This window comes from Phacochoerus africanus, chromosome X, assembly GCF_016906955.1.
Source record: "Phacochoerus africanus isolate WHEZ1 chromosome X, ROS_Pafr_v1, whole genome shotgun sequence".
In the NCBI taxonomy this organism is placed as follows: Eukaryota; Metazoa; Chordata; class Mammalia; order Artiodactyla; family Suidae; genus Phacochoerus; species Phacochoerus africanus.
The window spans coordinates 2,493,138-2,564,235 of record NC_062560.1 but is presented as its reverse complement, the minus strand read 5'-3'; the positions used below and the strand labels follow the sequence as shown (position 1 = coordinate 2,564,235).

Below are 71,098 nucleotides of genomic sequence, written 5' to 3'. Positions count from 1 at the left end.
CAGTGGGTTAAGGATCCAGCGTTGCTGCACGCTGCCGTGGCTCAGATCCATGGTTGCTGTGGCTGTGGCAAAAGCCTGCAGCTGCAGCTCCGATCAACCCCTTGCCTGCGAAGTTCCATATGCCACAGGTGTGGCCCTTAAAAAAAAAAAAAAAAAAGCAATCTGGTGAAGATGACGGAAGACCTGTCTAGAGGGGACACTTGAATTCCAGCTGTGGCCCAGTGCGTTGTAACTCTGTCGGACGGGGAGAAATTAGGATGTGCAAATGCTGTGATCGTATCACATTCAAAGGTTACTCAAGTGGCCCAAAGCGACAGCATCGGGACAGAGTTGGGACGTGGCCCGGCGTTAAGGTCGGGCGGATAGTTTTTTCTCACCAACGCCTGGCCACTCCCGAAGGTCCCCAGGCCAACTGGAATGGCTCAGTGTGTGTGGACTTGCAGATTCTCAAGTGTCCGATGAGGAACTTGCGAGAAAAGTTTCCGGTGGGGCAAGAACATGCACGTGGGAGGAGCGGGATGTCCCTGGAAATGCTTCTGTTCGGAGAGTGGGCATATGTGGGCTCCCAGAGGTCCTTTTGCGTATCCTGGGTCAGACACGTGCCCCACCATTTTCTGGGAGCGTAGAAAGCATCCTTCTTACCTGCCCCCAGTCGGAGGCATTGAAAGCATTGTTTCTTTTTTTTGTTTGTTTCTTTTATTTGAAAGTCACTCCCGTGGCCTGGGTTCCAGGGAAGCTCTGAAGCTGAGCTTCCTTCCTGCGATTGTGGGAGAAATTCAGTGTGATGCATACGAACCAGCGTCCGTAACCATCCAGCATTGTTTCTTTGTAACTCTTAGAAGTATATGTTCACATGTATTTCCCTCCCCACCCTCCGCCAGATGCATTGGTTTCAATGTAGTTGTTTGTTCTCAAGATGTGGGGGGCTTGAAGCCCAATCACAGACTTGCTGCCTTCTGCACGGGAAGCAGTCCTTTCCTGCTGACACACACAAGTCAGCCTTTTCCTGGCGCCCAGCCCTGAATGGGGCTCCAGGTGTGTGTCACGGGCAGAGCTCATGCAGTAGAGGTTCAGGGAGGTGTCTATGCATCAGATACATGGGATCGTAATCTGCTTGACTTGCACCCGTGACCAGATGGTTCAAGAGGGCATTAAACCGCACGCCTGTCCCTGCCATTCCAGAGAACACATAGGATGCATCCTGGGTGCACAGCCCTTTAGGAAACATGAGCCACGGGCTCGCATGGCCAGCCCCGTTCCTGTACCGGTGGGAGATGCTTTAGGGTTGGCTCCTACCCTTGTTTGAAATCCTCGGTAACTCACACTGCAGAGTGCTTTGAACCAAAAGGAAATCTGAGGCGGGGGGAAGCTCTACCGGTCTGCGTCCCCAAGCACATTTCCAGACGTGTGAGTGGATATGCAATTGACAGATGATACAGGGATGGGTAAATAATAGACTAGATGAGTAGACGGCAGATAGCTCAATGGGTGATCCCTGCTAGGAAGAAAATAGAACGATGATGGAGATAATAGACGAATCAGTAAGTAGGTGATAGACATAGATTAGATGATGGTCATACAGAGAAATTGGTAGAGATAGAGGCATACGACAGGGATAGATAAATACACGATGAGACGAGGGATGGGCTGGGAATCTGGGGCTCGTCGATGCAAACGCTTGCCTTTGGAATGGATAAGCAAGGAGATCCTGCCGTCTAGCCCTGGGAACTCCATCTAGTCACTTGTGACGGAGCCTGATCATGTGAGAAAAAGAATGTATATGCGTGTATGTGTGTATTTTTGTGTGTGACTCGGTCACCTTGCTGTGCAGTAGACACTTGACAGAGCACAGTAAACCAACTACAGTGGAAACAAGAAAAAGCATTATTGAACAAAAGAGGATACTGCTTAATTGCCAAAGGGATGAAAAAGAAAGATGATACGAGGATGGAAAGGTGGTAGCAATGGATGAATAGGGATACGTAGATGTGGAAGATGAACAGATAGACGCACGGGTGGACGAACGGATGGATGGAAGGATAGATTTTAAGTAGAGAGAGGAGAGGTAAGTAAATAGATAGATGATAGGTAGATTCTTGGATGATAGGTGAATGATGACTGCTGAGTGGAAGATAGAGAGGTAATTGCTAGATACATAGATTATAAATAAATGACCAGAGGACAGATTTTGATAGATGACAGCTATGGAGGGGTGGATGGTTAGATGGATGGACAGATAAATGGTAGATAATGTTGCAGGTCTTTGTTGGGCTGTTGTGTTAACTCCTCTGGAACCACACGTGCCCTTCCATGCAAACCACGCTTCTTCCAATTTGAGATGTGAGAACATGAAGGCTCAATGCACCATCCTCGGAGGTCCTATACGGAGGACTCGCACTCAGCCCAACATGAGTTTCCACCACGAAAATGGCAGCACCCACGTGTCCCCAGCCCCCCTCCCCCACCACCACCCCCATCTCTCTCTGGCTCTGTCTTCCAGCAGCGTCAGTCCATCCAATGTCAATCCCAGGAGGAGCCTTTACTGGAGAATCACCCGCTGCCAGGAGCAAAGCCCACCCCTCCCAGCCAGGAGCGTGCCCTGCAGCACATAGAGGACAGAGCGGGTCCAGGCAGGTGGAGGCAGTTAGGGAATGTCCCCCCCCCCCCACCCCAGCACCCACACAGAGGAAATAACTCACCAGTCATCGTGGCCAAAACCAACCCCAAAGATTGCACAACACAGCCTACACGGGTACACAGGGGCTCTCCCTCGCTCCCGGGGCAGGGGCCGAAGCCTCCCCCAGACAGCATCGTCACGGACAGCCAGGGTCTCTGCACAGCCTCCCCGCCCAGCCAGGGGTCACTCTGTTCCTTTGGGGCGTATAACACCTATAACACAAGGCGTGGTGGTTTGCAAAACGCACCTGTGGTGGGTTGCAAAACGCACCTGGCTAGCGGATGGAGAATTATGAGTCTAAACACCCAGAGACGCTATGTTACTCAGCTCAGGCTGCCCCAGCCACGTACCGCAGACGGCAGGGCTTCAAAAAAGAAAGAAAGAAAGAAAGAAAAACAGACATTTATTGACTCACCATCTTCTTGGAGGCCAGAAGCCTGAGATCAAAGTGGCCGGCGAGCTTGGTGTCTGGTGGGGATTCTCTTCTTTGCTTATCAATGGATGGCTGCCTTCTTGCTGTGTCCTCATGTGGTAGAAAAAAAGAGAGGGTATCTCTTATAATGAAGCCAAGACTGGCCTCTGTCCAGCGGCCCCCATGAAGTCTCGGAGACAGAGTTGGGGTGAAGCAGAAAGACCAGCTCTATGGCTCGGCCAGGCAGAGGAGGCCCCGGCAGGTGAGCCCCTCCCAACGGGGTCCTCCCTTGAGAGGGGACAGCCAGGGCTCTTCGAGGTTGAGCTCCAAACCAGGGCTGTTGATGAGGATGCGGGAGCCTGCCTTCTGCTCCCTCCAGAGGTCATTTCTTTATCCTTTTTTTTTCTTTTCTTTTTTTTTTTTAAGGACCGCACCACCAGGTTCTTAAAAAGGAACCTGGAGGTTCCCAGGCTAGGGGCTTAATGAGAGCTGCAGCTGCCCGCCTAGACCACAGCCACAGCAACACGGGATCCACGCTGCATCTGCGACCTACACTGCAGCTTGCAACGCTGCCAGGTCCTTAACCTGCTGAGCCACCATGGGAACTCCGTATAGGTCATTTCAGAGTCATCACGGCCGCAGTCAGGGGGTCCGGGGACGGTGCCTGGTGGTCTGTGGGGTGATGACACCTTACCCTTCTCTCTGCAGTGAAGACGGCTCACCAAGGAAGGGGTGTTGGGGAGGGTTTCAGAGACCCAGAAAACCCCACATGCAACAGAACTCTACCTAGAAAGGAGCCATGAGGAAAAGAAAGCTGTTGAGCAGGGAAGAGAGCATTTGTGCAAAGCCGGTTAGAATAAGTTCAATGCCGAGGCCAGGCTGAATGTCATGGAGACTATTTTAACCCGTTTTTAGCTGTTACCATGTCTCCTCAGCATGAACTCTGGAGTCAGCCTTTTGAGACGGAGGGAGGCCTGGAAGGTGAAAGGCAAAAATGTTTCCTTCAAAACACAGGGACGCAGGGGCTGGTCCACCGTTTCAATAAAGGCGCTAATCGTGTGGGCTCAGGGCGTCACTGTCATGAGTGCATTTCACCTTAATTACGTCCTTACCCCGAATACGCCTGTGCTGGGCGTAGGGCTTCAACCCATGAATTTTGGAGAGACACAACACTGAGCCCGTAACAGGTGGAATGATCCAGCAGCACACATTCCATGCATGGAAATGAGATTTCTGGAGTTCCCGGTGGCTCAGTGGAAACGAATCTGACTAGTATCCATGAAGATGCAGGTTCGATCCCTGGCCTTGCTCAGTGCGTTAAGGACCCGGCATTGCCGTGAGCTGTGGTGTAGGTCGCAGACGAGGCTCGGATCCCGCGTTGCTGTGGCTGCGGTGGAGGCCGGCGGCTGCAGCTCCGATTGGACCCTTGGCCTGGGAACCTCCATATGCTGCAGGTGCGGCCCTAGAAAGACAAAAAAAGAAAAGAAAAGGCGATTTCCCACCATGCGGTCCTTAGCCCAGCGAAACGTTAGGCGAAATATCTGTCAGAAGTAAAAGAGAAAATCGTCGTCCTCAGCTGGCCCTCCTCCAACAGCTTCTTCAAATTTTATTCTCCATTTCCTGCTGCACGTGGGTTCCACCCAGAGACCAGTCCTGGACAGGAGTTTATTTTCTTAGTGGGGGGGTGGGGTGGGGCGGGGTGCATGCGTGCGTGCATTTCTGCATGTTTCTGCGCACATACGTGTTTGTGCCTGTGCTGCTGTGTACGTGTGCATGTGTTTCTGCATGAGTTTACAGATACCTGGGTGTGTCTGTCTACCTGTCTGTGTGTCCCACGAAAAGCACCCCTCTCCTCACCTCTGAGCTTTTCTGCACTCTCTCCCACTCCCTAAATGCCCATCCAGGGAACTAGGAAAAGAAGAAATTCCTTGAAACGTCTCTCCTTTGTGTCGTGACCTGCGTGTCTCCACACCCAGGTTGGGAACAGAGACTTTCGACTCCGTCCCACAGCACAGCGTATTTCTATTCGCATAAATCCTGGGTTACACCACATCTTCAAATATATTTCCAGGAGGAAAAAACAAAACAAAACAAAAACGTTGCCCCAGAGGGATTTCTGGCAGATGCATGAGAACTGGCTTCAGTGCTTAGCGACCGTATCTGAAACTTCATGCAGCAAACACATCACAGGAAAATATCCTGTCTACACATATCACACGATGGGTGTTGGCCATGGATTTCTCTCTGGGGCATGGAGATTGTACTGGATACCTCCACGTATGGGTCGGTTAATCTGGGCGAACGTGGCTTCTGTCCCGTAAACACACACACATACACACACACACCCACACTCATACCATCGTGAAGCCTAAATTCACCACGTACTCATCATCTCCCTACAGCCCACGGTGACTTCTGAGCAAGAGAAGAAACAGATACAGCACCCTGCCACATTTTACAGATGGTGAAACCCAGAGCCAGCTGATACACGGATACATCTGTCCCACAGATAATATAACTTTCAAAAAAAAATCCACTGACATATATGGCTGTGATCCTTTCTGCTGGGCAACAGAGTAACTCAGGGATCCATGTCCCCACGCCCCTTCTCTCTCAGCTTCTTTTCCCACAGAGATGAGCACAGAATCCTGGGGAGCGCTCCCTGTGCTGGACAGCAGGTCCCCGTTGGCCCATCATTCCATAGACCTCAGGGTGCACCTGCCAACCCCACACCCCCCCATCCGTCCCTGCCCCCACCTGTCCCCTTTGGTGACTGTAAGATTATTTTCAAAGTCTGTGCATCTCTTTCTCTTCTGCAAAGTTGGTTGGTGTCCTTTTTTAGAGGCCACATATCAGTGATATCATATCCTGTTTGTCTATCCCTGTCTTTTTATCGCTGCCCCTTCAATCCTTTTGCTTCATGTCCTTACCAGCACGTAGTGTTGGGACTCTTGGTATGTAAGCCATTCGAATAGATGCGTAGTGGTCTCTCCTTGGTGTTTGTTGTTGTTGAAGTTTTACAGAAGTAGAGTGGACTCTGAGTGTCGTGTTACTTTCTGCTGGACACCAAAGTGATGCTGGGATCCGTGTCCACACATAACCATTCTCTTTCAGACTCTTTTCCCACATGGATGATCACAGACTATTGGGTAGCGTTCTCTGGACTAGACAGGAGGTCCCTGCTTAGCCCATCGTAGGCAGATTTTGGGGTCATGCAGGTCAGCTCCAGAAGGAGCAGAGGAAAAGAACGTGTCCTGGTGACAGTTATGGGGACAGCTCCTGGAAGCGGGTGTCCTGGAGCCCCCTGCCTCCACAGAAACACAATCCCCTGAACATCACAGGACAGAAGTGCGTGCTTGCCTGGGCCAGACGGCGGCGGAGGTGGGGATGGGGGTGGGGAGGGGGCGGGGGCCGGCTCAGGTATCAGACACAGTAAAGCTCCCAAGCAGCTGTGCCTCCATCCCCCCAGGGGAGGTGACTTAATCTGTTCTGGAAAAAGCCCTGGCAGAGGCAGCGAGCTGCGAAGCTGAAAACCTGTGGTGTCTGCAGAAAGCTGGGACGAGATCTTAGACGCTCTATCAGGCTTATCTGTCCCCTTCCTTTGCAAAAGCCTCTGCCCCCCCCCCCCCATGCCAGAGGCGTTTGCCGTTTGCTTCTTCGCCTACAGGGGAAAAAAATGTAGCCTGTTGGGAAAATGTTTTTTGCAAATATGACCTTTTTGAAGATAAACCCTTGGAGTCCCAAAGAGGGTTTCCGTAGCCTCCCAGTATTATGCCTGTCGCTGAGAGGAAAAAAACAAACAAACTTGGGAAAGATTTAAACAAAACAAAACAAAACAAAACAAAACAAAAAGCCAGGGCACTTTTGCAAAGCTGCCCTAGGAGCATTTGGCGAGCCTGAGTGAGGGGAAAGGCGGGGGCCTTTGTGAGAACACCTGTCAGGTCATGTCCGGGGGCTGTAGGAAGAGCGGGCAAGGACCACCTGCACCCTTGCAGAGATGAGCAGCTGCGGGAGAGACAGGACCAAAGCACCATTAGTCTGGGCAGCGGAGTGGACCCAGGCATCTCTGCATGCACAGAACTCGCCTTTAAAGAAAAAAAAAATGTTTCTGAAACGTTTCGATGATTTCCTGGCTATGGCCCCAAAAGCACAGGCGAGGAAAGAAAAACATAAATAAATTGGACTTGGTCCAAACGGAAAACTTTTGTGCATGGAAAGACACGCTCGAGAGAGAGAGAAAGAACCCACAGAACGCGAGACGATATTTGTCATGTCACAGTGAGGTCTGTGGAACCACGGCCAATGGGGACCCGCCGTCGAGCACAGGGAGCTCTACCCAGTGTGCTGTGATCGTCTATGTGGGGAGAGAATCTGAAAGAGAATGGACGTGTGGGCACGGACCCCTGAGTCACTCTGTTGTGCAGCAGCAAGAATCACAGCCTTGTCAAATCAACTCGACGTTCAATGAAACTTTAAAAAAATGGAAAAAAAAAAAGTTGCCAATCACGTATCTAATAGGCGATCCATGTCCAGAATTTGGAAAGAACTCCAGCGCAACCACAGCAAAACACAAACAGCGCGATTAAAAAGTGGGCAAAGGAGCGGTACAGCTGTTGCTCCTAAGGAAGTCTACAGACGGCCAGTAAGCACACCATACGATGCTCATCATGCGTAGGTGTTCGGGAAACGCAGATTAAAAACCACCGTGAGAGGAGCTCCCGTGATGGCTCAGTAAGTTAAGAACCTGACTCCTATCGGAGAGGATGGGGTTCGATCCCTGGCCTCGCTCAGTGGGTTCAGGATCCGGTGTTGCCCCGAGCTGTGGTGTAGGACACAGATGCGGCTCGGATCTGGCGTGGCTGTGGCAGTGGTGTAGACCCACAGCTGCAGCTCCGATTGGATCCGTGGCCTGGGAACTTCCATGTGCCCCAGATGTGGCCCAAAAAAGAAAAATGGGGGGGTGGGGAAAAACGTACTGACTTGCTTGGGTTATAACAAAGCACCCAAGACAGGCAGCTCAAACCACAGCCGTTTTCTGTCTCGTGGGTTCTGGGGGCTGAAAATCAGAGGTTGGGGGGCGGGTCCCTCCCGAGGCCTCTCTCCTCCCATGTCCTCCCAGGGCCGTCCCTCTGTGTGTGTCTGTGTCCTGACCTCCTCTTCGTCTAAGGACCCCCATCCAGGGGCATCAGGACCCCCCCCCCTCGTGACCTCATGTCACCTCCATCCCCTCTTGAAAGACCCCGTCTCCAAACCCAGCCCCATCCTGAGGTCCTGGGGGTCAGGGCTTCAACCTATGGATTTTTAGGGGCGCCCAAGTCGGGGCGCCAGAGACGCTCAGGGCAAGGTTCACGTCTTCCCTTCCGCAAAGCTCCCCGCCTGCGCGGCGAAGTGAGGTCTACACAGACCCACTGACACACGCCCTGTGCGCTTGGTCTCCATCAGAGAAGGCAGCGCTCCCCGGGTGCCCTCATTCCAAGGTCTGACAACCCTGTTCTGACGGCGCCAAAGGAACCAAGACCACACACGCATCCTTCCTTCTCTGTGCCGTCGAGAATGTGTCCTGGCGCCTCTGGGCACAGGGGAGGCAGCAGCGGAGGGAAGAGTCGGGCGGGAGGGAACCTCCCTCACTCCCCTGCACAGGGTGCTTCTCTTCCTGCGGTTGTCGTCCAATGAAGATGGTTAGTGAGCATCTCTTGTCATCCCCTTGGTGGCCCTTGGGTACGTGCCTCACGTCACCTCCATAACCAGTTCATCAAACAGATAAAGTCTCAGCAAACACAGCCTGAACATGAATCCTTTGTTGTGGTTGTTGTTCTTTTGAGGCATCTGGAGGTTCCCAAGCTAGGGGTTGAATCCGAGCTACAGCTGCAGGTCCATAGTATAGCCACAGCCACACAGGATCGAGCCATGTCTGCAACCTATGCCCCAGCTCACGGCAACGCCGGGTCCTTAACACACGGAGCGGGGCCAGGGATCAAATTCGCATCCCCATGGACACTAGTCGGGTTCGTAACCTGCTGAGCCACCACAGGAACCTCCAAAAATGCTCTTTTAGAACCAAGGTGTCTTGACTTGCCAAGACTCAGCATCCCCTTTTCTTCCTGCGTCCTTGCATTGGCTTCATCCCCATTGGACCGGGACGGATAGAGACAACTCAGAAACCAAGAAAAGAACTTAAAGAAGGGTCTGGTCTTTCCTGATCCCCAGGGCCCCTCCCTGGAGGTGGGGGGGACCAGCTTTGTTTTCCATTTATGTGGTAACACAAAAGCCACGTAGCCTGAGGGGTTTTTTGGTTTTGTTTTGTTTTTTTCTTCTTCCTCCTGAACTTTCCTTTCATTGTTTTCCCTGGAACTCAGCCCTGGGGGAGACTCTAGCAGCCTCCTCCCTGCAAAGCCTGAGAGGTGTGGGGGTGGGGGCACCCCGCACGGGCCAGGGTGGCTCCTGTAAATTTGGTCCCCTAGAGTTGTTCACCTGGAAGACGGGAGACCCCATCTCTCCCCGTAAAGACTTTAGCGCCTCTCTAAGCGAAGGGAGTCAGAAAGAGAAACAAACACCATATGAGACCAGTTCTATGTGGAATCTAAAATATGGCACCAATGAACCTGTCTGCTGAACAGAAACAGACCCACAGCCACAGAGACCAGACTTGGGGTTGCCGAGGGGGGAGGGAGAGAGCGTGGGAGGGACGGGGGGAGTCTGGGATTAGCAGATGCAGGCTATCGTCTATAAGATGGATAAACAACCAGAGCGCACAGGAAACTCTATCCAGTCACTTAGGATGGAACGTGATGGAGGAGAATGTGAGAAAATGAACTGGGTCACTTGACAGCAAAAATTGACAGGACATAAATCAACTATAATAAAAAAAAGTTGAAGATCAATTTCCAGGAAAAAAAAAAAAAAGTCTGTGAAATGGCTTGTCCTAAAGGAAGAAAGCCAGCTAAAAATAGGGTGACTCGGACTCACCGCCATGGACAAAAGACCTGTGGTCGCCAAGGGGGAGGGGGAGGGAGTGGGCTGGACGGGGAGTTTGGGGTTCGTAGATGCAAACTATGACACTGACAATAGATAAGCCATGAGGTCCTGCTGTCCAGCACAGGGACCTCTGTCCAGTCTCAGGATAGACCAGGATGGAAGAGAAAATGAGAAAAATAATGTGTGTGTGTGTGTGTGTGTGTGTGTGTGTGTGTGTGTGTGAGACTGGGTAACTTTGCTGTACAGCAGAAATTGACAGAACATTGTAAATGAACTATACTCAAAAAAAAGTTTAATTAGAAAAATCAAAATCCGGTGGCTCTTAGGACTTTCTTTTGCATCTGGTTCGCTCCTGCCCTCACCAGATTCATGACCTCTCAGAATCTTGGCTTTGAATGTCACGACTTTTCCCAGCCATCCCATCCCGTATATTTTGTGCAGAATACCAGGGAAGACGCCCAGCACAGACACATGCCAGCATCGGAAAGACTGAAAGAGGAAAATAACCGACTTGCCAAAGTCATCGGACCCATGTAATCACAACCATCCTGAGGGGAGGGCATAAAGCAAGACCACATGCTCTGGGTCCCCCCACCAGCAGCAGAACCCCACCATTTATAAAATTCGGGTGCTGCTATGGTTTTCTCCAAGAAATGCCTCACTTTCTTACCCTAACCCGTACGTACATCTGTGCTCTTTTTTTTTTTTTTTTTGCTTTTCGGGCCACCCCTGCGGCACATGGAGGTTCCCAGGCTAGGAGTCGCATTGAAGCTACGCCACAGCCACAACCACAACCACGCCAGATCCCCAACCCCCTGCGCACATGCGGCCAGGGATCGAACCCACATCCTCATGGGCACTAGTCGGCTTCGGAGCCACCATGGGAACTCCCTGGGCTGACTCTTACAAATCGTTCCTAGGCGGCCCTGTTGTGGCTCAGCAGAGCCGTCAGGTCCCTGACAAGCAGAGCTCCCCTCATTAGCACCAGCTCCTGCTGAGGAGGCAGCACTTACAGGTGGGCTGTATCGCATCCCCTCCCTACAGGGGACTTGTCTACACTGGAGCCTCTGAGATGCAGCGTCCGTGAGCCGTGGGGTCACGGTGCCCAGTCCTCCCTCAACGGTCAAGGAGAAGCAGCCTTTACACTTGCCTGGACACCATGGCTCTTTGTTCTAATGTGACACCACAGGGCTCTGCCAGCACTAGGGCCCATCCGCCTGGAGCCAGAGGCAAACTTGGCATCGCAGAAACCTCACAGTAAAGTGCAGACTGGGAAAAGGAAAAAAATCCCTTATCCCAGGTTTATTTATTTTTTATACATTTCTTTATACGCTTATTTCTTTATTTACTTTTTAGGGCCACACCCATGGCGTATGGAAATTGCCAGGCTGAGCTGATTCTGAGCTGCAGCTGCTGCCCTGCGCCACCGCCACAGCAACGCGGGATCCGAAACGGGTCTGTAATCTACACCACAGCGCACGGCAACATCAGATCCTTAACCCACTGAGGGAAGCCAGGGATCGAACCCACATCCTCAGGGATACTAGTTGGGTTCATTCCCGCTGAGCCACGATGGGAACGCCCCTTTACCCCAGTCTGAATTTAGGAATCTGACCAGGGGCTCTTTTTTGAGGTGATTATGGAGAGATTATGGAGAAAATAGAATATTCCTGTTTTACCAAATGTCATCGAACCTTTACAGAAAGCTCCATTATATGGCCATGTATACATTGTATAGAATTAAATACAAGGAGATACAATGGTATGTAAATACACATGTATGCATTCTTTATACATACATATGGCTGTTAATAGCTGCTCTGGGAATCCCTTCGTTTCCATCCCTATGTTGGTGGGAACAGGGGTGGGGGGTGCTCTTTGGTGGTGCAGCTCTGTCGTGGCAGGTTGAAGAGACAGATACACCATCCATCATCGGGGGCTCCCTGGGGGCTCCCCAGGGACTCCTGTGATGGCTTCGCCGGTGGGCAACAAGAGAGAGCCAGTCTAGCTTTGCAGGTGGACGAGAGCCTCAAGCTCCCACTGGACTCGTGGGGTCCACGTCTCAGTCCCGTGGGTGGAACATGTCTACAGGTACCTGTCAGGTTTGGGCAGTGGCCTGGGAGAATGTTTACCGGGCTGGTCCTGGACTGGTACCCACGGTGTGTGGTTGGGTGAGTCCAGGCTGGTCCTGGGATGGCTGAGGACATTCAGGCTGCTCCTGGGCTGGTACCCACTGTGTGCGGTTGGATGAACAGAGCGTGGGGCGAAGAGGAAGATGCTGGTGGGGTCTCCGTGGGTTCTCCGGTGGTCTGCATGCTGCCCTGGGTCTCCCTGAGCATCCCAAAGCTTTGTCTGGCCAGGACAGGTCCCTGTCTCCCACCAACAGCCCTTCTGGTCCCGCAGAGCCTCAGCTGCCGTGCCCCCAGCGGGGAGGCGGGGGGATAGTTGCCACAATTACACTTTTCCTAACGCTGCTTTACGACGCATCCTCTGAACCCCCTTGACTTCCGAAGACCTCGTTAGCAGAACCTCGGGCTCAATGGACAGATAAAGCGTTAAACCAGGCTGTGATTCCCACATTCCTGCCTTTTTCCGCTTCTGAGATGGGAACTCCGCCAAAGGAGAAACTATTTCTCTGAGAATTGGATTGGTTGAAAAGCATATGCATGGACGTCGTGCCAGTGGAATCCCAGCACGGACTTTTCATCCTTCCTCTCTCTTTTTTTCACCTTTTGGTTTGGCGTGCCTTTTTTTTTTTTTTTTTTTTTAATCTTCTTAGTGCTGAAGGCACCTCCGAAAAGCACACACAGAAAAGAACTTAACAGGTTTTCTCTTCGTAAAGTATTTCATGGTCTAACGTGTCAGCGTCTTCCTTTTGCATGTGTGTGTTTCCACCAAGAAAAATACATCCTTCTGCCGGCACATGAAGTTAAACTTACAGTCAAATAATGGAGCACACCTCGCCCAAACGCCAGAGGCATGAAGCAAACGGATTCTTCTCTCTCCGGCAACCTTGGAAATGTGCTCAGTTATTTTTATGGATTCTTTGAGCCAACATAAAATGCAAGGGGTGTTCCAGCTGGGTAATTAAAATCCTAATGTTCGTGAAGTTTGTGAAATTCATGCCTCATCCCCCTCAGTTGTCTGTGATCCAAGGATCCCCCAGGCATCTTTCTCTCCTCTCAACTGTTCTTTTTCCTTTTTAAATTATTTTTTTAGGGTCCCACCCACGGCGTATGGAGGTTCCCAGGTGAGGGGTCGAATCGGAGCTGCAGCTGCAGGTCTACACCACAGCCACAGCCACATCCACACCGGATCTGAGCCTCATCTGCAAACCACACGACCGCTCACAGCAACACCGGACCCTTAACCCACGGAGCGAGGCCAAGGATCTGACCCGCATCGTCATGGATGCTAGTGGGATTCTTAACCCGCTGAGCGCTCCCCCCACCCCTGGGAACTCCTTGTAGCCCTACTATAAACCCCCATCGTGGAGCAGAAGCAACATTGGGAAGGCTTTCCTGGAAGAAGCCCACACTTTGACCCCCAGGTGTGATGTTGTGTTTCTCTGAAACTCCAAGACTTTTCAGTGGGTTGAGGGGACCCAAGGATCAGCTCTAGGATTACAGAAAGGGTGATGGATGGACTAACTGTTCCACGGTCGCTGTGGCTGTGGTGGAGGCCGGCAGCTCTCATTCAACCCCTAGCCTGGGACCATCCATGTGCCACGGGTATGGCCCTAAAAAGCACACACACACACAAAGGCTGCCATTGCATATGTACATGGAGCGGATGGCCGCCAGGGACCTGCTGTCGAGCACAGAGAACTTGACCCAATATTCCGAGATCATCTCTGGGGAAAGAATCTGAGAGAGAATGCACGTGTGTACGTGTGTCTCTCCATCCCTTTGTCATCCAGCAGAAACCATCACAGCCTCTCACGTTAACTCTACTTCAGTACAACGTTAAAAAACAGAAATAAGAATGAAATAAAACATGGCTGTTGCAGCATGTGGGAAACAGAGGAGCAGGCACCTGTGACCTTCTACCCAGAAGGCCGTGGTAGATCAAAGTTATTTTCCTTTTCCAAGAATCCAAAAAAGAATATGCATGTGTGTGACTGTGTGTGCGCACGTGTGTGCTTTTATGTGTAAATGAACCACTTTGCTGTATGCTTGAAGCTAGCAGAGCACTGGAAATCCATTATACTCAACTGGAGTAACCAGAAGGCCATGGGGGATCCAATTATTTTTCTTCTCCAAGAATCTGAAAAGGGCGTCCATGTGCGGGGTATGTCGGTGTGTGTACAGGAATCACTTTGCTGGACACTCGAAATGAACACAACACAGGACGTGAATTATACGCCATTTGAATACCCAGAACGCCACGGTGGATCAAAGTTATTTTCCTTTTCAAAGGATCTACAAAGAAGAATGTGTGTGTCTGGGTGAAACTCCAAGACCTCTCCATGGGTTGAGCGGACCCGAGGGTGGCAGGACGATTACAGAAAGGGTGATGGGCGAACTGGCACGCAGTGCTGAGGCTGTGGGGGAGGCTGGCCACTGCAGCTCCCGTCAGACCCCGAGCCCGGGAACATCCATGTGCTGCAGGTGCAGCCCTGAAAAGCAAAAAAAAAAAAGGCAGCTGTTGCATATACACTCTTGCACAACTCAGTATTATTTATTCTACTCCTGTAATGATCCTTCTGCCTTTTTTTTTTTTTTTTTTTTTGGCCCTGCTTAAGGCGCACCGAAGAAGTTCCAGGGCCAGGTATTGAACCCTTGCCACAGCAGTGACGGGAGCCGCAGCAGCAACAACCCAGGATCCTCAAGCCACGGCGTCACAGGGAATGCCACCACTTCTTATATCATCTATATGTGTACACATACAATAATTATCTCAAAGCCTTTGAAAAACAAACGGTCTCATATTCTCGTAGGTGCGAATTCTGTGTCGCAGAAGGAAGTGCAGTCTGTATGCCTCTGATCTCTCCTGGAAAAAAAAAAAAGAAAAAATTTGAAAGCCTGGAACTGAAACCACAAAAGTGGGAATATGCAAAAATACATATGCTCCATTCCATGGCACAGCCAGCAGCCAAAAGGCAGCCTTGGGGTGGGGGGTGGATGTTGCCACCGTCCCCAGGTCTATGAAAGGGAGACCACGCCTGAACACAGGCTCATGATTTGCGTAACGCATCCTACATCCCAGAAGCAAGCCGTCAGGAGGGTCCCTGCTACCCACCCCCGAAATCTGTCCGTGGGAAGCAGCTCTGCTTTCCCGGTTGGAACTGCTCGTGTCAGCAATTCTCAGCACAACAGCTGAGCTGCACATGTGACGTCCACCCCGAGCCTGCTGGCGAGGCTGGACCGTGGTAGAAGTCCTCTGATCCAGATGCTTCGAGCTGCCCTCCTCCGCGGTCGGCGGGGGGTCAGCAGCCGGGTCCTCTTGGGGAGGAAGAGAGACAGACGGCTTGGTCCAGAGATGGGTGGCCAAGGCGTGGCGTCCACCCCCAGCCAGGGCATTCCCAAGGAGGAGGTGCTGGCATCTTTTTCCCAGGAAGGTCCTAACAGGGAGGCGACACTGACTGTGGCTGCAAGGTGTGTTGCAGGGCAGGACCGGGCGGCTGCCCAGGGGAGCAGATTTCTGGAGAGGAAACTGGCCTCCCACAGGGTGGGTATCACATGGATGGGAGAAATGCAGAAGCTGCAGGGATGGGCTGAAAACCTTGAGAAGCCTGTCCGGCTGCAGGAAGGCTGGGGTCAGAGCCTCAGGGTTCCTTCCCACCTTCCCTCGTCCACTCGCATCTCCTCTGCCTCCGGTCCTTCCATCCTTTCTGCACCCGGGTTCTCTTCTCCCATCCTCCTGGCTAATCCTCCAGTCTGAACTCTCAGAAAAGACCTTTGCCTCCAGCTAAGCTCAACTCCTCCCCTGCCCCTTCTAGGGCTGCACCTGCTGTATATGGAGGTTCCCAGGCTAGGGGTCGCATTGGAGCTACAGCTGCTGGCTGACACCCAGGCACAGCAACATGGGATCTGAGCTGCATCCACGAGCTACACCGCAGCTCACAGAAATGCCGGGTCCTTAGCCCATGGCACGAGGCCAGGGATCCCACCCGCATCGTCGCAGAGACAATTGTCCTGGCCTTCGCGTCCTCAGCCACCACGGGACCTCCCAAGGCTTATTTTAACACTAAGGAGGCTCATAGAGGTTTGACACAAAGCGTTCATGGCAGCCACTTCCATGTTTTAGGAATTCATGGATTTTGCACAACGGTCCCCCCGCCACCCCGTTAGCAATAAAGCTGCCGTTTCTCGGTAACCGGTGAGCCCGGTACAGCAAAGCATTCTTGGGAAGAACAAACGTCCAGCCCCCAAAGGGTGCCAGACTACAGCGCAGAGTTTCAGCAGCAGAAATGACGCCCTTCATGATGGCTTTTGAAACTCAGAGTCACAAGCCCTTTGGACACACGAGGAAAACTCTGTGGATGGGGCTGGATTTGCAGAGCATCGTAATACAGCGTGAAATCCCCCAAGTTCAAGCCCTGCCTGTGCTTTCATTTCTGCCCAACACCCCTAACGCCAGCAGACAGAGAAGCATTTGTTATGGTCAGAACAACAGAGCTGGTAAATAGGACCCAACACACACACAGACACAGACAGACAGACAGACAGACACACACACACACACACACACACCCTCAACGGTTCAGGTGGAGCATTTTATTATTTTTTAATTTAATTAAAAAGATTTTTTGGAGTTCCCGTCGTGGCGCAGTGGTTAACGAATCCGACTAGGAACCATGAGGTTGCGGGTTCAGTCCCTGCCCTTGCTCAGTGGGTTAACGATCCGGCGTGAGCTGGGGTGTAGGTTACAGACGCGGCTCGGATCCCGTGTTGCTGTGGCTCTGGCATAGGCCGGTGGCTACAGCTCCGATTCAACCCCTAGCCTGGGAACCTCCATATGCCGCGGGAGCGGCCCAAGAAGTAGCAACAACAACAACAACAACAAAAAGACAGAAAAAAAAAAGATTTTTTGTTCTCTCTTAAGAGCCACACCTATGGCATATGGAAGTTCCCAGGCAAGGGGTCGAATTGGAGCTGCAGCTGCAGGTCTACACCACAGCGAAAGCCACGCCGGATCCAAGCTACATCTTCGACTGATGCCACGCTCATGGCGACGCTGGATCCTTCACCTTCTGAACGGGGCCAGGGATCGAACTTACATCCTCATGGATACTAGTCAGGTTTTTAACCTACTGAGCCACAGTGGGAGCCCCGAGGCAGAACATGTTGGAGGGCAGGTCCAACATCAGGCCCTAATATGCCCAGCTTCCAAAGAAGCGAGTTGACATTAGGCTGTGTCTGCTGGAGGTGAGCATGATGGATGCTGTCTGCAGCGTTTGTTTGCAGCTGGCAAGTGTACAAAGCCTCTTTGGTTGGGTCTAATCAGAAGATTATCTGCCTGTCTAGACAGCGAGTTAGTCTCTGCCCGTGCAGATGGCGTGGGCTGGCGCTGTGGACCCGAGGTCTCTGACCGCAAAGCCTGGTTAGCTCTGTTACCCAGCAAGAACCATGACATCCATCCAGAGAATTAGCCCTTTGAATTCCAGCGGATAGTCTTGATACCTCGGACCAAGAACCTCCCACACAGTATTTACCTAAAGAGTGGCTCACTGAGGTCATTTTTGGCAAGAGTCATGGATGATAATAAGTCATTATTTCCTACGCGTTCTCTTGCTAGTCTTTTTTTTTTTTTCTTTTTTTTTAAAGCATGAGTTTTTCGGTAACTCTCCAGGGATGTTTTCACAACCTAATGGCCCCAGCTCCGGGTGCACACGAACCTTAAATTAGATCAGGGTCTCCTCAGTTCCATAGCACATCTGGAATGAAAGAAGCCAAAGAAAGAGCTAATTGTCAAATGGGTGAAAAATAAAGAGAAGGAAGGCGCCCTCTGATAAAGTTTATTTTTAACAGAAGACTCCCCTTTTATCACGTACCATGTGCCCTGTGACACATCCTAGATGGGCAGGACCTTGCACCTTGCAGAGACCGTCTAGAGAGCTTTTGCAGCGTGCTTCCCCCGTGCAGAAGCAATATGCTTCTGCATCTCCTGTCTCTCTAACACCTCCAGGGAGGGAAAAGAACAGATGCAAAAGCTTGGGTCGGGACAGCTGCAGTTTTCCCTTCACTGCACGCGGGGTTCCTTCTCTGCCTTCGAACAGTGTAGATCGGCAGGTGCAGACGCCAGCTTCCTTGGTTGAGGGTCAGCACCCCTGTTGGCCTCGCTTGGCGGTACTCCGTGATTTTCCAGGGTGGGGCATTAAATGACACAGCACAGGGAAAATATTTACCATCCTCTGTGGGTGCAAACAGGTAAAAACTGGCTACACCCTAATGCTTGAAAGGCTTCACGGACGTGATCTCTGGCGTCAGGACGGTTTTCCCATGATCCAAGTGGAAGCTGGAGTCAGAACCCAGGGTTTGGCTTCTGTGTCTGAGGGTTTCATGGCTGGTCTACACCACAGAGCGTTTCAGAACTCAGCCGTATCATTATATCTGGGGTGGTTTCTTTCTTTTCTTTTTTTTTTTTCTCCTTTTCCCATCAGGATCTTGGAGTTCTTTGCACACATAAATAAGTGTGGCTTTTCTCTGTGTGTGAAACACAAACTTTTTGCTAGAAATTCTTTATTTTTCCCCCTTCTTTTTTAATCTCATCTCCCTCCAACCAGAAGGATCTAATGGCAGGAATAAAAACAGCAACGGGGATTCAAGCAAGAATAGCTTAGTGTGGGTAGGAAGGTAGGACAACCCTTGCGTTTTTGCTCCAACATAAACCACGAGAGGAGAGATGACAGGAGAAAGCCATTCCTAGCCAAGCCCCCGCCCTGGATTTTGAATCTGGAGGTGTGTTTCGCTGGTGGTTTCCATGAGATGCCAAAGGATGTTTCTCAATGGGAAATTCCTCAACAAGACAATCTGTGCACATCTGTTCCTGATGTTCCCCGGAAGCCCTCATAGCTATGGAAAAGAATTATCTTTCTAGAAACACAGGGTTTTGCACAGCCTGGCCGTTTTTCCTGCTGCCCATGGAGAAGGCAGGCTAAAGCCCCTGGTCCCGGCTCTTTGCCCCAGCCTGGTTTGCATTTCTATAACTCTGAGGGTGAGAAATTATCTGCCTCTGGAATCATCCTCACTTGGAAGGCTGATCTCCTGTGTAGTTGTACCAGTGGGACATCAGGCATGGCTGGTTCTAGCAGCTCTTCAAGAAAGATCTTTTGAGGAGTTCTCGTGGCTCAGTGGTTAATGAATCCGACTAGGAACCATGAGGTTGCAGGTTTGATCCCTGGCCTTGTTCTGTGGGTTAAGGATCCAGCATTGCCATGAGCTATAGTGTAGGTGACAGACGTGGCTCAGATCCCACGTTGCTGTGGCTCTGGCGTAGGCTGGCAGCTACAGCTCTGATTGAACCCCTGGCCTGGGAAACTCCATATGCCACAGGTGCGGCCCTAGAAAAGACCAAAAAAAAAAAGAAAGAAAGATCTTTTGAAAAAAAATATATTGATGCAACTAGAGAGTCTCATACTAAGTAAAGTGAGTCAGAAAGAGAAAGACAAACACCATAGGATATCACTTCGAGGTGGAATCTAACATGTGGCAGAGATGAACTTATCTACAGAATAGAAATAGACTCACAGATGTGGAAAACAGACTTGGGGTTGCCAAGGGGGAGGAGGAGGCAGTGGGCTGGACAGGGAGTGTGGGGTCAGTAGATGCAAACTCGGACACTGAGAATGGATAAGCCGTGAAGTCCTGCTGTCCAGCACAGGGAACTCTGTCCAGTCTCCTGGGATGGACCAGGATGGAAGAGAATATGAGAAAGGGAATGGATGTATCTGTGTGACTGGGGCACTTTACTGTACAGGAGAAATTGGCACAACTCTGTAGACCAACTGTAATTTTAAAAGAAGAAAGAGAAAAGAAAAAAATATATTGAGCACGAGCAATAGTGTGTTTCCGATGATGCGATGTGTGAGTCCAGGACTGCCAATGGCTGGTTCCAGGAACAGGCAGAGCTTTGCAGAGATGTCTGCTGTGTAGGCGTGAGCCCCGAGGCCACCCTGGCCATTTCTCCCAGTGTCACCACTTATACACCTCTCTTTTCTTCTCCCTCACCCGCCCCGTTACCACCTGCCTCGCCATCCTCTTGCATCCAGCTCCTTTCATTAAGGATGGACAATGTCCCCATCCCAACTGGCGAGGGACAGAACCGCCAAAGAAGGAACTGAATGTATCCCCTGGTCATTGACTCTTTTTCCTCTCTTGTGTCTGTAGCGCTCGAGGCATCTCAGTCCCTGATTAGCGTTTTCATCCATCCACACTCTTCAGACTGGGGATGCTTAGAGGGGTACGGATCAGGTGCCAACACCTGGGAATCAGGGAAGCGGGTCATGGTGGCCAGGAAGTCACCCCGTTGCCATGGGAACATGACCACGGCCAGGTCCAAGAGGTCCTAAGAGCCCTAGCTCTTCGCTCCCTCTTCTGGAAAAACCCAGCTGGTGTGTGGAGCCAGTCTGAGTGTTGCAACCCTGACTGCCTAGGAACCTGACCTGGGGCCTTGGAGAACAAATCCAGGGCTGGGTTCTGGTCCGGGAGCTTCTGTCTGAATGGATCTGCTATTCAAAGGGTGGACCACCGACCAACTCACAGCATCCACTGGGAGGGGTTGGACATGCCAGATCTGAGCCCCACTCCAGACCGGATGAACAAGAGTCTGCATCGTATCAAGATCTGCAGGTGATTCATAAGCGCACTCAAACGCTCAATGCTCTGGTTTAGAAAGAGGTCTCAGATCCTTCGGTTATGGGGTTTCTTCTTGCAAAGCATTTCACATGACACGGTACCTACTGAATCAGAAACCATTGTCAAGGTCTTGGCCAAGGTCATGAAAGGAGGTGCTTCTCTTTAGTATCTTAAGAAGCTCTTCCCGGAGTTCCCATTGTGGCGGAGCAGAAACGAATCTGACTGGGAAGCAAACCATGAGGTTGCGGGTTTGATCCCTGGCCCAGCTCAGTGGGTTAAGAATCTGGCGTTGCCATGAGCTGTGGTGTAGGTCGCAGACACGGCTCGGATCCTGCGTTGCTGTGGCTGTGGTGTAGACCAGCAGCTGCACCTCCCATTCGACCCCTAGCCTGGGAATCTCCATATGCTGCAGGTGTGGCCCTAAAAAGCAAAACACAACAAAACAAAAAAGAAGCTCTTGCCGGGGCACTCCATCCAAGAGACACATTCACGCCAGCCCCCTCTCTCTTCACATGCCTTATAGATATTACATCAGCATTTTTCCCTTTTTTTTTTGCTTTTGAAAATCTCTTTAATAGACGCTTGCTGGGTTGTGAGCCACCCTTTAATTTAACGCAGGGTAAATTATGAGCCAGAAAGGAACCTTCAATCTCTTTCAAAGTAAACAATATTGAGAAAGCATCTTTCAACAGCTCAACATTTTTTTTTCCCTCTAAACCAAAGTTAACCCCCCCCCCCGAAAGCATCTCTTCCCATTCCAGAGCACCCCATGGACTCTTAGAAACAAATTATACGTTTAACAATTTACGACCACAAATTCCCGGATGATCAGTAGCCAGGAGACGAGGCACAGCTCACAAAGAAGAAAGAAAAACGAGAAAACAGGAGCCATGCTGCATCGGCCATGGCTTTTAGTTTTGAATTCGGAAATTGGCTTCCTTTTGGAATTTCTGTTCCAAGATACGGAGCCACTTAACCGCTGGCTAGTTGCCACCTCTGTCATTCAATTTATGTCTCCTCTGATCATATTCCTTTTTTTTTTTTTTTTTGACCGCCACTTTTGGCTTCTTTCATCAACCTGCATAGTGACAGTGAAAATGCGCCTTTGCTCTAAACGGCTGCCATTGTCAAGGTCTTGGCCAAGGTCATGAAAGGAGGTGCTTCTCTTTAGTGAATTGTTTTTCTTTAGGCATCGACGTGCCACAGATCATGGTTTCTTCTTCTTTCCGTTAATCTGTTTGCTGGTAATGAATATTCAGCTTTTGCATTATTGGGTGAAGATGTTTTGCATTTACGGTATATTTTCTTTTTTCTTTTCTTTTCTTTTGGTCTTTTTAGGGGCACACCCACCACATCTGGAAGTTCCCAGGGTAGGGGTCAAATTGGATCTGTAGCTGCCAGCCTATGCCACAGCCACAGCCACAGCAATGTATATTTTCATATAATAAAATCATGGCAGATTTTTTTTTTCCTGTGCTGTGCTCTCTGTAAGAATGGTTCCAATCAAACTTTCTAGAAATCCCCCTCTCTTCCCCCTTTTGGATATAGTTGAATTAAAGACCCAAAGGGCTTATGGGCCATCAAAGTTTACTTCAGACGCCAGCGTCAAGGACATTTGAGTCTTCTGAACCCATGTCACTTTGCTTTTCCAAACGCTGGTCCTCTAATAGTTTGCCAATGCAAAGGACATACTTTTAAAAATACCCAGAAGGCAGGAGGCTGAAAATGATCAAAGCAGCATAGAATGGATGCGTTCATATCACATATGGAGATGCCTTTTTAAAATATATGTGGTCTGCATTGCTCCTTTCAAAGAAAAGCCTCTATTTCCTGTGGGTTTAATGAGTTGTCACTGCCTCTTAGTTTTGTGACCCAGAGATGAGAGAAGAGAGAGCAACATGTATCAGCTTCCAGGGTTGACTTTGGGTGGGTGTTAGGATAGCTCCTAACAGGGAGCTTTGAGGCAAACAGAGAAATTCTTCCACCAAAAGACAACCAGGTAATAATTGTTATTATTAATAAATTGCATTATATAGTATGTCATCAATAGAATAATACTTTGATAGAATAATTACTCTATACATTATCTTATAGTCATTATTCCATGCAGAGAATGATAACTTTGTTTCTTTTTTCACGGCCGCACCTGTGGCATACGGAAGTTTAGGGGTCGAGGCCACAGCCACTGCAACACCAGATCCTTAACCCACTGAGCGAGGCCAGGGATGGAACCCGCATCCTTGCAGACAGTAGGTCAGGCCCTTCACCCACGGAGCCACCTCGGGAACTCCAGATATTTTTCTTGCTTAAAACTCAGATGCTGAAGCAGCAGCCACAGTCTGTTTTCTTTCCATTCCTCTCATCTGGGACGAGTTAAGAACCAGACTGCCAGAAAGATCAGAATAACGATTCATTGAAAACTGGAATCATGTTATTTTCTAGATGTTAGAAAAATACGCTGGGCTCATTTCCAAGAGCCCCGGGCATCCATTTGTTTCTGGTCGTTGGAAATGTCCCTCTGTCGGGACCCACGCCTCAGAGACCCACTCCTGGTGGTGACCGAAGCCAAGTCTTCGGTGCGAGCCATTCATTCGGGGAGAAAACACCGGGAGCGAAAGTTCAGGAAGCAGGAAGGCGAAACCGAAGTGGAAATGGGGTCAATTTGAAGACACCTTCGTGAATGCGCCTGCAACGAGTTCTTCCGCATCCGCAGCCTGCACAACCCTCTGAGGGAGACCTCACTGCACGGCACCTTACCGCATTCCGCAGAGAGTGCATTTTATTTTTTCTTTTTTAGGGCTGCACTCGCAGCATTTTGATGTTCTCAGGCTCGGGGTCGAATCGGAGCTGCAGCTGCCAGCCTCTGCCCCAGCCACAGCCATGCCAGATCCAAGCCACGTCTTCAGCCTACATCCCAGCTGTGGCAACACTGGATCCTTAACCCACTGAGCAGGGGCCAGGGATCGAACCTGCATCCTCATGGATGCTAGTTGGGGTCATTATCACTCAGCCACAACAGGAACTCCAGGAATAAAGCATTTTTAAATGAAGTATGTACGTTGGGTTTTTTCAGACATGATGCTATGGCTGACGTAACAGACCGCGGGGTGGGGTGAACGTAACTTCTATGCACTGGGAAACCAAAAGATTCACTTTGGGGCAGGGGTCTGGAACCGGACCTGCGATCTCTCCAAGGTCAGCCTGTAATCCCGAGGTTCTGCCCCCAGGAGTTGATGGCAGAAGTGCTTTGCCACCTCCTCTGGCCCCGGGTGGCCTCCCTCGCTCTGAAGATGGGTGACAAGAGCTAGAAAGACGCCCAAGACAGCCGAGGGACTCCAGCCAAGCTGGCTTCTTGGGAACCTGGGCAAGCAGCACTGGCTTGAGTTGGAGGAGGATTTAAGAGGGTGTGCCTGTCTACACTGTGGGCGGGACTGTAAATTGGTGCAACCCCTATGGCAAACAGGATGGAGGTTCCTGAAAGCACTGAACATAGACCCACCATAGGATCCAGCAACCCCCCTCCTGGGCATCCATGTGGAGACAGTAGTAATTCAAAAAATCGTATGCACCCCCAACTGTTCACAGCAGCGCTAGTCACAATTAGCCAAGACATACAAACAACCTCCATGTCCGACAACAGAGGAATGCCTAAAGAAGATGTGGTCCATATGCACAATGGAATATTACTCAGCCATGAAAAGGAAATGACCTCATGCCGTTGGCGGCAACACGGATACATCTAGAGATGATCCTACTGAGTGAAGTCAGTCAGAGAAAGACAAACATCATGGATCCCTTCTACGTGCAATCTAATGAAAAATGATCCACCAGAACTTACAAAACAGACACCGACTCAAAGATTTTGAAACCAAATGCGTGGTTACCAAAGGAGAAATGTGAGGAGAGAGATAAATTAGGGGGTTGGGATTGACACATATGTATACGACTGTATATAAAATAGATGAGTAACAAGGACCTGCTGTGCAGCACAGGGAACTCTACCCAATGTTCTGTGGTCCCCTATATGGGAAAAGAATCTGAAAAAGAGCGAATAGATGTAAAACTGATTCACTTTGCCGTTCACCGGAAACCAACCCAACATTCTAAGTCAACTCTTCTCCAGTAAATTTTATTTTTAAAAACGACGCCCCTTGTATCCCATCAAACGTCCACTGCCACCTCCTAGATGGACTTGACCTTGGAGCATTCAGAGACAGTCTAGGGAAATTTGTCAGCGTGCTTCCCAAGAAGAAGCAACATTCCTCTTCCACGTCTCCTGTCTGTCCCCCTAATGCGTCTCGGGAGGAGGACTGACGCCGCGGTGACGGCCCTTGGCGAGAGGCTCCACCAGGACACCCCAACTTTCCCTTCCACGTGGTCTCTCTCATACACTGTTCAGTCTCCAGCTTTGAATAGGGCAGATCACCACGTGCAGACACTAGCTTCCTGGGCTGAGGGTCCAAAGGCTTGTTGGCTCTTGGGGGTATTCCGTGATTTTCCAGGTGGCTTCTGGTCATTCAAGGAACAACAAGACATTCCATAGGATGGAACTGCATGGAGAGAATACTGACCCTTCTCTTGGGGAGCTAATAGGTTAAGGCTGTCTACACACACGAACTCTTTCCCTTGTAAGTTTCAACTTACAAGGGCTTCAGCTCCCTCAGACAACTAACATTCTGCCAAAACCCCTTCTGCCTGAAGGCACAGCCACAAAAAACTAGGTTGGATTCACATACGAGAAAGTGACCTATTCTCCCTCTAGAGTACTGTGTGTATTTCTTAGTTAGAAGTATAAATTGAGGCGTTCCCATCATGGCACAGTGGAAATGAATCCGACTAGGAACCATGAGGTTGCGGGTTCGATCGCTGGCTTCGCTCTGTGGGTTGAGGATCTGGCATCATGGTGAGCTGGGGTGTAGGTCCCAGACGCAGCTCAGATCCCGCGTTGCTGTGGCTCTGATGTAGGCCGGCGGCTACAGGTCTGATTCGACCCGTAGCCTGGGAACCTCCATATGCCACAGGTGTAGCCTGAAAAAGACAAAAACAAAAACAAAAAAAAAAGGAAATTGATAGTACAGTGAGTCTTAAGTCCTTAAGGGGTAAACACACACACACACACACACACACACTCTCTCTCTCTCTCTCTCAGGTTAAAAATGGAGTTCTTTTTACCCTGTAGAAGGAAAATGTGAGTTTTGTGACGTTATTTTTCAGGATGTTTCTTCTTCCCCGACCCCTTGTTTTCCCCCCTATGGCATCCTGAGCCAAGGTGACACCCTCTGTAATTTCATATCTATCTTGAGCCCTCGGTACCCCCATCCGTACACAGGATGCTCTCATCACCTGGGGACCATCTAGCATCCCGCAGCCCAGACCACACCCGGGACCAACGAAGTCAGAATCCCTGAGGAGAACCCCAGCTGTGGGTGTTTTCGGAAGCAGCTGAGGCTGAGAACCATGCCTTCAAGGGGCTTCCGCCCACGACTAAGGTCTCAGAACCAAGGAAACACGTCTGGCTGGTGGATGTCCTTGTGCTCGGTTATCCAACAGAAATAGATGTGCTGCTGCCTTCTTCCTAAGAAAGCCCCATGGAGCTCTCAGTCCGTGATTAGACCTCACTTCTTTTTTTTTTTTCCTTTTCTTTTTACAGCCACACCTCCCGTGGCATATGGAGGTTTCCAGGCTAGGGGTGGAATCGGAGCTGTAGCTACCTGCCTCCACCACAGCCACAGCCACAGTGGATCCGAGCTGCCTTTATGACCTACACCACAGCTCACGGCAACACCAGATCCTCAACCTACTGAGCAAGGCCAGGGAGCAAAACCACATCCTCACAGACACTATGTCCAGTCCTTCACCCGCTGAGCCACAGCGGGAACTCCTAGACCTCATTTCTTACAAGACAGTTCGTACCCATTTCTAGGCAAGCCCATTTCTTCACCCAGCAGATAGGGATGGTTCCACTTTCTTGGAAAATGCATTGAGAATGCTGACAATCCCTTGACCTCACATTCCAGAGGGAGCCCAGAGATGCAATGCCATAAAACCCGAATTCAAGTCCTCACAACTCTTGCCAAAAGTCAGTCAGGCCAAAGGGAGTGGGGGAAGCTTGTTTCGTAAAGAAGGGGACCGGGAGAGCCCCTCTGAAGAGCTGGTGTCTGCATATACCATTCGGCATTTGGAAAATGAAGTTTCCAGCAGGTGTAAAGGGCTGGAGGCGGCAGGGGTTGGCGGGGGGGGCGGGGGGGGGCTTTACCTTGGACTGGGCATTGATCCGCAGGTTTAATTTACTCTATCAGGCTCCTAGGGCGCCTGTAACAAAGGGAGTGGGGGAAGCTTGTTTCGTAAAGAAGGGGACCGGGAGAGCCCCTCTGAAGAGCTGGTGTCTGCATATACCATTCGGCATTTGGAAAATGAGGTTTCCAGCAGGTGTAAAGGGCTGGAGGCGGCAGGGGGTGGCGGGTGGTGGGGGGGGGCTTTACCTTGGACTGGGCATTGACCCGCAGGCTTAATTTACTCTATCAGGCTCCTAGGGCGCCTATAACACATCGCCACCCACTCACTCCGTGGCTTAAAAATCACACGCACGTCTCCTTTTGCTGTTCTGGACTCCAGAGTTCCAAAGTGTGAGCAGGGCTGATTCCTTCTCCAGGCTCTGGGGTAGAATCTGCTTCTCTGCAGCTTGCAAAGCTGTTCTGAAATCCCTTGGCTCGCGGCCCCTCCCTCATTCCCACCCAGGATCCCCACCTGTTTTCTCTGATCTCAAGTCCTTTTTCCAGCTTTGAGCCTCTGAGTGCCTTTTACGGGGACCCTGATGGAGCAGGACCCTGTGGTGACTTCCCAGGGCAGCCCTTCCCCCACATGCTGGGCTTTCGCTCCTCTCTGAAGTGTAGCGTGTATCTTGTTGGAGGTTGATGGGGACATGTGGCCTGTCCTCTGTGGGCAGCTGCACCAACACAGGATTTCTTCTGGGAGAAGTTTGCAACGACCAACCACACCCCTCCCTCTCTTCTGTTCCAAAACACTTTGCAATTGCGGTTTGAGGAGTTGGGGATCGTTTGGGGGCTTAGTCTGGGGGCTTAGTGTGGGGGTATGAGCCACCTGTCTCCTTGCCTGGCCCTGCAAGACGTCTTTGTCTGTTCCAAACTCGACCTTGTAGTGCTTTGGCCTCATGGTTACTGAGCGGTAACACTGTGATGGTGTTGGTTCCAGCTGAATAGGCCAGGTGTCCTGACTCCATCTTCTGCAGGGCTTCCCATCTCTACACGGGGTGGGCAGGGATTACTACGTGCCTCTAAAGCCTTCTGCAAATACCTACAACTGATTTAGTGTGAATCCGTCTTAAGAACCGCCTACCCCACTAGGACATTGAGAATGGATAGGCAATGAGGTCCTGTGGTCCAGCACAGGGAACTCTAGCCAGGCTCCTGGAATAGACGGTGATGGACGAGAATATGAGAAAGGGAATGGATATCTATGTGTGCCTGGGTCGCTATCCTGTGCAGCAGACATGGACAAAACATCATACCTCAACTATACGCTGATAAAAAATTAAGAAACACCTGCCTGGATCCCAGGACATCCTATGATCCCCAGCTCCATCAGCTGACGTGTAGATTCAATCCTCTTCCCTACCCGAGCCCGCCTGGGTGCCCGTGAGGGAAGCATGCTCTTCTTTGAAAGGATATAGAAAAGCAAAGACGGGGAGCAGGCTTTTAACCAGGACAGGCAGGGTCATGTCTTTATGCTAAAGGAAATCAAACACACAGAGCACAGGGAGGTTTTTTTTTGGTTTGGTTTGGTTTTTTATATTTAAAGGGCTGCCATGGAGATAAAATGCCACAGGTATCTTTCATGTGCCCTTGAGGCATACCTGTGACCGGGATAATTACAAAGAGATGGATGTGGGGCTGCCTGCGATGGATTTGGGTTTGTCTCCAAAAGCATAGTTGCCCATTCACGGGGGCGGGGGGGGCCCTCCATTTATTACGTCCGGCCAGGCCCTTGACAAGGATGATATGGAATGAGTTTAGCCATTGAGGAGGTGGTAAAATGAGATCGGGGCTCTGCAAACGAATCAGAAACTGTACCCCCTGCCAAACCAATAGATTTTATTTTCTTTCAAAGCACAGTAAACCATTTTCCCTGTCATTCCTGAAAACAGCCTTTGTGAGTTAAGCCCTTTTTGTGTGTTTTTATTTTGTTGGCCTTTTTTGGCCACAGCAACGCAGGATCCAAGCTGCAGCGTATGGCAATGCCAGATTCTTAACCCACTGAGTGAGGCCAGGGATGGAACCCGCATCCTCACAGACACTATGTTGGGTTCTTAACCTGCCACGCCACAACGGGAACTCCTCTTTTCCTCTTATTATATAAGTCTTCCAGCCACTTCCAGATCATCTGACTTTCTCTGGATTCCATTTTTTCTCCATCAAGATTATCTTTTTTTTTTCCCCCACTTTTTATGTCCACACCTGCAGCATATGGAGGTTCCCAAGGCTAGGGGTCAAATTGGAGCTGCAGCTGCCGGGCTACACCACAGCCACAGTGATGCAGGATCTGAGCCGTATCTGTGACCTACACCACAGCTCATGGCAACCCCAGATCCTTAACCCACTGAGCGAGGCCAGGGATCGAACCTGCATCCTCATGGATGCTGGTTGAGTTTGTTTCCACTGAGCCATGACGGGGAACTCCTCCAAGGTTAGTCTCATTATTGCAACAGCATTTTCCTTTGCAATGAACTTGGCCCCTAGATTCTATACCCAGACTCTTGTTTTCATCCTTGGAAAGTATGTACATTGTTCTCTGCATTCCTTCAAAAATACACAGTATCTCTATGTAATTTTCCAGGTGTTTAATAGGTGTGTGGGCCCCAGGGTGGAAGTTTCTGTATAAACATGTTACTGGCTTTTGACTCACTTCACAGGCATGAGAAGTTTAGTCTCTCCTGGAAGACTGTTACATAATATCACTGCCGGAGGCATGTCACTTAAGGATACAGGGTATCCAGCTAAGGAAACAAAGTCAGCTCCTCTGAGATAACTTGCAGGGCAGGTGGCAGAAGATGGGTGGTTTGTTGAGACCACGGACCTCCCATCCGCAGATCCCAGGTCACGTGCCCTTAGTGCCGTCTGTAGGACTAGCAGCAGGAAGAACTCGCTTTCCGTTGTTAAATGCATGCCCTATCTCCCACATCAGTGACGTCATCTAATTTGCGGCGAGAGACCCAGTGAAGCACTTTGAAGGAAAGGACGTTTGAAGGTAAAGTCGGGAGATGGGAGACGAGGATCCCTAGATTCATGTTGTCCTGTCGACACCCGGATGCTCAGCTTAAAAGATGCATCCAAGTGGCAGATCAGCAGCAGGGCTGACAAAATTATACGGGGACATGCAAACAGAGGGCAAAGCGTCACCGCATCAGGTTTGGCAGTGGTTGATGGGCGCAGGCCACTAAGGGAAACAGACAAAGTGACCCTCATGAACGTGAAGAAAGTTTCTGAATCAAGAGACCGCATCAGGGGAGTTCCCGTCATGGCTCAGTGGTGAACGAATCCGACTAGGAACCATGAGGTTGCAGGTTCCATCCCTGACCTTGCTCAGTGGGTTAAGGGTCCGGCATTGCCGTGAGCTGTGTGTAGGTTGCAGATGAGGCTCGGATCCCGAGTTGCTGTGGCTGTGGTGTAGGCCGGTGGCTATAGCTCCAATTCGACCCCTAGCCTGGGAAGCTCCATGTGCCACGGGAATGGCCCTAGAAAAGGCAAAAAGACAAAAACAAACAAACAAACAAAAAAGACAGCATTGCGAGTTCTCTTGTAAAGCATCTGGCATTGTCACTGCAATGGCTCAGAGTTGTTGCTGTAGCATGGGTTCAGTTCCTGGTCCAGGAACTTCCACATGCCTAGGGTGTAGCAAAAGAAACAAATGGAGGGAGGGAGAGAGAGAGAGAAAGAAAAAACAATATCAACAGATAAAAATGCAATCCTCACAATGGGAGAAAATATTTGCCTATCCTCTACTTGATAAGGGATTCATAGCACCTCAAACTTCAACTCAGCAACAATAACAAACACAAAACAATGGCAGAGGCCTCAAAGCTGGTGATTTTGACTTAAAATGCTGGATTCAAAAATGGGCAAAGGACTTGAAAAGACATTTCTGCAAAGAAGGAATCCAAACGGCTAGTAGGCTCATGACAAGGGCTGGGTCTCCCCAGTCTTCTTAGATCAGAAGTCGCTTTTAATGACCCGTAGAGTCTGTTTCTGTTTTGTAGGCCGGGGGGGTGGGTGGGGAGGAGGCAGTGGACTGGGCGGGGAGGTTGGGGTTCATAGATGCAACTATGACATTGAGAATGGAGAAGCCATGAAGTCCTGCTGTGCAGCACAGGGACCTCTGTCCAGTCTCTTGGGACAGAGCAGAAGGGAGGAGAATATGAGAGAAAGAATGTGTATAGATGTGTGTGCCTGGGTCACTGCTGTGCAGCAGAAATGGACACAACCCTGCACATCAGCTACATGCTAATTAATAAAAGTAAAGTTAAAAAAAAGTCCTTCAGAAGTTACTAGGTTTCTCCTCCTAGACATCGCGTGCCCGCAGGGCGTAAAATCAGCATAAACGTAGGTGAAAAATGCCTCCTCAGAAGAAACCAAAATGTGTCTTGATCCTTCGTAGGATTTTGAATAGTCACTGTCATAGAATATCTCATTTTCTGGATTGAATATGTTCCTGCTGTGGCGGAAACCGTTGGTTATTTTTATTTTGGAACAGGAGACAGGTCTTGCTTTCTGAGCCGAGGTCTCTGAAGGGAGCTCTGCCTGCAGGCGGTTCACCCCATCTGCTGAACGCCCTATGGTCCAGAGATGGGGAGCTGAAGTCTCATCATCTTACTCCCTGTCCCCCCACCCCCCACCGCCCCAGGGCGTTGGTTTTCTCCCAAACAGAATTTGAAGACCCAGAGAGAAAGAACTGTGACTTTCTTTGTTCTAGAAGCTTCTGGCTCAGGAAGGGGCAGTGGTGGAGAAACAGCTAGCTCCCAACTTGCCAAGAACTCCCTTTCAGCGAGTCCCCCCACAACGGGTCAGCCGGAGTTCACGTCTGTAAGCGCTGCTTTTCCTGTCGGGGGCTACCCTGCCTTCTGCTGAGCAGGATTTGCTCCAGCCCCTTTTGCAGAAATAACTCCAGCATGCTTGGGAGATCAGGGGAGTTCCTCTGAAGTGCACGACTTATTTTTTTTGTTCTACTTAAAAATCGCTGTAAAGAAAATCTGGAAGCGTTTTAGCAAATGCAACAGGAGACTTCCAGTGACTTCGCTGTAAAAGAACAGTGCAAAACCAAACCAATCCAACCCCCACCCCCTCACTTTCAGAGAGCTTTTCAGTAACCTGTCTTCTTCTCGAAGGGTTACCCTAGACAGACACGGGGGTGGGGGCCAATTTAACAGGGAATGGTCCGAAAAGTCTGTTTCTGCACAAATAAAATCCACCCCCACTAGCAACTATTCCACCCCTGGGATTTCCCAGCTATGCAAGGAGACATTTCCTGTGCAGACTTTTTTTTTTTTTTCCCCCTTTGGTTTCTTTTCCTCCTCTCCAGTCATCCTAGAAAATTTGGGGTCAGCACGCCTTCTGATTCTGGAGGCTGGGCAGCCGCCAGGCTTGCAGTCACGTGACTCGGACCTTCCTTTCACCGACCCCGTTAGGCACAGAACCACGTCATTCCGTGGTCGGGCACAGCTGCCCTCAGACCACGAGACCACCCCCTTCACCCCTATTCAAGAGGCAGAGGCTTTCAGAACTTCAGCTCAAGCAAGAAACAGCCTCCCTGACCCCAGAGGTCCTGCCTGGGGGTGAAACTGGAGAAGAGGGTGCATGGGGAGGGAATGGAGTGAAAAGAAAGGAGAGTAGGTTAAATAGATCCAGTGTAGCGCCTGCAGGTACAACGCAGGTCCTGCGTTCTGGGCTTTGCAAACGGGATTGCTGTCCTGTGGACCCCATACCTCTGACGAGTGGGCATCAGTGGCCTCCCGTTATCTCTGGAAAAGCCACTTTCAGAAAAGGCTAATGTTCTTCTCTGGTCTAGGCTATGTAGCCAAGAAAGAGTGGGGGGGAGGAATGGGCGGCTAGACTTTTGCTGCCTGAATCCACCACCAATGCCTCTGCTGTCACGGGGGCGGGGGGGGGGGGTACCTTCCCCACGAGAAGCGTGGATGGGGGAGGAGTGCTCTTAGGATGATGCAGACAAAGCATCAAAGGCGGTTCCCTCCCCACCACTGCCAGTCAAGGACTGCAGGCGCTTCGGGGCGGTAAGCGGTCTTTATCACTGGGTTCCTGAAGGGAGGTTGGATCAAGGGCAGAAGTTGGAGGCTGGGGACGTCCCTGACACACCCGCTAGGATTTCCTTCGGAATGGGTGTACCTGGACAGTGGGAGCTGAGGGCCAGACCCATCTCAGGGAAGTCTTTTCCCCATGTCACCTGCGTGCCGTCGGCTTGCTTACAGGGCCATCTCTGCCGACAGGTGTTGTTGCACAGGTGACAGTACCACTGGGCCAGTAACAAATGTATTTCTGCCCTAACATGTCCGTGGTAGGTCAAAGATCCCAATAAGCAAAAATGGATGATGCCGTCTGTCTGGGATTCTGGGGTTCATAGATGCAAACGACTGCCTTTGGAGTGGATAAGCAATGAGATCCTGCTGCTGAGCACCGCGAACCATATCTAGTCACTGATGATGGAGCATGATGGAGGCTAATGCGAGAAAGAGAATGCATATATATCTGTGTGACCGCGTCTCTTTGCTGTACAGTAGGAAATTGACAGAACACTGTAAACCACCCATTATGGATAAAATAAAATTCATAAAAAAAAATTGACACTGCAGTCCATTGTCTTAGCTAGATTGTGGTCCAGGAGGTTCTGCCTCAATGGATCTGCTACTCAAGGAAGGGGGGGAGGTCTGTGGATTCGCAGAATCGGCATCAGTGGGTAGGGCTGGAAATACATCTCTGCCGACAGGTGTTGTGGCACAAGGAATGGTACCATTAGGTCCTATGTAGATTTATTTCTTTAAAAAATTTTTTAATTATGGTTGGTTCATTTACAATGTTCTGTCCATTTCTGCCGTGCAGCGAAGTGACCGAGTGATACCTGCATCCTCTGTCTCCTATTATCTTCCCTCATGTTCCATCCCAAGGGATTGGCTAGAGTGCCCTGTGCTGGACAGCAGGGCCTCAGGACCTCGCTGCTTATCCCCCAAATGCAAGAGTTGCATATGTCGATTTATGTATTTCAGAACAGACGTCCTAACATACATATTTCTGCCCTGAGAGGCGCCCTAACCGAAGTCTCTTTCTGTCCTAACCGGTGTTCTGTCCTTTGTAGATCAAAGACCCCATGCAGCAGGACGTGAGGATGCCGTCCATTGTCTGAGCTTGGGCTGCGGACACAGACTCCCCCAGACTTGAGGCTCACCCCGCAGGCGTGTATGTCTCACCCTGCTGCAGACCGGAAGCCTGAGACTGAGATGTAGCTTCTGGTGAGAACTCTCTGCCTGATGTGCAGGCGGCCCCCTTCTCGGGGTGTCCCTGCTTGGTGGAGAGGAGAGGGGGAGCCTGGGTCTCTCCTCCTGGTTTCACAAGGACCTTCAGCCCATCAGGGGGGCCCCACACTCCCGACCTCATCTCAGCCTCATCCCGTCCCCAAGGCATCACTTCCTAATACCATCACCCTGGGGACCACTGCTCTCCCACATGTGAATAATAGAGGGGTACCCGCCAGTCCCTGGCACACATATTGTCAACACGCTGGCTCACGAGGAGAGATGCGGGGGGTCCTGTTGTGACACTGTAACTTAGGAAGCAGCTTCAATCTGCCGTCTGGACACAGAGCCTCCCCCTTGGATGAAAGCCCTGAGGGTTTCCTGGACACTTCTTAGGAGAAACGGAGCCAGTCCATACTCGGGGCATCAGACACGACATATGGTAAGGTTCATTCCTGGATATCGAGCAGCCCCTGGCCAGGAGCCAGGCTCAGGCAGGGCACCTGGAATGTTCCCCTCCAGGAGGCCCGCACTCCCCCGTTTTTCTCTTCACTCTTAGGTTTTACGCAGCCTTTCTCAGCCCTGCCCTTTCCTCCCAGGTGGGCGGCGCTGACAGCCCCCACCTGACTCCGCGAGGACCCTTCTATCCCAGGTCAGATTCCTCCTGGAAGCCGGAATACCTCCTCTGCTTCTGCGCGAGGTCACGCCGTCTTCTCCGGCCTGTTTGTCGCCCTCTCCGCTGGCCGCTTCTCACTTGCCCCAGCCGGGCACCACGGGGCTCCCCAAAGTGCTGGTCCCGGCCCAGCCCCCTCAGGCTCTCCAAACGGGAGGGGAGCCTTCCACCTTTTTTTGGCAGGAGGCTTCTGGCAGGCGGAGGGAGGCTGGCGGCCAGGAGCCGGGGCAGGGGCGGGAGGGCGTGGCCGTGGGCTCACGTGGCAGCAGCGCCTGCAGCTCGGGGGATGCCGGCCCGGCGCAGCGGCTCCTGCCAGCACACGGCTTCCGAGGCGCCGCGGGAGTAAACCCCATCCCGCCCGGGGCCCTGCAAACTCTGGGCTTCCCTCTTCCCCCGAAAGGAAAGAGACCGTTCCCAGGTCTGCTGGGAAGGGCGCTCCGGGTGCGTCCTTTGGGCTGCAGCTCGCGCCGCGCCCCCAGTTTCTCCCCCCTCCCTCGGGTCCCCGGAGTTCATCTCGGACCCGGAACTCTCCTTCCCCAAACCGCGCGCCCTAGGGCCCTGCCGGCCTTCCCGCCGGAGTGGGCGAGGAGGGCCCACTCGCGACGCGGCGCCATGAAGAGCAGAGAGGAGGGCTGAGCGCCGAGCGCGCGGCCAGGGTCCCTGGGCTGGGGCCCGCGCCCCGCTCCCCGGGGTGGGGCAGAGTGGGGGTGGGCCGAGGCGTGCACGCGGGGAAGTCTCTCGGCGACGGGAATAAAAGGGCTCCGGCTCGCCGTGCCGCACTGGGAAGCCGCGCTGCCTCGCCCCCGGCCCCGGGAAGGGCATGGCCCCGGCGGACCCCCGGCGGTGACTCGCGCGCCCCGGCCCCGCGGACGCTCTGGGCGCACCGCTCGCGTGTGTCGCGGCTTCATAAGGACAGGTGAGGACCGAGGGCGGCCTGGACGCTCGCGGGGAGCTGGCTCTGTCTGCACGGGGGTAAGAGAGTGGGCGGCGGCCGAGGGGCAAACTGGGTTGGTTTGGGGAGACTGGGCGGCGAGGGCAAAGAGGCATATGGAACTGTTCCTGGGCGCTGTACTAAGCGGCCCGCCACCCTCCAGGACAGAGGCGGACGGAATCTTGCAGGAAGATGCGTTAAGTAGATCCAAGGAACCCGCAACCCTTCTCCTTCCTCCTTCTCCCCCATCCACCCCTGGTTTCCAGGGAGCCACCCACGGGACCCCCAAGTGAAACCCAGTGCGCGGTGGCTTGGGGTGTGGGGTGGGGGAAGCACCGTTGCGGGGCTTCCTCTTAAACTCCTCCAACTCCCGGTCCTAACACTCTCCTTCCCGCCTCCTCCGCTTGCCCTGGCCAGGGGCACAGGGCAAGCCCGCCGGGAGGCCGAGCCGCGCGGAAGCTGGATCAGCGAGCATCTGGTGGAGGCGTCCTCCGGTAGCCGGGTCTCAGGCCTCGGGGAAAACTCGGAACGCAGCGCGCGGCCCCGCCGGGCGCTGGAAGCCGGCCAGGGGCGCAGGGCCGCGCGCCCGGCTGCTCTAGGTTGTCACCGCCGGCGGGAGGAACGCCCAGCTCCCCGGAGCTCTCCAGGCGTGCCCGGCGGTCCTGCAGGCTCAGGGCGGTGTCCCTGGAGGCCTGGGCACTAGGGTTCCCTGGGGCGCGTTCCTCCGGCCTTCCCGGAGGACCTGGGTGGAAAGCGGGAGGCAGAGCGCGGCTGGAGAGGAAGCTTCGGGACTCTGGGGCCAGGACGGCCTGCGGGCCCGGGGCGCGGGGCCGGGAAGCCCTGGGCGGAGGTCGAGCGGGCAGGCAGGAGCGCGGGGGGCGTGGGCTCAGGCGAGCGCGGAAACGGGCTCTCGGCAAAGCTGCGGGACCCCGTTTGTTCCAGGGCGCGGAGGAGGAGCCTGAACTTGCTTTTTGCAAAGCTGCCTGCACCGTCAGCTCTTTCCAGAGCCGCTGAAAGGGAAGACGCGTTCAGGCTTAAGAGCCTCTCTGTGTCGAAGTCCTGTGAAGGATGGAAAAGCTGGGGGATATGGGATGTCCCTGTGGGCGTGTGAGCAGATGCAGCGCTTATGATCAGAGGTTAGGACGTGCCCAGCGCAGGAACCAGCTGCACAGGCGCGGGTCTCCACTGCGCCTGTTACTGTCCTTAGGTGGTACTTATTGGTAAAGAAACTTCATGCAACAGTTGAGAAAAACATGAGCTGCTGAAGGCATGACCCATGCGTGCAAAAATAATCATTGACATTCTAAAGGAGGTCGCTGATGCAACCTAATATTTATCTGAACATTTGCTCCCTTCCTCTCTCTTTCTGTCTGTCTGTCTGTCTGTCTGTCTCACTGATCTTTCTGGTTTGCCTGAATAGTCTTCATCAGGCGATTCCTTTTCTCTATCTAATGGCAGATTTTTATCTGATGGCAGAGGTCCCCCCCCAGTTTCCTGGCTGATAAGGGGGGATGCTGCACCTCCTCCACATTTTGGCTCCTCCAAGGGAAAAAAACATGCAGGGTGATAAACACATCCACCCCGAATGGAATACATGTCACTTTAGTGGATGCCTCTGCCAGCGCTTCAGGGAGCTCTCGCTAACACTTTAAGAAAGGTCATTCGAAGAAGGAAATACTTCTGATAATTGCAAGCTTCTTGAGAAGCTTTTTATTCAGGTACATTCAATATTTAATGACAATGAACATTTGGAGGGGGATACAGAACATGTATTTTTGTTATTTATTTTATGATAGAAACGTAAATGTATCTGTCCTCTCTGTATATACATATAAAGACAAATATATGTACGCATATGTACAAGTACATTTGTATATGTATATATATGTGAATACACGTCTGTATTTGCATATATATTTGTGTATTTGTGTATACGCATTTATACGAGTATATTTGCATATATATGTGTATATTTGTGTGTATATACATTTATACACACATATCGGCATGTATATTTGTATATTTATATGTGCACATATACATGAATGAAAGTCTATATTTCCACATATATATTTGAATATCTGTGTGCGTAGACATTTATACAACTATACATATTTGCATATCTATTTGCATATTTGTGTGTGTACATATGCATTTATACAAGTCTATATTTGCACAAACTATATTTGTATATTTGTGTGTATATACATTTATGCATATATATAGTTAAATATATTCATATTTTGTATTTTTGTGGGTGTGTCTGTGAGCCTGCGTATGTCATACCTTCCCTCACAACAGAGAATTCCAAATCACAGTTTCCAAGTCCAGAGCGATGTTTATTTTCCATTTACTTTATCTTTTTTTTAAAGTTAAACTTTAGTTGATTTACGATGTTCCTGCAATCTCTGTTGGACAGCAGAGTGACCCAATCCCATACAGTGACATTTATTTTGTACCGTCATGGTTAAAGTTAATGGCGAAAGATCTTTTAAACTACGTTTTGTGTTTCTCCACGCACATGGTTGGGGTCCCTCACATAGACCCGGTGATGTTTTGGGAAGCTTGACTCTGAGAAGCACCGTTCGTGTGACAGCTGCTGGAAATCAGGAAGGGTTACCTGACGTCTGCTTTTGTGGTTCCGCAACAGGTGTCCTGGGCGCACGCACCCCGACAAGATGCCCGCGCGGGCGCCGTGGCGAGCCCTCTCCGTGGTGCTGATCCTGGTCTGGGGACACCCGCGTGCCGGGCTGGCCTGTCCGCACCCCTGTGCCTGCTACGTGCCCAGCGAGGTGCACTGCACGTTCCGCTCGTTGGCCTCCGTGCCCGCTGGGATTTCTAAACATGTGGAAAGAATCAATTTGGGGTTCGTACCGAATTCTTTCTGAGCCATTTCAGCCTCCTTGCATGCAGGCGCGTCTGTTTGGTTGTTTGGCTGTGTCTGTGCATCGACAGCTGCGACTGTGTGTTCCTGTGCGTGCCATGGGCTGGCGGCTTGAGGCGACGTTTGGAACATACTAAACGGGGGGTCCTCCGGGGCTGTGGTCTGCACGGATCCATCACAAGGCTTAATAACAAGCCATGGAGGACTGCGTTAGTTCCTCGATAAATCTTTGACAGCAATGTTTGAATATATCATAGACACAGCTACATAAGACAGACACACAAATATACTAATAGTATTTAGACTTGAGAAACTTACAGAATAATAGAAAGACTACATGAGACATCTCTGACCCTCTCAGGTGCCTGAATGATATAGGTATGACGTTGATGAGATGTGAGTTCTTTCAGATTTTGCCTGTTTAAAATATCAATCTCTTTTCGTTTGTTTTTGGGGGAGGAGCTTTTGGCCTCATTTCCGGCATGAGGAAGTTCCCCCAGCCAGAGATGGAACCTGAGCCACAGCAGTGGTGATGCCGGATCCTTAACCTGCCGAGCCACCAGGGAACTCCACCATTTTTTCTAAGAGTCTTTTGAATGTCGCAGGTCAGGTAGAATTTTTATATCTTAATTTCATTTTATACACATCTCTGCTTTCTATACCTCAGGGTTAGTTGTGTTGCATCACAGGTACCCATGGGCAATGTTCATTGTAAACTCTTCCTTCGTTTAGTTTGAATAGGACATCACTGGTGCTGCTGTGGCAGGATATCTTAGCTGCTTTCTCCCATCTACAAGACGCCAAAATTCCTCAGGTCCAGATGAGGAGCCCCTGGGGGGTCATGTTCATAAGATGAAATGGCCAACCTTGAGTCAGTGCACAAAGAATTGTAAATAGGCTTTGACACCTTCGAGTCCAGAGCTCCAAAAATTGTTACATTTATTTTAACTTTTATTGAAGGAGAGTTGATTTACAATGTTGAGTTAATGTCCGCTGCACAGCCAAGTGACTCCGTTAAATACACACACACACACACACACACACACACACACGTGTCAGATTCTTTTCCATGATGGTTTATCACAGGATATTGACTATAGTTCCCTGTTTGGTACAGGAGGGTCTTGTTGTTTATTGATTCTGTGTATAACAGCTTGCCCCTGCTAATCCCAATTGCACTTACTGATGAGAAAGTCCATTAGTAGAATAAGAAGAGGAAGATAAGACACTAAGATAAAAACTTCACTAATCTGTTGTAACAGACCATGAACGAGCTTCCTCCCCCAAAAAAAATCTTGGCAAACGTTACAATATGACTCTCTGAAAATCTAACCCAATGATGATCGCTCCACGGGGAAAAGAATTTGGCTTTGCCAGGACAGGGAAGAGGCGCAGTTTCCTTCTTAAAATAAATTTGTATCTTTGTACAGTTTTTGAACCCGTTTCCTTTTTACAGGCTTCCAGTTTTCATAGAAAGGGGGGAGCTGGAGCGGATTTGAATCAGAATCAGATGGCTTTGGAGAAAGGAGAATGGAATTCATCTGTGGTTTCTCTCTGTTCTCACACATCCTGGGGTGCAGAATGGGTCTGTCTAAGCATGATGGCTTTCGTGAGCTCTTTGCAGCAGGCTGTCCCCCCCTTGGCTGGGTACAGAATGAGGGGGGCAGTCAGACAGCCCTTAGGGGAGCCCCCTGGAAAGTATGGGAATGAGGATGCTGCAGAAGAACTGCTTTTCCCAGTGTGTCCTGCCTCCGAAGCCACCTGTTGCGTGTTGGGGTCTGGGCGGTCCGGCTTTAGAAAGAAGCCGCATGCATTTTCCCTACACAGTAAACTGTGTGATGGCTCTAGATAAACTAGGTTTTGTTTGCAGAGCTGTTTGCATCTCATTAGCGGTTGCTGGGCTGATTTTCTTTCACCCAACTTTTTTTTTGGGGGGGGTCTTTTTAGGGCTGCACCTGCAGCATATGGAAGTTCCCAGGCTAGAGGTCGAACTGGAGCTGCAGCTGCCAGTCTATACCACAGCTGCAACAACACAGGATCTGAGCCACATCTGTGACCTACACCACAGCTTGTGGCAACACCAGATCCTTAACCCACTGAGCAAGGCCAGAGATTAAACCCGCGTCCTCATAGATATTAGTTGGGATCTTAAGCCACTGGGCCACAGTGGGAACTCCTTTTCCACACGTCTTTAAATTGGTGTAACTGTGGAAATTAAGTAACTTGTCCCTGAGAACATTGTTTTTTGGTGGCTTCACTTAACAATGAATGGCAAAGACAATGAAAAGCTTTGCCCCTAGAATGAAAACCACATCAAAATGTTTCTTTGTCCTCCTGCTGCCAATCATATCTTGAGGTGGTTTTGTGTATTTTTTTTTTTGTCTTTCTAGGGCCACACCTGCGGCATATGGAGGTTCCCAGGCTAAGGGTCTAATCGGAGCTGCAGTTGCCAGCCTACACCACAGCCACAGCCATGCAGGACCCAAGCCATGTCTGCAACCTACACCACAGCTCACGGGAATGCTGATCCTTAACCCACGGAGCAGGGCCAGGGATCGAACCCGAGGGCTCGTGGATGCTAGTTGCATTCGTTAACGGCTGAGCCACCACGGGAACTCCGATTTGTGTCATTTAAAAGATAAAGAAAAAACAAATCGGGAATAACTTCTCTGCACCAACATGTATGAGTATCGTCTGGCTCAATCGGTCACATGATTCAATGTGCCGTGTTTAACAGCATTCTCAGCATTTCGCAGGAAGTTTCTGGAACCGCTCTTGAAGTGGATCACGAGGCTGACATTGTGCATTTTGTGGGGGGGAGAAAAGAAAATATAAAAGCAGGAGCAATGTCTCAGAGAGGTTTTTTTAAAAAAGTCGGGGTCTGAGTTGCCTTTTCAGTCTTGGAAGAGCTGGAAATCCTCGAGGAATGAGGGAATCTTGGCAGAGCGCTAATGAAACATTTCAGTCCCAGGCGGATGGTTTTAGGGTTGTCACTCAGGATTGACAGACAGATCCGTTCTTTCCTGCTTGGACAGACTCAAAGCTTTGTTGTTGTTGTTGTTGTTGTTATTTTTATTTTTTTCTTTCTTTCTTTTTAGCTGTTTAGGGACGCACCCTCGGCACATGGACATTCCCAGGCTAGGGGTTGCATTGGAACAGCCTCTGCTGTCCGATGCCACAGCCACAGCAATGCAGGATCAGAGCCGTGACTGCCACCTGCACCCCAGCTCTCAGCAACGCCGGATCCTTAGCCCACTGACCGAGGCCGGGGATCAAACCTGCGACCTCATGGATCCTAGTTGGGCTCGTTACGACTGAGCCACAATGGGAACTCCTGAGCTTTTTTTAAAAAATTACTTTCCATCTCTTTCTGAGTACAATAAGCAATCACCTGCTTCATGTGTGATGTATAAACCTTGAAAGATTTTTTTCTTCCTTTGACTAAAAGACGAGTTTTGGTGACATTTTTCTAGAATTTCCCTAATGTCCATAAGGGTTTTTTTTTTTTTTATGTTTTGCTTTCAGATGCTAACAGACATCCATGAAGGAGTCTTACATATATCGATTTTTTGTCCTTCTTTTTTATTGACATAGACCATTATGTCAGTTTCAGGAGCAGAACATAATCCCTGGATATGTGTATATGTGGCAAAATGGTCACATATTTCTGCTATTAAGAAAGCCTCTCATGGCAGTTCCCACAGTGGCTCAGCGGACTACGAACCCGACTGTCCATGAGGACGCGGGTTCGATCCCCGGCCTCGCTCAGTGGGTTCAGGGTCCGGCATTGCCGCGAGGTGTGGTGCAGGTCACAGATGCATCTCAGATCTGATGTTGCCGTGATTGCGGTGTAGGCCAGCAGGTGCAGCTCCGATTCCACCCCTAGCCTGGGGATTTGCATATGCCGCAGGTGCAGCCCTAAAAAGCAAAAAAAAAAAAAAAAAAGAAAGAAAGAAAGAAAGCATTTCCTTTGGATGGTTCTGCACTCAGTGATTTCGAATCAACAGATGAAGGAAGCTGCTCTGAAATGCAGGCTGGGTAACTCATTAAGTACCCAACGACGCTCTACACGCTGGGTCATTTCACTCTCCCGGTCAAATCCTTCTCCTTGACTGCCACCAGAATTTCCCCATCTCTCTGCTGCTTCTTAGACGGTTGCAGGGAGCAGTGACCCACCCCCCCCCCCGAGGGTGTAGAGACGGAGGAGCACCCTGTGTCCACTTGGCATTCAGGCCATTCCCTGGGCTTTTGTCTCTCCCAGAAAAGTCCCCCCATGCCTGGCTCTGACATCACCAACCCGTGCAACTGCTCTCTCTCTCTCTCTGTCCCTGTCTCTCTCTCTCTGATGCGTCTTGCAAGCACCAAGGACATGATGTAGAAAGATGGGTTCCTGAGCTCATCAGCTCCCCTCTCCCACGTCCAGGACATGGAGGCAATGTCCTCAGGTGTGGAGGGAATCCCAGCAAGGATGCTCCTTGGCCCCAGCCTTCCTCCTTACCTGCCTCTCTCTACCTCAGCATCCGCCAGGATTGTTGGAAGGGAGAACCGGGGGTGACAAAAACACTTCAGGAGAGGAAACTCTGGGGGCACACCTTGACCAAAAAAGGGGCTGAGGGACATGAACCTCTTTCCAAATCCATCTTAGAAACGAAGCCTTTGCCCCCCGCCCTCTGCCTCTTCCATCTCGAGACCTGCCTCCTCCCCCTGGCCTCTCCACTCGTCCTCTCCTAATGGGTTCTTCAGGGGTTAACGTTGGGGAGTCCTTGGTCCCACCAGCCACAGAGCAGTGAGGAGCTGCCACCCCAGTCAGAGAAGCATGTTTACCAACGTCTTTGCACAAAGAAAACCCAAAACACACCAGAACGTTGACCGTAACTTCGGTCACCCATCAGAAATGGGAAGGAAGGTGTTTCTGTGCATTAGGGGCGTCTGCGTTCAGCTGTCCGCCTTGTAATCTGGTCCCTTGGCACAGAGAAGGTCTCTCTCGTCTATACATGCACGGCCACCTATGATGCCCGTGGTTTTGCCCATTGGCGCTGGCCGTGCAGCTTTGTTAGGCTCTCCAGTTCCAAGTGGAATTTCCAGGGAGGGGCCGGGTTCACCCAGCATCCTATTAAGAGTTGAAATCTCCATGTCTCTCCCCAAACAGCCTCTGACCACATGCGTATCCTCGAGAAGTCAGAATTCTCAAGGAACGCACCGCCGTGGAACGATGGCTAAGAAAAACGGGTCTGTTCCTGGGCAACCTTCAGAGGAGACACAGGGGACTACCCTTGGGGTCTGGCGCCAGTACAACCTCAGAAGCAACCTTTGGCTCCGTTGTATCCTCCCCCCCTCCCACCCTGGGGCAGGCTGGGAAATCCTCCCCAGATGGGATGAAGGATTCACAGTTTCTCATCCCTGTTATTTACTGTCTAGGTTTAATAGCATCCAGGCTTTATCGGAAACCTCGTTGGCAGGGCTGACCAAGTTGGAGCTGCTTATGATTCACGGCAATGAAATTCAAAGCATCCCTGACGGGGCTTTAAGAGACCTCATCTCACTCCAGGTAAACACGGACATGTGTGACCCGCGCTCAGGGCACCTGTAGGATGTGTCACGAAGAAGGGCACTTCTGTAATGCTCCCCATGAGGAATGCAGTGGCCGGGTGTATTTTGGTTTTTGCTTTTTTTTTTGTCTTTTTGCCATTTCTTGGGCCGCTCCCATGGCATATGGAGGTTCCTAGGCTAGGAGTCCAATCAGAGCTGTAGCCACTGGCCTACACCACAGCCACAGCAATGTGGGATCCAAGCCGCATCTGCAACCTACACCACAGCTCACGGCAACGCCGGATCCCCAACCCACTGAGCAAGGCCAGGGATCGAACCCGCAACCTCATGGTTCCTAGTTGGATTCGTTAACCACTGTGCCATGACAGGAACTCTGGTGGTGTTTTTTGTTTTTTGTTTGTTTGTTTGTTTGTTTTACATGAAAACCAAGCTTAATGTCATGACTTTGCTGCCCTTTGCTGGGCTTTCTGTTCCTGGTCGTGGGTTTTTTGGGTGGTTGTTTTTTTGTTGTTTCCGGTTTCGTTTGTTTTAAATTCTAAATGGGATCTTCCGCCCTCCCTGTCTTGGTAGGTTTTCAAGTTCAGCTACAACAAGCTTCGCGTGATCACCGCACAGACCCTGCAGGGGCTCTGGAGCTTACTGAGGCTACACTTAGACCACAACAAGATCGAGTTTATCCACCCGCAGGCGTTCAGCGGCTTAACCTCCCTAAGGCTGCTCCACTTAGAGGGAAACGTGCTTCACCAGCTGCACCCAGACACGTTCTCCACGTTCTCGTTCCTGGATCACTTCCGGCTCTCCACCATCAGACACCTCTACCTAGCCGAGAACGAGCTGAAGACGCTGCCCCCCAGCCTGCTGCAGAATATGCCTCTGCTGGAGAACCTTTACCTGCAGGGGAATCCGTGGTCCTGTGACTGTGAGATGAAATGGTTTCTGGAATGGGACGCGAAATCCAAAGGTAAGAGGCGCGGAGAGGCAGGGTGCCGTTCCGGAGAAATTGCTTTCTCCAGCCTTGACGAGCTGGCTTCACCCTGGGCCAGGGGAAATCAGGTCTCCAAAATCCGTGAGACAGAAACCATGATGCCTGACCTGTCAGGACACCTCCATGGTGTAAATCCAAGGCGTGCATCCTTTATCAAAACACAGTAACGGTCATTGAGTCGGTTGTGGACTGTACGGTGGCGGAAGGGTGGATGTCTGGAGTCTTCTTTTCAATCTGGTGTTACAGCTAAAAGTGGGGGTTTCTGTGCCTCCACATCCTACGGGACCTATTCGAGGATGCTGGGAAAAGCAGACTGGGGCGGCTATGAGGTATTTCGCTTGTGATGCGGGAGACAGGTGTTCTGTATGGATCCAGAGAAGCAGCCCACCCACCAAGCAAACAAACAGACCAGGACTGAGATGTAGAGGTTGCAAGAAAGTAGCGTTTGAATCAACATAAGGGAGGTTTCTTTTTATTTTTCACCCCATCCCCAAGCCCCACTCGGACCCCGTCCTCAGCGCCGTCCTGGGGTCTCTCTGATCGTCTCCATCCTCACAGCCATCAGCCTGGGTCAAACCCCTTTCTTCTGCCTCTAAGGAGCGAAGTGGGGGCATTCTGGGCAGGTTGTTCTGCAGCCTCGGGGTCTCCCCTCTCTTCAGTCAGCCCCCCACAGGGCAGGTGTCAGAACCCATGCGGAGGAGGAGCACCTGGTCCTGCCCCCGCCCCCACCATCAAACTGGCTTCCTGCTGCTCTCAGGATAAAACCCACACTCCTTCCCATAGTTCCCATGCAGTGCTGCTCCCACCCTCTGCCCACCCTCCTCCCACAGGCTGGTCCCACTGTGCCCAGTATTCACCCCATTCCAGCCACACTGCTCTGCTTTCTGTCTTGAACCATCTGAACCTATTTCCAACTTAATATCACTGGACCTGCTCCACATCGGCCAAGAAAACCCTTCTGCGAGTCAACCTGTGTGCAACCTCATTGGACTGGCTATGATCCTCCAAGAAAACCCTCCTGCAAATCAACCTGTTTCAACATCACTGGACCTGCAGCATCTGCCAGGAAAACCCTTCTGCTACTGAACCTGTTGCCAGCATCCTTGGACTTGGTCATCACCCTCCAAGAAAACACTTCTTCTAGTCACCTTCTGCTAGTTAACCTATTTCCAGCATCAGTGGGCCTGGTTGTGATCTGCCAAGAAAACCCTTCTGCTCATCAGTGTATTTCCAACACCGTTGGACTTGCTGTCACCCTCCAAGAAAATCCTTCTGCTAATCAACCTGTTTCAACATCATTGGACCCGCTCAACATCTGCCAAGAAAACTCTTCTGCTAATCAACCCATTTCCAACATCTTTGGACCTGGTTATGATCTACCAAGAATACCCTTCTGCTAGTCAACCTGGTTGCAACATCATTGGACCTGTTCAACATCTGCCAAGAAAACTCTTCTGCTGATCAACCTATTGCCAATATCATTGGACTTGCTGTCATCCTCCAAGAATACCCTTCTGCTAATCAACCTGTTTCCAACATCTTTGGACCTGGTTATGATCTACCAAGAATACCCTTCTGCTAGTCAACCTGGTTGCAACATCATTGGACCTGCTCAACATCTGCCAAGAACACTCTTCTGCTGATCAACCTATTGCCAACACCATTGGACTTGCTGTCATCCTCCAAGAATACCCTTCTGCTAATCAACCCATTTCCAACATCATTGGACCTGCCCATCATCTGCCAAGAAAACTCTTCTGCTAGATGTTGAAGGATCTGGCTTCTCTTCAGCGTTCAGATCTTTGCTAAGAGATCTTCTCCTATGATAGGTCTTGCTCTCCTCAATTTCAACTTCGCAGCCTGCGCCCATTTAGAAATGGCCAACCCACCCACCTGATGTCACTATTTAATGAGGGCACTGACGGTGAGTGACCAGGCAGGTCCCTCTCCTCCACAGATTAATGAAGAGGTCCCACTGCTGTTCTCTGTGGCTGCACTTTACATTTGACATCGAATCTGATTTAATCAGGCATGGGGAGGGCGAAAGACAGGTACACCCTCATCTTAATTATCTGAACCAAAAAAGACATGTCACCTCCGTTCATAGTTCAGTGCCCACACCCCACCGGGTCCAGCAGAAGCTGAAAACCCATGTGAAGGGGGCATTTCTCAGCAGAAGTACGACAGTAGGGAGTCACGAAGCCATCTCAGCCATTCTGGAGATTCGTGTGTGTGCCTTTGTGTGTGCGTGTGCATGCATGTATGTGTGGGTGGGGTCCATCCGTACGTGTCTCTGTGCACCTGTATGGCATGTGTTATACTTCTGTGTCGGAGCTGTGTGAAACCATCCTGTTTGCATCCTGAGGTTATGACTTTGAGAGTCACGTAGAAAGCCGCGTTCCGAGAGGCAAAAGTCAACACAGGGACACTAGTTAGGAGCCTTATCGTGTTCCGAGTCATCAATAATGGATGTTTGGATGGTTTGTTTCTGGGGGGGGGGATGGAAAGACGTGGAGACCACCAAGGAGATCGTCAAAAAACATCCTCATTTTCTTATGGGAAAGATGACAGCACCCGTGATGGAGCTAGAAGACCTGCAAGAGGTCGAGCAGGGAGAAAACATAATTTGTTCTCTCGCTGTCTGTAGAAGAAGCTCTTGTGTCCTTTAATAGACACGTCCAGTGGCACTTGGGTGTGGGGTGCGTAAGGCTGTCTCTGGGCTCCAGAAACACACACGGAACTCATCGCTGCTGGCAGGTGGTCATTGCAACCACATATGTGGGCGAGGCCATCCGTGACGGGGCAGCACCAGAGGGGAACGGGGCCTGGACCAAGTCAGGGAACATGTCCCCCTAATGCCTTGGGCAGAGGAGGAGGACACGGTGAAAGGGTCTGTGTTGGCCAGAGCAGGAGAAAATGAGGGGGCGGATCCAATGTCCGGGAAGCAGGCGTGGTGTGTGAATCCAGAGAGTCAACACTGCCTGAAGTGAAAGAGTCTAGCGGAGAAAAGAATAACCATCCAAGCCAGACGAGACAGGACTTCATGCCAGCAGAGCATCCTGTCACGTGGAACTGGGCTTGGGGATGGAAATGAATTATATAGATGCGCCTGAACCTTCACAAAAGGTCAGTGGTGTCATGTGTGTGAATAGGGATTCTTTTTCAATGTAACAATACCTAATTTATTTTGTTATTTTTATTTTATTATTTATTTACTCATTCTTTTATTTCACTTGTTAGGGCCACACCCATGGCATATGGAGGTTCCCAGGCTACAGTTCAAATTGCAGCGATAGCCGCTGGCCTGCACCACAGCCACAGCCACGCCAGATCCGAGCCCCGTCTGCGACCTACACCACAGCTCATGGCCACGCCAGATCCTTCACCCATCGAGCAAGGCCAGGGATTAAACCCACAACCTCATGGTTCCTAGTCGGATTCATTTCCACGGCACCACAATGGGAATGCCTATTTTATTTTTCGTTATTATTATTATTATTTGGTGGGGTTTTGTTTTTGTTTTGTTTTGTTTTTTGTCTTTTTTGCTATTTCTTGGGCCGCTCCCGCGGCATATGGAGGTTCTCAGGCTAGGGGTCAAATCGGAGCTGTAGCTGCCAGCCTACACCACAGCCACAGCAACGCAGGATCCGAGCCGCGTCTGCAACCTACACCACAGCTCACGGCAACGCCGGATCGTTAACCCACTGAGCAAGGGCAGGGACCGAACCCACCACCTCATGGTTCCTAGTCGGATTTGTTAACCACTGTGCCACGACAGGAACTCCCATTATCTGTTTTTTTAGGGCCACACCCACAGCCTATGGATGTTCCCAGGCTCGGGGGCAAATCAGAGCTACAGATGCTGGCCTACACCACAGCCACAGCAATGCCAGATCCAGGCAGCACCTGTGACCTACACCACAGCTCACAGCAACACCGGATCCTTAAGCCAGTGAGCAAGGGCAGGGATCGAACCTGCGTCCTCATGGATACAAGTCAGATTCATTTCTGCTGAGCCACGACGGGAACTCCAATGTTATCTTATTTTAAAAAGAGAGTACTCATTACTCATTGTCAAGAAATTATAAAACGCTGTGCTCATTGGATTTAAAGTCTGGGGTGATGGCATCCCAGAGGCAGGGTGGGCGGATGACAAAGATGCCAGCCATGGCTTCCGCCTCCAGCCATTCTTGGTCTCATGAACTCAGAGCCTCTTTGTCTGATCCTGTGTTTCAGGGATTCTGAAGTGTAAGAAGGACAAAGCCTACGAAGGCGGTCAGCTCTGCGCCACCTGCACCAGCCCCAAGAAGCTGCACAGACAGGAGATTCAGAAGCTGAAGGACGTCACCTGTCAGAAGCCGCTCATAGCGTCCCCTCTGAGGCAGAACAGGAGCCGAGGCAGCGAGGAGGAGCCGGAGCAGGAGGAAGATGGTGACGACCACGTGGCCCTGGAGTCGCTCCAGGTCCCCCGCTGGAACGTCTCCCTCAACATGAGCGACGAGCACGGGAACACGGTCCACTTGCTCTGCACCATCAAGAGGCCCACGGACCTGCAGCAGCTCCATCTGAACCAAACAGACCCGCAGGAGATAGAGCTCAACGCCACTCTCGCCCTGGACTTCGAGTGTCCCATGACGCGAGAAAACTACGAGAGACTGTGGAAGCTGATCGCCTATTACAGCGAGGTCCCCGTGAAGCTGCACCGCGACCCCGCGCCTGACCAAGACCCCAGCCTCGGCTCCCAGTACAGGCAAGATGCTGATGACGACACCCTGTATTACACGGGCGTCCGAGCCCACATCCTTGCCGAACCGGAGTGGGTCCTGCAGCCGTCCGTGGACCTCCAGCTCAACCGGCGACAGAGTACGGCCAAGACGGTAGTGCTCGCCTATGCGTCCCGGTATTCTCTCACCATGCCCGCCAAGGACGCAAGGCCGTCTCGGAGCCGGAGCTGGGTCATGATCGAGCCTAGCACGGCCGTGCAGAGAGCCCAGACGGTCTTGGAAGGGAGCCCGTGCCAGCTGAGCTGCAACGTCAAGGCTTCCGAGAGGCCGTCCATCTGGTGGGTGCTGCCGGATGGCTCCGTCCTGAAAGCGCCCTTGGAGGACCAGGACGGCAGGGTCTCCATCCTCACTAGCGGCTGGCTGAAGATCAAGTCCACGGAGCCGTCAGACGCTGGTCTATACCAGTGCATCGCGCGGGTGAGGGACGAAGTGGATCGAATGGTGTACAGGGTTCTTGTGCAGCCTCCCGCCCCTCCAGCCCCCGATGGGCATACAGTGACCATTCAGAAGAACCCAGGCGAGCCAGTGACACTGCCTTGCCACGCACTGGCCGTACCCGAAGCCCAGATCAGCTGGGTCCTGCCCAACAAAAGGATCATAAATGACATGGCTAACACGTCCCACGCATACCTGCTGGCCGACGGGACTCTTTCCATCCCCCGGGTCCAAGGCAGCGACAGCGGCTACTACAGATGCGTGGCTGTCAACCAGCACGGGGCCGATCATTTCACCGTGGGGGTCGCGGTGCATAAGAAGGACTCCGGCAGGTCGTCGAAAAGGGGCCGGCGCCCAGGGGGGAAGACACTGGCCAGAGGAAGGGGGGACGTGGCGGAAGACGAAGGGGGATCTGGCTTAGGAGAGGAAGATCACGCACCGAGGAGAGGTCTCCACCCAAAGGACCAAGAGATGTACATCCAGACCAAGGACGACACGGTCCCCGGAGGTACGAAACCCAAGAAGGGGAGGAGGAAACTGAAGCCCTGGAAGCTGTCCGAAAAAGAGCCCGAGACAAATGTTGCAGAAGGTCGCAGAGTCTTTGAGTCCAGGCGAAGGGTCCACATGGCCAACAAACAGATTAATCCGCAACACTGGGCAGACATTTTAGCCAGAGTACGTGGGAGAAACCCACCGAAGGGAACAGAGGTTCCCCAGGTCCTTAAAGCCACCACTCCGCCCTCAGGGAGCCCAGAAGTGACATCCATCTGGCCGGCTGCCCCTCCCCCCTCAGGAGCACCCGTGTGGACCAAAACCAGTGCCGAAGAGTCCTCGGGGGACCTGTCTCTCTTCGAGGAGGAAGAGCAGGTTGCTGGCACTGTTTTCTCACCCGGGATGGTTCTGCTGGAACCCGGCCCACAGGGAGTAACTGTGGCCACACCCCAAGTGACAAGCATCCACCCGGAAGAACTGATTGATGAGGACTTTACAGAGAAGGGCAAGGACGCCCCTGCCACCGAAGTGGACTTGGGGTGGGCTCCCGCCACCACATCCCTATCGGTGCCTCGTGAATCCTCTCCGACCGTGCAGACCCTGGCCACGGTCGGCGAAGAGCCCACCCATGGAAGCCTAGGCACCGAGGGCAGGTCGACACCGGATGCCGGGTCTGTGCCAGAGCCCACCTCAAATGCATCTGAGCCGCCCTCCAGCGCCATCCCCCACGCTGCATCCAAGAATGTGCCCTACGCTCCCTCAGAGCCCGAGACCCAGTCGCCACAGGATGCAAATGAAATGAACGATCTGACCTCCTCAGGTTTTACTGCAGCCCCGACCTTGGGGGTTGCTGACTCCAAGACCTTTGAGCCATTTGAAGACCACAGTGTCAGAGAAACCCTTGTGCCAGCCCAAACGTTTCTACAAGGACACAGTGACACCCGGCAGCTAGTGAGCAATTTAAGCGCGCAAGGCCACCCGCGGGTGAGACAGGGTTCACAGGAGGATGCTCAGACAGTGCGGAAAGAAGGGGTGCTAGACAGAGACCCTGAAAAATTCGGAAATCCTGAGAATCGCAGGCAGGGCCAGGTACCTTCCACCCTCCTAGACGCTGCCCTGGAGGTCATGAGCAATGTCACTGCCTGGAAGCATCCCAAGGAAACCACGCGATTGGACGAGGCTGCCACCACGGTCGCCATGCTGGCGCCCACCCAGAGAAGCCCTGCTCCATCAGCGCCGACCACTCACCCTTCTCGAAGGAGACCCCACGGCAAGAAGCGGGTACGCACGCACCGATTACGACAGCGGCAGAAACAACCCCCGCCCACGACGTTGGCCCCTGTGGAGACTTTTTCTACTCCACCCACTCGGGTACCGGAAGGGGCGGTTCCGAAGCAGGGGGACAGCTTGCCCGTCCCCACGCCTTGGCTGGAGAGCACTGTCCATACCCCTCCGCAGCTGGACGCGCGGAGGCCCGCGGAGCCCGTACCCAAGGAGCCCCCCCGCAAGAAGCACGGGAAGCGGCCGAATAAACATCGCTACGTGACAGCGACCGCGAGCCCCACGGCGCCTGTGTCCCCAACCAGCCCTTTCCCAAAAAATAAAGGCGTTCCTACCCCCACTTCACAAGCTGTGCTTCCAGCGACAACCGTTTCTCTCCCAACCGTAGACCTGCCTAGAGGATCCAGAATGGAAGGTGACCATACAACCCGCGTAGAAATCCGCTTCTCCCCAGATCAGCTGCAGGAGGCAAGTCCACTCACCCACGAGCCTGTACCCCCTGGAAAAGAAGTGGAGAATCTTGGTGTCGCCAACATCGATGACTATAAAACGGGCAGTCCGGTCCCTGGCGAGTCAGTGGGTCACACGGTGTCACCGTTGGGCGCCACAGTCTCCAGCGGGGGCGAATTTAAAGAAGCATCTAAACCTTCTGGCTTCCCAGGAACCCCAGGCTGGAACCCCCCAGGGGCAGCCCAGCCTGAAGGGCTCCTGACCGACCGACCTGCTCCAGGATCTTCGGAAGCTCTTACGGACTCACCCTTCTTCCAAGAGGGGGAGGACCCAGCGTTTCCTTCAGAGTTTGCACCTTCGGTTGCCGTGTCTACACTGTTGCAGCCGGAAGAATGGGTTCCTTCGCCGACGCTCCCGGGCCTCAAAGTCGAGGCGTCTTCAAGTCCAGCGGAAGCCAGCATCAGTGATCAGAGCGATCACGCAGCCCGTCCAGCTACCCTCCGTCCTGAAGGTGGACCTCAGCCTTGGGTCTCTCCACCTGTCCCCGTGCGGGAGCCCGCCTCCCCCCTCCTGCCCACCGCTCTCGCGTCCCTGGCACACACCACGGCACAGCCCGCGCCTCTTACATCTAAAACATCGCCAGCATCAAGCACGTCCAAAGAAAACCTTCTCTCCGGGGATGGGAGGACCCCGGAGACCACAACGCCGTCGGTGAAGAAGCAGGGAACGCAGCCTACGGGGAAACCAGATCGGGTATCCACGCCCTCTCCCGTCCTGGACAAATGGAATGTCACCCCTAAGCCAGTGTCCGGAAAGGAAGCCCCGGATGGCAGAACCGAAAGCCTTCTTCCCCGGCTCCCGGAGAGCCGCCAGGAGGCTGGCAGAGCCCAGGTTTTCCAGCCACCCCCCCGAGTCCCCACCAAACCGGTCCCATCAAGAGAGACGGTGAGGCCACCGCAGACCACACAAGGCTCCCTGAGATACTTTGTAACTTTCCAGCCCCCTCGTCACACGACCAACAGACCGGAAATGACGGCGCATCCGTCCAGGGTTCCGCTGGCAAATGAACGCTTCACGACGCCCACGTTACCAGGTCCGACCTCTCCTGTGGTTCCGCTGCACGGGTCCAAACCTAGCGCTCCCGGTACCACCGCCCGAGGCCCGCACAGAGCCCACGGCAGCTCCACATCGCTAGGCGATAACCACCTCCCGGACCTAAGAGCCCCCGCTGGCAAGCTGCCCCATCCCAGAGCCCCTCCTGCCAGTGGGAGGCTCCCTTTCTTCCTCAATAGGACGCTCTCTTTCCCACCGTTGGGAGCTACCCCCAAGCCCCCGACACCCGCCTCTCCCGCACTGGTGACGAGAGACCAAAAAGTCCACCCAGGTTCCTCCCATAGGCTTCATTCTCAGAGCATCGCTCAGGTCGACCTCGGTCCTCCGGCGCCTCCGCTGTTGCCCGCTCCCCGGACCACAGCCCCCCCCTCCACGAACGTCCGGAACCTTCCTGCGGTCTCCTCCACCCGGAGCTCCGTCCCTTTCCTGACGCCTTCCGCCCAGCCCTCCAGAAGCGTCCATCACAGCAGCCTCAAGCTCTTCTCTGCTGCAGGACCACCCGCATCCAAATTCTGGACCCTGGGGGAGAAGCCCCACATCGTCACCAAGTCTCCTCCCTCTGTGACTGTCACCGCGGAGACAGACGTTGTGTTCCCTTGTGAGGCAACAGGCCAACCCCAGCCTTTTGTGACCTGGACAAAGGTGTCCACAGGTAGGGCATTTACCCAGCTACCTTTTTTTTTTTTTTTAAGGTGGCACCTGTGGCACATGGACGTTCACGGGCTAGGGGGTGAATAGGAGCTGCACCTGCAGGTGTATGCCACAGCCACAGCAACGCCAGATCCGAGCTGCACGTGTGACCTGTGCCACAGCTCCCGGCAACATCGGATTCTTAACCCACTGAGCGAGGCCAGGGATTGAACCTGAGTCCTCATGGATGCTAATTGGGTCCTTAGCCCACTGAGCCACAACGGGAACTCCCCATCTGCTTTTTCGCCAGCACTTCTGTAGGGAGGGGTTGCTTGAGTCTATGACCTTGCGTAGAACCAGAGCATCTGGGAAAACGACAAAGAGGAGGGGAGGGGACATTTGAGACTCAGTTAACAGGTGTATTCTCTTTACAGGGACAGGAATTAAGGAACTACAATGGGTGTAGCATATGGACCTTCCCAGGCTAGGGGTCAAGTCAGAGCTGCAGCTGCAGGTCTACACCACAGCCACGGCAATACCGTGGAGATGGCAGCTTCTCAGTTTTTACTGTCGTCCGTTACCTGGAAGCAATTTCACCATAAGGGGTGTTCTCGTTGTGGCAGCAGGTTAAGAACCCAACATAGTGTCTGCGAAGTTGTGGGTTCGATCCCTGGCCTCGCTCAGTGGGTTAAGGATCCGGTGATGCCACAAGCTGAGGCACAGGTCACAGACATAGCTCAGATCCCGTGTTGCCATGGCTGCAGCATAAGCCTCAGCTGCAGCTCCAATTTGACCCCTAACCCGGGAACTTCCATATGGTGCAGGTGTGACTGTAAAAAGAAAAAAACAAACAAACAAAAAGCCCATGATGGATGCAAGGACCCAGGAACCCAGCAGTGTGGGAGAGGAAAAAAAGAATGAAACTCTGAGTTTTCTTGGGCTTTCCAGGTTTTTAACGATAGGATTTGCTATTTATTATTCAGGTGTGGGTGAGGCTAATAGATTAGGAAATGACTGTATTGATGACAGTTGGTCACTCCCTGTCCCCAAGAGGGGGACACACCATGCCATGCAGGGTTATACAGGGCAGCTCCAGGCTGGGTCAGGAGGCAGAGGGAGGAGGAGGGAACAGGTGAGGCAGGGGAGCAGGCTTACGGGGGACTGGTGTGACATATTCCAGCCGGTCCTGGGGTGCAGGGCTGTCCTTGTTGCTGGCACCTGGCCCTGGGGTGGGGGGACGAGGGCAGGTGCATGGTGGCCCAGAGTAGGGGAGCCCCACTGAGGAGGTGAGGGGCTCTGCCTGGGTCAGTTGGCATTTGAAGGGCGAGTCCTTAGCCCTGTCTAGGAACTGGCCACCCCTAGGAGGTCAGCAAGACCCCAAGAGGACGAAGCATTGGAAACCCTTGATTTATACAGACCCTGCCTGGGGCAGAGCCCAGAGAGGGCGGGCTTTGACACACGGGGCATGTAGCAAGGGGGGAGGAAAAGGGGCACCTGCCCCTGACTGTGGTAGTGGGGTGAAGGCCCCCCGGCAGAGAATGGCCTGCTCCATCTAGCCGCCAGGAGCCTGGCTGGGCACAGAGGGAGGTGACTGCAAGCCTGGGATATTCCTATAGTCAAGCTGGGGACCTCAGCAGCACAGCCCCCATGCAGTGAGGTGAGGGCTGAGCAAAGGCAGACTGCCTCTTTAGGAACCCAACCAAGAGGCCACCTGGGGGGGAGGCTTGGGGCTCAGGATGGCTTCCAGAATCTTCCACAAAGCCTGCCCATGGCTTGAAGATGGCATCTGCCTTGATTTGGGGATCAGTGTAGGAGTTAAGTACGATGTTGGAGGAATTTTAAAATAATAGTAATAATAAATTTTTAAAAATGTATTGGAGGGATTGAGGTGGGGCCTTTGCCGTCACTGTTTGGACCTAAAGAGGATTCGAGGAGTTCCCTGGTGGCTCAGCAGGTTACAGAGCCAGTGTGATCACTGCTGTGGCTCAGGTCACTGCTGTGGTGTGAGTTCGAGCCCTAGCTCTGGGGCTTCTGCATGCTGCAGGTGCAGCCAGAAAAAAAAAAAAAAAGAGGGGAATTAAATTAATTAACTAATAATCCTCATTGGGCCCTTTTGAAGTGGTATTTTTATGTTGAACTCGATGGACTTTATTTTATTTTATTGTTATTAGAATATAGTTGATTTACAGCGTTGTGTCAATTTTCATGGTACAGCAAAGTGACCCAGTCAAACACACACACACACACACACACACACACACACGTATATATGCACATTCTTTTTCTCATACTATCTTCCATCATGTTCTATCCCAAGATATTTATCCTTTTTTTTTTTTTTTTGTCTTTTTAGGGCCACACACGTGGCATCTGGAGGTTCCCAGGCTAGGGGTCTAATCAGAGCTGTAGCTGCCAGCCTACACGACAGCCACAGCAATGCCAGATCTGAGCCACGTCTGCGACCTACACCACAACTCACAGCAACGCCGGATCCTTAACCCACTGAGCGAGGCCAGGGATGGAACCCGCAACCTCATGGTTCCTAGTCGGATTCGTTTCTGCTGCGCTACGAGGGGAACTCCCTTTGTCTTTTTTTCTTTTTTTGTCTTTGATGTTTATATATGTATAAATGAACTATACTGGAATATATATATATATATATATATATGCATTCTTCTCATTTATGTATGTAAATCAAGTATACTCTAGTAAATACACACACACACACACATTTTTTCTCATAGTATTTTCCATCATGTTCTATCCCAAGAGATTGGATATACTTCCCTGTGCAGTGCATATACACAATGGAATATTACTCAGCCATAAAAAAGAACAAAATAATGCCATTTGCAGCTACATGGATGCAACCAGACATTCTCCTACTAAGGGAAGTCCGTCAGAAAGAGAAAGACGAATACCACATGAGACCACTTCTGTGTGGGATCTACAACAGGGCACTTGGGAGTTCCCGCTGCCATGAGCTGTGGTGTAGGTCACAGACACAGCTCGGGTCTGGTGTGGCTGTGGTGTAGGCGTAGGCGGGCGGCTGCAGCTCCATTTCCATCCCTAGCCTGGGAACTTCCATGTGCCCCGGGTGCAGCCCTAAAAAGCAAAATAAGTAAATAAAACAGGACGCTTGTTTGTCTTTATTTCCAGGCGCTCTCATGACCCCAAACACCAGAGTGCAGCGGTTTGAAGTCCTGAAGAATGGCACTTTCGTCATCCGAAACGTGCAGGTGCAGGACGGGGGCCAGTACATGTGCACCGCCAAAAACCTGCACGGAGCCGACAGGATGGTAGTCCTGCTGACCGTGGCCGTGCAGCAGCCCCAGATCCTGGCGTCCCACTACAAGGATGTCACCGTCTACCTGGGGGATACCATTGCCATGGAGTGCCTGGCCAAGGGGACCCCCGCTCCCCAGATCTCCTGGATTTTCCCCGACAGGAGGGTGTGGCAGACCGTGTCCCCCGTGGAAGGCAGGATCACGCTGCACGAAAACCGGACCCTGTCCATCAAAGAGGCGTCCTTCTCGGACAGAGGCGTGTACAAATGCGTGGCCAGCAACGCAGCGGGCGCGGACAGCCTGGCCATCCGCCTGCACGTGGCGGCCCTGCCCCCGGTCATCCAGCAGGAGAAGCTGGAGAACATCTCGGTGCCGCCGGGGCTCAGCATCCACATCCACTGCACGGCCAAGGCGGCGCCGCTGCCCAGCGTGCGCTGGGTGCTGTGGGACGGGACGCAGATCCGCCCCTCCCAGTTCCTCCACGGCAACCTCTTCGTCTTCCCCAACGGCACCCTCTACATCCGCAACCTGGCGCCCAAGGACAGCGGGCGCTACGAGTGCGTGGCCGCCAACCTGGTGGGCTCGGCGCGGAGGGCGGTGCAGCTGTCGGTGATGCGCGCGGCCGCCAACGCGCGCATCACCGGCACGTCGCCGCAGAGAACCGACGTCCGCTACGGGGGGACCCTCCGGCTGGACTGCAGCGCCTCGGGGGACCCCTGGCCGCGCATCCTCTGGAGGCTCCCTTCCAAGAGAATGATCGACGCGCTTTTCAGGTACGTGGCGCTCCGGCCTCGCCATCCGTCTGGGCTCCTGGGCCCGCTTCCCCTCTGGGCGCGGGGCGACCGTCTGCAGGATCCTTGGGCAGGAAAGGGAATGCCTCTGTTGCTGCCTGTAGGTGCCGGAGGTGGGGACACGAGCATGTCTCTTTTCTTTCCTTCCTCCCTCCCTCGCTCCCCTCCTTCCTCTTTTTAGGGTCATACCTGTGGCATATGGAGGTTCCCAGGCGAGGGGCCATGAATCCGACCTGCAGCTACAGGGCTATGCCACAGGCACAGCGACACCAGATCTGAGCCACATCTGTGACCTACCCCCTAAAGAAAGCTAAACCAATAGCTTTTTTTTTTGCATTTTGCAGTTTTTTGTTTTGTTTTGTTTTTGTTTTTGTTTTGTCTTTTTGCCATTTCTTGGGCCGCTCTCGCGGCATATGGAGGTTCCCGGGCTAGGGGTCTAATCGGAGCTGTAGCTGCCAGCCTACGCCAGAGCCACAGCAACGCAGGATCCGAGCCGCATCTGCGACCTACACCACAGCTCACGGCAACGCCGGATCGTTAACCCACTGAGCAAGGGCAGGGACCGAACCCGCAACCTCATGGTTCCTAGTCGGATTCGTTAACCACTGTGCCATGATGGGAACTCCAATAGCTTTTTTTTTAATGATCATATTTTTAACTGTACTTGGGGGGTGGGTGCTGTGCCCTGACAGGCAGAAATTCCTAGGCCAGGGATCCCGCCTGTGCCACAGCAGCAACTCAAGCCACAGCAGTGACGACACTGGATCCTTAACTCGCTGAGCCACCAGGGAACTCCTTTTAACTGTATTTTAAATAATTAGATAAAACAATTTAATTTGCCTTCTCTTTGTGTTCAGTCTCCACAAAACACCTAGAAGCCTCAGGCCTTATATGGAAACGGTTTTCGCAATAGGTGGAACATAGGTAAAACAGAAAATTTAGGAGTTCCCATTGTGGCTCAGTGGTAAGGAGCCTGACTAGTATCCATGAGGTTGCAGGTTTGATCCCTGGCCTCGCTCATCAGGTTAAGGATCTGGCGTTGTCATGAGCCGTGGTGTAGATCACAGATAAAGCTCGGATCTGTCATTGCTGTGGCTGTGGTGTAGGCTGGCAGCTGTAGCTCCAATTGGATCCCTAGCCTGGGAACCTCCATATGCTGTGGGTGTAGCCCTAAAAATAAAATAAAAAAAAAAGCAAAATAAATAAATGAACACATAATGGCATCAGGAAGGTAGAATATTTGGAATTCTAAAAGTTCATTTTGGCTATGATAAAAGTGCCTCTGCTCCCCTGCCTTCTGTTCCCAGAGGTATGAATCTCCAGCTCTCGGTCTCAGCCAAGGGCAATTTTGTCCTCAGGGGACATTTAGCAGTTTTCGGAGACAGTTTTGGTTGCTGTGACTTAGGGAGTGGGGAGGGGGCGCTCCTGCCCTGTTGTGGACGGAGACCTGGGATGCTGCTCAACCCCCCACAGGGCACAAGAGCCCCCCATCAGAGCCCTCCAGCCGCAGTGGCAGTAGCATGATGCCGAGAAACTCCGTCTTAGCACGGAGACTTTCTGCCAGTTATCCATCTCCATTGTCTGTCATCTGTTTTTATCTATCATCGCCTATGTGATATCTGTCACTTAATAAATGTAGTATTTTCCGTCTGTCTGTTACCTATTCTGTGTATCTATTTCTGCTTTTTTTTTTTTTTGGACTTTTCAAGGCCACACCCACGGCATATGGAGGCTCCCAGGCTAGGGGTCCAATCACAGCTGTAGCTGCCAGCCTACGCCACAGCCACAGCAATGCCAGATCTGAGCTGCTTCTGTGACCTACACCACAGCTCACGGCAGTGCCAGATCTTTCGCGCACTGAGTGAAGCCAGGGATCGAACCTGCATCTTCTTGGATGCTCATCAGATTGGTTTCCCCTGAGCCACGACAGGAACTCCCATTCTATGTACCTCTATATCATCTATCATTTGTCCTTCTATCATTTATGTATCATCTCTTCTATGTAGCGATATATCATCTATCTGTCTATCCATCATCTATCTGTCTGTCGGTCTATCTATCTATGTATGGAAGCGGTTCTCAGCCAGACAGTCCGCTTCTGCAGGAAGCTCTCCTCAGTGTCTGCAGATATTTTCACTTCTCATGACTAGTGAGGAAAGGGTGCTACTGACTACGTGGCTGAGAGCAGTGATGCTACTCCGTCCCACTGTGCACAGGACGGCCAATGACAGAGCCATCCACCCCTCAGAGCAGTAACCAAAACCCCCGGGGCTAAAGCCAGTGCCACCTGTTCGTGTTTCGAGATGCAGAGGAGGAGGGCAACTACTGGAACGCCCCTGGCTCCTGGTGCATCTTCAGCCTCCACCCCCGGGAGCTCAGGCAGGAACGCACCTCAGTGTGTGTTTCAACCCCAGAGAGCCTCCAAATTACTGCCCCGGGTTCCGCCCGGTGGCGGCTCGTCTGCTCGGGCTCTTCCCAAGGCAGGAACAGGGCGAAGGCGCTTTCTCCCAGCCCGTGCTTTAGACGGCCGGGCGGTGCCTCAATCTGGCACAATCCATCCAGAATACCACGTACCCAGTTTTTCCCCTGGAACGTCTTCCAGCTGAGCAGATTCCTGCTGTGGAGAGAAGGGTTTTCCGTTGACATTGGCAGGGCTGAGCCTGTGCTGAATGAACCCTGAAGTCAAAGAATGCAGTTCCAGTAGGAATGGGGGCCGTGCTAGGAGCATGTCGCTATAAATCAACCAGCACGGTCGCCCAGCCTGCACGGTTCCTAGATTCTGACTAATTGCATTCTTCGTAAAGTGTAATTAAACCAGCCATGTGAGTTTAATAAAAGAGCAGGCTCTCTGCCCTGCCTGCATATTGGGACAGTTGAAAATTGGAGTTACTGGACTTCCACATCTATCTATGTGTGGATGTGTAGGCTCGGGTCTTTTTCGGAGTTGCAGAATGTTTGCAGGCACCTGCTCCTGTACCCATTTCTGGATTCGGACTCCGAGTCTGATTCAGATATCTTTGTCTGCTCCACTCCCATCCAGTGACCTCCTAACTCATCTTGACTCTCTGGGTGACACCACCATTTCAAGGGGTCCTTGTTAGTCGCTGCTCTGGTGAAGAGCAAGCAGCTCATCAGGTTGAATGCCGTCATAGGCAGACACCTTTGTGACTTTGTTTAATCGATAGCACAGTTCCAACAGACTACTAGAATGTCACAGTGGGAAGGAAATATTTATGGGTCATATCCAAGTGCCCCTTGCAGCTGCCAATATTACAAGTTATAGGTGAGGAGTTCCTGTCATGGTGTAGTGGAAATGAATCTGACGAGGAACCATGAGGTTCCAGGTTCGATCCCACTCACTCACTGGGTTACGGATCCCGTGTGGTGTAGGTCACAGATGTGGCTCAGATGCTGCATTGCTGTAGCTGTGGTATAGACTGCAGCTGCAGCTCCTATTTGAGCTCTCGCCTGGGAACCTCCATATGCCACAGGTGCGGCCCTAAAAAAACAAAAGACAAAAAAAAAAGAAGTTACAGGTAATTGAGGTTTTCCTTCTGCATCCTTCTTTTCCTTTTTATTTATTTATTTATTTATTTTGATCTTTTTTTTAGGGCCGCATCCAGGGCATATGGAGCTTCCCAGGCTAGGGGATGAATCAGAGCTATAGCCACCAGCCTACACCACAGCCACAGCAGCACGGGATCCCAGCTACTTCCGGGACCTACAGCACAGCTCATGGCAATGCTGGATGCTCAACACACACAGCGAGGGCAGGGATCGAACCCATATCCTCACAGACATGATGTTGGGTTCTTAACCTGTTGAGCCACAACGGGACCTCCAGCATGTGACATTTTGAGTGGTGACCCTGTGCGCTGATAGTTTTCAGAACCACCAGCAGTTTTCTTTTGGTGACCAGCAGGCTGACCTCTTGTTCCTTCTCTTCCCCCACACCCCATCAGCTTTGACACCAGGATCAAGGTCTTTGCCAATGGGACCCTGCTGGTGAAATCTGTCACCGACAAGGATGCAGGCGATTACCTGTGCGTCGCCCGGAATAAGGTAGGGGACGACTTCGTCATGCTCCAGGTCAACGTGGTCATGAGACCAGCCAAGATCGAGCACAAAGAGGAGAATGACCACAGGGTCTTCTACGGGGGCGACCTCAAGGTCGACTGCGTGGCCACCGGGCTTCCCAACCCCGAGATCTCCTGGAGCCTCCCCGACGGGAGCCTGGTCAACTCCTTCATGCAGTCCGATGATGGCGGCGGGCGCGCCAAGCGCTACGTGGTTTTCAACAATGGGACACTCTACTTTAACGAGGTCGGTATGCGCGAGGAGGGGGACTACACCTGCGTGGCCGAAAACCAGGTTGGCAAGGATGAGATGACCGTGCATGTGAAGGTGGTGACCGAGCCCCCCACCATCCGCAACAAGACGTACTCCGTGGTCCAGGTCCCCTACGGGGATGTGGTCACCGTGGCCTGTGAGGCCAAAGGGGAGCCCACACCCAGGGTGACGTGGCTCTCGCCCACCAACCGGCTGATCCCTGCCTCCTCCGAGAAGTACCAGATATATCCAGATGGCACGCTGCTGATCCAGAAAGCCCAGCGCTCGGACAGCGGCAACTACACCTGTGTGGTCAGGAACAGTGCCGGAGAGGACCGGAAGACGGTCTGGATCCACGTCCACGTGCAGGCGCCCAGGATCAACGGGAACCCCGACGCCATCACCACAGTGCGGGAGATCGCCCCAGTAGGCAGTCGGAAACTCATTGACTGCCAAGCAGAAGGCACCCCCATGCCGAGGGTCTTGTGGGCTTTCCCTGAGGGTGTGGTCCTACCCGCCCCTTACCATGGCAACCGGATCACCATCCACGGCAACGGGACCCTGGACATCCGGCGTCTGCGGAAGAGTGATTCAGTCCAATTGGTGTGTATCGGGCGCAATGAGGGTGGGGAGGCCAGGCTGATTGTCCAGCTTACTGTCCTGGAACCCGTGGAAAAGCCCATCTTCCACGACCCAGTCAGCGAAAAGATCACCGCCATGGCCGGACACACCATCAGTCTCAACTGCTCTGCAGCCGGGACCCCGACGCCCACCCTGCTCTGGGTCCTCCCCAACAAGACAGAGCTCCGGAGTGGCCAGCAGCTGCAGCGGTTCTACCACAAGGGCGACGGCAAGCTCCACATCAGTGACCTTTCATCCGTGGACGCGGGGGCTTACCGCTGCGTGGCCAGGAACTCGGCGGGCTACACAGAGAGGCTGGTCTCCCTGAAGGTGGGGCTGAAGCCTGAGACCAGCAACCGGTACCACAACCTCATCAGCATCATCAACGGGGAGACCCTGCACCTGCCCTGTGCACCCCCGGGGGGCCGGCAGGCGCGGTCCTCTTGGACGCTGCCCAACGGCCTGGTTTTGGAGGGCCCCCAGGCCCGGGGACGCTTCACCCTGTGGGAGAACGGCACCCTCACCGTGCGGGACGCCTCGGTGTTCGACAGGGGGACCTACGTGTGCAAGGCAGACACAGAGTACGGCCCCTCGGTCGCGAATGTTCCAGTGATCGTGATCGCCTACCCTCCCCGCATCACCAGCGAGCCCACGCCTGTCATCTACACTCGGCCTGGGAACATGGTGAAGATTAACTGTATGGTCATGGCCATTCCCAAAGCCGAGATAACATGGGAGCTGCCGGATAAGTCCCTTCTGATGGCAGGAACCCAGCCCCGTCTCTACGGGCACAGGTTCCTCCACCCACAGGGATCGTTAACCATCCAGCAGGCCACCCAGAGGGATGCCGGCTTCTACAAGTGCTCTGCGAAAAACATCCTGGGCAGTGACTCCAAAACAACGTACATCCACGTCTACTGAGACGCCAGGCGGAGAACGCAGACTCTGTGGTGCTTGCTTAGGGAGTTGGAACCAAGCCTCCTTTGGAAGGAAAGCTGGGGCTGGAGAGTTGGAGCTTTACAAGGATTCGTCCTAAGAGGTGGTGGCTCTCCTTCTTGGCTTTCAGGCTTGCCTTGACCTTGACCTAAGCTTATTGAGGAAAGGAAGCAAGACAGACACTGGAGGGAGGGGTCAGCCTCTCTGGTGTGTGTGTGTGTGTATGTGGTGGAGGGGTGTTGGGGGAGACTTTTTTTCATGTTTACAAAACACCATATGCTCTTGCCTTGTCTTTCACCAGACTTGAGCACAAACCGAAATTTCTGGGTTGGCCTGAACCACCCTGACACCTGAAGGAGTATCTGGATGGTGTCCAAGGCATATTTGCCAAAAATAAGCTGTACACATGCACAGTGCCTTCCTGCCGCACCCCCCGACACACACACACACTGGTTAACCTGTCACAGTTTTCACATGATAGAATGTTCTAGAATGAGTCCCCATCTTTCTGTTTTTCCCTCCGTCACTTCACCACGCCAGCTTGCCACCTCCCCCCCACCCTCAACCAAGGGCTGAGAACCAAAGTGATTGATTTTATTTTATTTTGTTCACATCCAAGTTTGATACAGCACAGCTCCCATTTTATAGGGAAGATTACGTTCTCCCTGGAATTCACTTTTTTATATAATGTTTTATTATATATATATTTTTTTCTTTCTAGTCAGACAGTGAGAGTAGAAAGAGAAAGACATCCTTTCTGTCTCTTTTAAAAGAATAAATTATTGGTCTTTGCAAGACTTGGATACATTAGGGCAGGCGTGGAAATGTAATTACAAAAATACTTTCTTCCCCAACTTCCTTCCAATCCATTAAGCACTATTATATTACCTTTCCCAGGAACCCACCAGTGGAGGAGGCTTAGATATTGGATTTCTTTGTCTTATCCCCTGGGAGCTGTGGTGGGGGAGATGACAGGAAAGGAAGAAGTGAGCTAAGTCGTGACCCCACAGAATAAATCCATAATCTTCCTGAGAAACCCAGAAATATCTCCCTTCCTGTCACACTGTGTCCATAGAAAGATCTGTTATTTCCATGACTGCTTTACTGTATTTTTAAGGTCAACACAATGTACATTTGATAATAAAATAATATTTTCCAAAGAACTAGGCAGTGCTGACAGTGATATGTTTAACGGCAGAAGTGCTTCCAGTGAATTTGGGTTATCAGATTGGTCGTGGGAGTTCCCACTGTGGCTCAGTGGTAATGAACCTGACTCGTGTCCATGAGGATGTGGGTTCAATCCCTGGCCTCACTCAGTTGGTTAAGGATACAGCATTGCTGTGAGCTGTGGTGTAGTCACAGACCTGGCTTGGATCCCATGTTGCTATGGCTGTGGTGTAGGCTGGAGGCTACAGCTCTGATTCAACTCCTAGCCTGGGAACTTCCCTATGCTGCAGGTGTGCCCCTAAAAAGCTTAAAAAAAAAGAAGAAGAAGAAGAAGAAGGAAAATCATGCTTCTTGTGTTCCCTCTCTGCAAGGCTGAAGTTTCTCTAACCCAGACTATGATCCCCCACAAAACAGGAAGCCATCTCTGTTCCCCCACAGCATCTTCTCATGTGACACATGAAGCCATAAAAATGTTGTGAGGTTTAAATCAGATAAGACGTCTCTGTAAATCAACTACACTTATTTTTTTAATTAAAAAAAATTAAAAAAACTAAAAGTTCAAGGGATATGAAGGCAGATGTTTGGAAGCAGAGGAAAGATTAAAACGACTCATTGCTCACATAGACATGATCCCAGCCAACACATTTAATCATTATCCATTGGTTTCAGGCCAGGAAGTAGGTCTAGAGAGGTTAATAACTTGCCTAAGGTCACCCAGCTTCAAGGGAAAAAGCAGAGATTTGAACTAGGAATCCTCAAAAAGGAGAAGAAGAAGAGTTAGAAGGAGGAGGAGAAGAAGAAGAAGAAAAAAATTCTCAAGGGCTTTCCATGGAAATGTAAACAAAAGTTATTATTTGTTTCAGTCGTCCTGATGGGTTGGTGGGGTATCTCACATTTGTACACGAATTGTCTTTGAAACACTTTGCATATACACAGTGATTTAATAGATGACCAGGGACCAAGGCATTCCCGTTGTGGCTCAGCAATAAAAAACCCGACTTATATCCATAAGGACCCGGGTTTGATCCCTGGCCTCACTCAATGGGTTAAAAGATCCGGCATTGCCATGAGCTATGTCATAGGTTGCAGATGCAGCTCTGATTGGACCCCTAGCCTGGGAACTTCCATATGCCATGGGTGCATCCCTAAAAATAAAAAAAAAAAAGAAAAGAAAAAAAAATTTTTTTTAAATATGGACATGCTGCTTTGGGAAGAAAAAAACAAGGTTATTTTCCATTCATGTCTGGTCACATGAATTTTAAAGCAAAGATCACAAAAACAAGCAAATCTGAGCGACTTCATCTCTAAGAAACCATAAGTTTTCATACAGTCTCTTTTTAATATTTTGTGTTGTATGAGCTTCTGTGAAATATGTCAGAATCACTCACGGATACATTTTCGGGGTCTGGTAGAAGCGTTGCAGTGTATGGACTTGCTCAGCGTCTGGCTCTGGAGGATTATAAAAATAGATCTCTGTAAAAGCTTTTTTTTTTTTCTTCTTTTTTTTTCTGGAGGATGACAGGAGCTGGAGGTCTGTATTCAATAAATAGTTAAGGAAGAGATTAAAAAACACAATTTTCAGAGGATTGGATTAGTCCCCACTGCAGTTTTATTTTATTGTTGATTCTGGAAAATGAGACTTCTGGTCAAAGCTGGGATTTAAAAGAATCATTAAAAAAAAAAAAAAACCACTGAGATTTTTTCCTACAGAAAATATGGCCTTGAGTGGGTTTCAAAATGGGGGAAATAATCTTTCTTGACATCCTTCCAGGAGAAAGCAGAAGAGTGCACAGAAGGGCCACCCACCGGGAGACCGGTTTGGGAGGGGACTGATGGGACTGGCCAGAAAGAAGGCAGATTTGTTTGGGGGTGAGGAGGGCTTTGGGGAAAAAAAAAAACAGGTTTCTCATGTTTTCACGTAGCCAGCTTGTACGACACTGAGTTTTTTGGAAAGCCTTATTTTGTAGTATACTTTTTTTTGGGGGGGGGGTCTTGGTAGCATAGGGAGTATGCCTTTGATAAAGTAACAAGATACAGACATATGGGGGGGAAATGGACATTCTTTGGGAAAATGTCACCATCCCATTAACCAAGGAGAAACATTCTGAAGGTGCTCCGGTGTTGGTGAGTGTGGGTGCAAAATACAGATGTCGGTTCTGTTTGTGAGCCAAACCGTGTGGCTTTCGGCCCCTTTATTTTCCACAGAACAGTGTATGCTTTGTGTGTCCCCATGTCCTTCGTCCCCTGGATGCCCCCCACGTAGTGGATGCACCGTGAACATCCCGTCCTGGTGGACGGGCCACATGTTGCAGGGTTTGGTGCCACCTCTGCAAAGACTCCCTCCTAAATCCCCCAACATTCCGAGAAGTATTATTGCTGCAGGGAAGGGTGTGAACATTTTGGAACTCCTCTCCCAAACCCTAAAAGACTTTCCAGTTCCTATAACCGCCCTCCTGGCCCATGAGGATCCGATTCCCCACCCTTTTGGCCCAAGAACTGCCTTTAGTGGAACAACCCCTAAGTTCATACTCAAAGATAGCTGTGCGCTTTCTGTCTTTCGTGCTTTTGAAGGAACCGTCAAAATACAGAACCTGGCCGTGTCTGCAAGGAATTCTTTATTAGCTTTGGAGCTGTTTGCTCTTAGCTTTTTGAGGAATGAGACTGATTTCCATCACAAGGCATTAACATCCTAAACACAACAAATGCACAAGCCATTCAGACGTGTTCTGAATAGAGGAAATATTCTCCTTTTAGTCATCCTTTTTTTTTTTTTAAATTTTGTTTATAGAACTTCAATCTTTGGAAGTACAGTCATTTTGAAATTCTTGTAGCTGTCTTTCGTACTTTTTTCTTTTTGAAAACCCTTTTGCTGTGTTCGTAAAGTCCCTCTTTGTCGGGGCATGTCCCCGGCAATGCCATTCTTCACGTCCTGCATGGAGCCAGTCATGGCTTAGAGGAGATTTGGATCCCATGGCAAGAAGCCGAAGAGCCCGAGCTTTAGGCTGTCTTTTTATTGACCAAGAAACACATGCCCAGGAACCTGTTCCCAGTTAAAAGTTGGAACACATACACTCAAGCAGGAATAGATACAGGTTAAAGAGATTAAAAAGATACACTCAAGCAGGAAAAGATACAGGTTAAAGAGATTAAACAGATACAATCAAGCAGGAATAGATACAGGTTAAAGAGATTAAACAGATACAGTCAAGCAGGTCCTAAGCCACATTGCCTGAGACGGACAGATACAAGGGAGAGAAGCAGGGAGGCATCTGTATCAAGCAGAGCATTCTCTGCAAGAGGCTTGATAGCAGTCCATCAAGCTTTATTCTATTGGAAACTATAGGTGGCATTCCAGCAAGGCATATCAAAATTTTAGGGAGTGCTATGCTTAAGCTGTTTTCTTCTGTCTTTCCCCATACCGCTTCCTTCTAAGACTGGATATTCCTCTACCTGTGTTCTTATGATATTTTTCATTTTTAAATATCAAAACTCAAAACATGTGTAAGACACTTGGCTCTATGGTATGAGATGAAAGTCTGCTTTGGCCTGAAAATTTAAATCCTTTTTTTCTAATACCAGGTATTGGTTTGTTAGTTTCCCAGGGGTCTGCGTTTTCCTCCCACTAGATATCCCTGTGGGTTTCTGGTGCTGGCTTATTATAGGGTGTTTGGGAGCATATTTTAATAGGACAGTGCAACTTTCTTCATATTTTCCATTTTGCCTTCTGCGGTGCTTGCCCAATTTTGCCTTGATTTACTGAGATTTCATAACAAAAAGTCATCGAGATGTCCACTGGCATTTTTTAGAATTATGATTTAGTTTTGCAATGTTTATCGTTTATGAGATTGAGCCTTCCTGCTCAGGGACATGGGGTGTGCCTCCGTCTTTATAAGCAAGTTTTCTTTTTATATCTGTCAGAAACACTCTGATCTTTTCTTCATGGAAGTCTTGAACACCTCGGCTAAATCTTTTCGGGGAGGTCTTTTTTACATTCATCGTTTTCAGCTGAGCCATTGAATGGGTCCTATCGTTTATAAAAACAAGTAGGAGGCGGAGCAAGATGGCAGAGGAGTAAGAGGTCACGCCCGCCTTCTCCCACAAACACATCCAAAAAACACGTCTACCTGTAAAACAACTCGCACAGAACGTCAACTGAACGCTGGCAGAAAAACTTAAACCTCCAAAAAGGGCAAGAAACTCTTGACATCCTGGGTAGAACAAAAGAGAAAAAGAGAAAAGGACCCAGGACGGGACTAGCATCCCTGAGAAGAAGCTGTTAAGGAGAAAAGGAACCCACACCCCGGGAAGCCACCTGACCCACCGGGAGGGAGATCGGCTGAGATGGAGGGACCTCAAGGAGGCTGAGAAGTGTGCAACAGCTGGACTGAGGACCGCAAAGCAGCGTGAGAGCCGTGCCGATCATCTGAACCACCGCCCAGGACCCCACAGCCTGAGAGGCTCAGCTGGGGGCCGAGCACTGGGATGCAGGCTCCGGAGGTCAGTTCCGGGGAGGGGACTGGGTTTGGTGGTGTGGGGACAGCCTGAGGGGCTGGGGAGCAGTGCGCTTCTGGCGGGGGGATGGTGTGCTACCGGCTGGGGAGTGGGACGCGATGGCAGAGGGAACCGGAGAGGCGGTCTGGGCCCGCAGGTGAAGCCCGGCGCCCTTGCTGGGGAGGGGAGAGGAGGAGGGCACCTCCCTGCGCATGCGCGCCAGGTGCGGGCTCGCAGAGGGCCGGGCGGCCCTGGAGTGGAGGCTCCGGGAGACGTGAGTCGGGGTACTTCTTGTGCCGGCTGCGGGTGGCCTGGCCTCTCTTGTGTGGCGAAGGACAGCCAGGGGCTAAGTGCGATGTGGTGCCTCTTGTGTGATCTACAGGCGGCCGGGACAGACTGGGGTGGGGGGTCTTGCCACCACTGGGGGCCTGTGAGTGGGCTCTGCCTGTGGCCCTGCTCACCTCAGGGGTTGTGGGGGAGGGGAAGGGCAGTGCAACCAAGCACTACACGTTGCTCTTACGCCCCTGGGAACACACCCACCCTGCAGCTGCCACTGCCAAATGCTCTAGGTGGCGCCCAGAAGCTCAATCACTGGCCCTTCCCAAGACCCTATAACTAGGAGTAACTGGTGCAGCACCTCCTGCATGGGCTAAGTGGGACTTCTTGCGTGGTCTGCAGGTGGCAGGGGCAAACCACTGCAGTTATCTCTGACTCCAGAGGTGGGCATGGCTCACAGCCCCTGGGGATGCCTGAACAAGAACCACTTGCAGCCCCAACCACCTCAGAGGGCACCACAGAGAAGGACATTGCGACGCAACACCACCTGTTGTTGCTCTCGCTCCCCTGGGAGCTCACCTGCCCTGATGCTGCC

The 71,098-nt window shown here is 51.6% G+C and overlaps 1 protein-coding gene across 2 annotated transcripts; it reads left to right on the top strand.

Moving 5' to 3' along the window:
• Window positions 1-35,856: 35,856 nt before the first annotated feature.
• Window positions 35,857-65,732, top strand: MXRA5 (matrix remodeling associated 5). Of its 2 annotated transcripts, none has more exons than XM_047765747.1 (7): window positions 35,857-35,986; window positions 38,652-38,867; window positions 44,304-44,433; window positions 45,006-45,396; window positions 49,657-54,627; window positions 57,765-58,665; window positions 62,646-65,732. In XM_047765747.1, exons 2-7 carry the CDS (start codon window positions 38,680-38,682, stop codon window positions 64,552-64,554), a joined length of 8,490 nt encoding a protein of 2,829 aa, XP_047621703.1. In that variant the 5' UTR covers window positions 35,857-35,986; window positions 38,652-38,679; the 3' UTR covers window positions 64,555-65,732. The 2 variants fall into 2 exon arrangements, with proteins under 2 accessions (XP_047621703.1, XP_047621702.1); XM_047765746.1 differs by lacking the exon at window positions 35,857-35,986 and adding an exon at window positions 36,046-37,137.
• Window positions 65,733-71,098: the final 5,366 nt, after the last annotated feature.

Bases quoted from the DNA above. Each gene is read 5' to 3' on its own strand.
- MXRA5 (XM_047765746.1), top strand. From the start codon at position 37,070: ATGGAAAAGCTGGGGGATATGGGATGTCCCTGTGGGCGTGTGAGCAGA. The intron at 44,434-45,005 runs GTAAACACGGAC...CTGTCTTGGTAG, and splicing joins GAGACCTCATCTCACTCCAG to GTTTTCAAGTTCAGCTACAA. The intron at 54,628-57,764 runs GTAGGGCATTTA...CTTTATTTCCAG, and splicing joins CTGGACAAAGGTGTCCACAG to GCGCTCTCATGACCCCAAAC.